At 37.9% G+C, this 72,089-nt stretch overlaps 1 non-coding gene and 1 pseudogene across 1 annotated transcript; one reads left to right on the forward strand and one right to left on the reverse strand.

Annotated features, from left to right (window-relative positions):
- Nucleotides 1–22,067: 22,067 nt before the first annotated feature.
- On the forward strand, nt 22,068–41,411 carry LOC130834478 (protein cornichon homolog 1-like; annotated as a pseudogene).
- LOC130835431 (U6 spliceosomal RNA) lies at nt 22,646–22,752 on the reverse strand. Its single transcript, XR_009048915.1, has one exon. It is a non-coding gene; the product is annotated as a U6 spliceosomal RNA (small nuclear RNA).
- Nucleotides 41,412–72,089: the final 30,678 nt, after the last annotated feature.

The following is a 72,089-nucleotide window of genomic DNA, read 5'->3' on the forward strand; positions in this document are numbered from 1 at the left end:
TTAAATGTTATGACACTCTTCTCTGACAAGAGCTTGAGCAAATACTTTTGAAATTCCCGTTTCATGCTCATTACAAATTCAGGTTAAATGAAGTAACCATAAAAAGTAAAGTGAAACTGCTCTCAAGGGATCTATAGAGGACTGAACTAAGAATTGGAAAGTATTTTTAAAGACTATATAATAAAAATGATTATTGCATCTGCATTTTGGGTAAGATAAAATATAAAGTTAATGCCAACATCTGGTTTGTTGTACAAATCCTGATTTTACATGTATTTAAAAAATTATATGTATTTTATGTAAAAACACAGAGGATATAAAGTTATTTACAAAACCATGTATAGAATATAACCATAAAATATTTGTCTCGGATTCATGCTTTCATGTCCCAGAATGAGAATGTCTTCTAACTTTTCTTTCTCAGACTGACTTTGTCTGGTTTTCTTATAAAGGTTTTTCTTTGCTTCACAAAATTAATTGGAAAGCTTTCCTTCTCTCTCTGTCCTCAGAAACAATTTGTATACTATTAGGAGTTATTGGTTTCTTGAATATTTGATAAAACACACCTGTGAACCATCTGGTTCTTGTATTCTTTGGAGCATTGTGACTATTTATTCTATTTATTTACTGATAGTATTCACTCAGGTTTTCTATTTTATCTTGAATCAAAAATTTAATTTATATTTTCTTTAAAATTTATTTTACTTAAATTTTCAAATGCACTGCTCCAAATTTATTCACAGTTTTATGTTCTTTAAATATTTTACATATTTGTAACTTTATTTCCTTTATTATTTTTAAATTATTTGTGTCTTACTATCTTAAATCTTCCCAAGAGCTTGTCAATTGTTTTGTTTTTCTCAAAAAAAAAGCAGCTTTTGGTTTTTATTACTCTTTTAAATTGTTTCTTTGTTTTATGTTTTGTTAATTTCTAATGTTATCTCTAATGCTTTCTTCCTTCTGATTTCTTTGCATTTAATTGCATGAGTTGACCATTTAGCGTATTCATTTTTACTTTTTTATTTTCTAACAGTATAGTTTAATGTATGCAAATTTTAAGGAATCATTTAGGAGGTCAGGGGATCCCAAAAGGGAATACCTATTCTGGCCAGAGGATCTAACTGTATTACAAATGTACGTGAAACAACACTACTGAAGGGGATAGTGGGGGAGGAAGGGAGGAGTTGCTGACCTAAGTAACTTTGGAAATGAATGGAATTTGTAAAACTAAGAGCAAAAGAAACTTACATGAGCACTATAGTCCAGTTGATAAAGCTGTTTCCCATGGGGGTAAGTATTAACAGTTCTGATACTGCTATACAGATATGCTAGAATTGGACAATTGGTAAACGTATGGCACATGAGGAAAGCCAGTTTTTCACTGTTGGAATGGGAGATTACTGATAAACAAGAAGAGGAGGCTAGAATGACCCATGCGATGGTGATGAAATAGAGCTGGAGATGCCAGTATAAACTCATATTTAGAATAATATAGATACAGATGGTTACATATAGAAAAATTTATCAATACATGTATATACATGGATTAGTATACACACATGTATTTCTATGCTCTGTCAGTGAGAAAGCTTAGAAGCAATGACACGCCAGTAGCAGTAAGAACAGCTCTCACCCAGATCTTGGTTTCTGTCTTAGTGAAACCGAACAGAACCCTATGGTTCTTGCCGCCCATGTCCTCAGCCTGCCTTTTGTCTGTGGAAAAACTTTAGCCAAAGAATAAGTTTAATCAGAGAAGTGAGAAAATGCAGAAAGAAAGGAAAACAGTCCAGCAAGACTAAATCATACTACTTTAGTCATTAAGCATCGTCAAGGACCTTCAGTTCCTCTTCAAGGGCTCTAGATAATATTCTGAGCTATATATCCTTTGCGATGTCTTATAGATACTGAAACCCACCCCCCAAGTGAAAGACGTCAACTACATGACGACCAGACTGTCGCCATGACATAAGCTGCCACAGTTCCAATGACTGTCAGAGCTGACTGTGCTGTTTCTGCATATAGCCCCCTCCCCCCACCTGTAAAAACTCTTGCCGGCATCTGCAACAAAGCAAACTTTCCTTACCACCAACCTTGCCTCTTTATTGGCTTTTGAGCAGTAAGCAGCAAGACCCCACTTTCAGTAACCGTTTTTGAGTCCAACATGGGGCTGCTGTGCTCTGACCACATCTGGCTCCCCCCGGGGTTTTCCCGAGTAGAGACGCGGCCATGACAATGCGTCTGGACGGCTGTCAGGAGCCTGCCGTTCACGGCTAGCTGGCCCTGAGAGGGAAATTTGGAGGGATGTTCCTAAGAGCTGCCAAAACCATTTGTTTCCAGGGTGTTCCCTCTTTCTCCCCTGCTTGGGGGCACTGGTTGCCACCTTACGTTTTTCCTTGGTGGAACGGAAACGTGCATCTGGACGAGCTGAGGAGCTCCAAGACCGAGGAAGTCCAGCGCTGTGCACCCAGGCAAACTTCTCTTTTGAGCCCTGAGTGTCATTTGGGCATTTTGCCAGTTGGTTCTGACGTGTATCTGACTTTGAGGGCCGTTTGTGTTGGGGAGGTGTTTGTGTGGGACTCCTCTTAGAGGATCTGTGACAGTTCTGTCTTCTGGTGTGTGAATGTGTATTCCATTTGTGTGATTGGTATTCTTGTTGCCTTTTGTAAAATGAGAAGTTCAGGTTCAATGTATTGGAAAGATTTTAGCTATGAAACTGTGATTAAAGAAAAAGAAAGATGATTTTTTTAAGCACTGCGTGGCCACCAACATTATCCTTCAAACTCCAGAGAAAATTGGTTAAGAACTCAAAAGAGTTCTTTTGAAACTCCAAAACTGGTTCTTTTTGCATATGCAGTTAGAGAAAACTGGCTTGATAAAATACTTTTTTCCGAATTCTGAGCCCGAGAGAACAAAAATATTCCTAGGAGAAAGCTGGCAGTTAACTCCCATCAACATCTTGAAATACAAACACAGCCCACTTTGCCCAAGACTTCAGCCTTGGGTGAATTAGTAGACCTTCAAGCCAAAAAGAAGAAGAAGAAGAAGGAGAAGGAGGAGGAGGAGGAGAAGGAGGGAGAGAGGGAGGGGGAGGGGAGGAAAAGGAAGAGGACGAGGAGGAGGGGGGAAGGAGGAGGAGGAGGAGGGGAGGGGAGTCCGGGTTTATTAAACATGTATCTTGTACCACATTAAAAAGAGAGATTCTGTGAGCAGCCAGACCCCACTTTCAGTAACATGAGTCTGTCTGGGCTGCTCTAACAAACTATCATACTGGGTGCCTTATAAACAACTTAAATTCATTTCTCACAGTTCCGGAGGCTCTTAAGTGCTGGAGCCTTCTTAAGGGTTGCAGACTGCCAGTTCTTGCTGCGTCTTCACATGGGACGAGCTAGCTTTCTGAGGCCTTTTTTGTAAGAACACTAATCCCAATCATGTGGGGCTCAGGCCTCACTTTGGGAATTAGGTTTTCAACATAAGAATTTTGGAGTGGGTACAAACATTCAAACCCTAGTAGTTTCTTCCTTCCTTCCTTCCTTCCTTTCTTTCATTCTTTCTTTCTTTCTTTCTTTTTCTTTCTTTCTTTCTTTCTTTCTTTCTTTCTTTCTTTCTTTCTTTCTTTCTTTCTTTCTTTCTTTCTTTAATGGAGTATAGTTGATTTACAATGTTGTGTGACTTTTAGGTGTACAACAAAGTGAATCAGTTATACACATACATATATCCAGGCTTTTTAAGATTCTTTTCCCATATAGGCCATTACAGACTATTGAGTAGTGTTCCCTGTGCTATACAGTAGGTTCTTATTAGTTATCTGTCTTACATATAGTAGTGTGTATATGTCAATCCCAATTTCCCAATATATGCTTCCCCCACCTTCCCCCACCCCATAACGATGTTTATTTTCTACATCTGTGACTCTATTTCTGTTTTGTAAATTAGTCCATGTGTACCATTTTTTTAGATTCCACATAAAAGCGGTATCATATGATGTTTGTCTTTCTCTGTCTGACTTCACTAAGTATGACAGTCTCTAGGTCCATCCATGCTGCCACAAATGGCATTATTTTGTTCTTTTTTATGGCTGAGTAATATTACATTGTGTATATGTACCACATCTTCTTTATCCATTCCTCTGTTGATGAACAGTTAGGATGCTTCCATGTCTTGGCTATTGTAAATAATGCTGCAGTAAACACTGAGTGCATGTATCTTTTCGAATTATGGTTTTCTCTGGATATATGCCCAGGAGTGGGATTGCTGGATCATATGGTAGGTCTATTTTGAGTTTTTTTAAGGAACCTCCATACTGTTCTCCATAGTGGTTGTACCAATTTACATTTCCACCAACAGTGTAGGAGAGTTCCCTTTTCTCCACACCCTCTCCAGCATTTATTGTTTGTAGATTTTTTGTTGATGGCCATTCTGACTGGTGTGTGGTGATACTTCATTGTAGTTTTAATTTGCATTTCTCTAGTAATTGGAGGTGTTGAGCATCTTTTCATGTGCTTTTTGGCCATCTTCTCTTCTTTGGAGAAATGTCTATTTAGATCTTCTACCCATTTTTTGATTGGATTCTTTGTTTTTTTGATATTGAGCTGCATGAGCTGCTTGTATATTTTGGAGATTAATCCCTTGTAGGTCATTTTGTTTGCAAATATTTTCTCCCATTCTGAGGGTTGTCTTTTCATTTTGTTTATGGTTACCTTTGCTGTGTAAAAGCTTAAGTTTAATTAGGTCCTATTTGTTTATTTTTGTTTTTATTTTCATTACTCTAGGAGATGGATCAAAAAGATCTTGCTGGGGAATTCTCTGGTGGTCCAGTTGTTAGGACTCCATGCTTTCACTGCTGAGGGTGCAGGTTCAATCCCTGGTCAGGGAACTAAGATCCCACAAGCTGCAAGGCATGGCCAAACTTAGGGGGAAAAAAATCTTGCTGCGATTTATGCCAGAGAGTGTTCTGCCTATGTTTTCCTCTAAGAGTTTTATAGTATCTGTCCTTACATTTAGGTCTTTAATCCATTTTGAGTTTATTTTTGTGTATGATGTTACAAAGTGTTCTAATTTCATTCTCTTACATGTAGCTGTCCAGTTTTCCCAGCACCACTTATTGAAGAGACTGTCTTTTTTCCATTGTATGTTCTTGCCTCCTTTATGATAGATTAGGTGACTACAGGTGCATGGATTTGTCTCTGGACTTTCTATCCTGTTCCATTGATCTATACATCTGTTTTTGTGCCAGTTCCACACTGTTTTGATTACTGTAGCTTTGTAATATAATCTGAAGTCAGGGAGCTGATTCCTCCACCATAGGAGTTTCTAATACCATTTTCCAAAAAGGAATCAGGGCTTCTTGGCAAAATGGCTGGTTCTGTGACTGGGACAGGAAATACACAAGATGAGCCTGAGACACCTTGTACTACCAGAAAGTAGGAAGTGCTTTAAAAAATGTATGGGAATGAAGGTATGTCATAGGGAAACAGGAGCCAGCTAAAAGCATTCCCAATGGCCAAACCTAGAATTCTTTGAGCAAAAAAAATTAATAAAATAGCATAGGATTAAACCTAAAGTATAGGGAGGTTTCTACAAAAAGTAAAAATTATAAAAATAAAGTATAAAATAAATATCCACTAGTTCATACTTATGTAAATCAATGATTAAATAAATTAATAAATGGGGGAGAAGAGACCAAGCAGAACCCCAAATAACATATGTAGGTACTCCATCCTCAAGGATGTGGAACAATAGCTCTTCACACCTAGAATGGCTTATTCATAGTTACTTCCATCCAAAGAATACAGTGTAGAAAGAGGGGAGAGTAACTTTACAGTGGAGAAAGCTGACAAACCTTATCTCAGTCAGGGGATTAAAGGCAGCATCAACAGTGATGTCATCTTATAGCAAGTATCCTGGGATGAAGTGATGAAAATGACCATTTTTCTCTGTGGTCTTCCTGGGTCCCCCAAACTCATAACCCCAACCTAATCATGAGAAAATTACCAGACAAATTCCAAGTGAGAGACATTCTACAAAATGCCTCAAAACTGTCAAGATTATCAAAAACAAAGAAAATCTATTATAGTCAAGAAGAGCCTGAGAAACATGATGACTAAATGTAATGTGGTATCCTGGATGGGATTCTGGAAAAGAAAAAAGATATTAGGTAAAAACTAAGGAAATACCAGTAAAGAATGCGCTTTGATTGAAATAATATATCAGTATTGGTTTATTCATTATAACAAATGTACCAGACTAATACATACGCTAATAGTAAGAGAATTTGGGTGAGGGGTATATAGGAACCCTCTGTACTATCTTCACACTTTTTCTGTAAATTTAAAGCTGTTCTAAAAAATAAAGTATATTAAAACAAATAATGTTATTTCATGACCTTAGAAAAATCTCAAAAATGCTGCCAGCACGTCGAGTATTGAAAAATATAGTTTTCCATTGAATCCATCAAAGTCTTCTAGTTCTAAATATGCTCCTAAGTATCTAAATGAATGTATCCGCTGTGTAAGGTTGCTGGATATTTGCTGAATGAATGAATGAGTATATAAACCATTCTGAAACTAAATGAGGTGTTTTTTAATTCATTTACTCACTCAGTAAATATTTAGTAAGTGCCCTTCATGCACCAGGCACCATGCTAGGAATTGGGTATATAAAAGGGGAGAAAACAGACATGGTCACTGCCTTCCCAGAAAATCTAGTCTAGTGAACACTAACCTATTCTTTCTGACAACCAAGTTGAGTTGAGGCAGATGCCTATTGAGGTTACTTCTAGCTCCAGGGGTAGCAATGTAAAACAAACAGAGAGAAACCCCCAAATTGTGTGAATCCCAAGTATTTTATCTTGGCAAGGAAAGGTAGAAAAAGGTACCCAATTCTTTAACAGCAGTTTCAATCATTAAGATATAAATTTATGTAAAATAAGAAAAGGAAAAAAAACCAATACAATGTAGTCCTGTTTTTCAAGGATCAGGAGACCATGATCCTGATTCTGTTTGCATACATGTTAAAAGGTAGAATTTCTTCCCCTCTGCGTTTCTAACTTGCATACATACTGCAGAACCTCCGTCATGGGAGCAGGTGGGAGCTGCAGAACATTCAGAGCCAAGAGCTGTGGCATCTCAGGGACATCTTGCTATGAAGTGAGCAGCTAGACTTTTGCAAAGCATTCAGGGAGGAAGTAGAGCCTTCTAATGACATCCATACATGTTTAAACCCGCCTATACTGACTGCATGAGAGACATACTTCTTCACCAAGAAAATAAAACTTAAATTAGCATGAGTTTAAAGTCAGATAGCCCTAAGTTCCAGTGCCAGCTCCAACCTACTAAGAAGGTCGCCTGGGACAAGTTGCTTAGTTAAGCAAACCCAGGCTCAGAAAGGTTAAGCAAACTGCTGAATACAGTTCAGGTGAGTCTTGAACTCAAGTCTGACTCCAACAGATGCCCTTTTTCACTTTCCAAAGCTGCGTCCCTTAGCAGAAAGCCCTGAGGTGACCAAGTCACCACACATGGTCAGTTGTCTGTCCCCAAGAAAGGAAGGCCCCGAGTGTGTGTAGAGGGCCACATCTTGCCACGATTCTTATTGGTGAACTAAAGTGCTTAGTTTCTTCCCTCAACAGGAGCGATTCTCTTTCATTTTGCAATATGTAATAGAAGATTCAAGAAGTGGATCAACAGTATCACAATATGCATGTAAAAATATAAGCTCAGGTTTTCTGTTTAGTCACAAATGTTGTAAAAAGCTTCTCTTTGCTTTTGGATTTCGCAGTATTTTACTATATCAAATCCATTTGAGAAAATATGTGACACTCTTGGTTAGACACAACAGAGCTTCAGGTACTCATCAGCAAATCTGGACTTCTCATTAGAGGGCTGATTAATAAGAGCATGTTTTAGATAATTTATCCAAGTTCAACTGTAATCGTCATATAAAAGGATTAGGAAGAGAAAAGGATATAAGCCCTCTTCAAATGAGAAAAAAAATGTTTTATTTAAAATATTCTGTATAAGTTGAGCAGTGCAAGAGGAATGACAAGAAAGAATATTATATTCCTATGGTGAGTCATAGAATCAAGAGAATGTATCCTTCATAAGTGGGGAATGTGTATAAGGCTCATGAGATCCTGGGCTGAACGCCATCTTGCTTTCCCAGATTTGTGACGGGCAGTTCATGTGAAAGATTATTTCCCATTTAACCAGGGCTCACAAGTAGCCGCACACTCACCGGAATCAGGTGCTACAGGGAAGTCTGGATCAGCACACTTGATCAAATTAAAGGCTCTATGTTTTCCCTCATGTGTTGTTGCTGATTGCTTGGAAAGCCAATATTTCCAGCCCATTTACTTTAAATTCATTCCACTCCAAGGTGTTATTTTGCATGGCCAGCACTCCCGTGTTACCCCTGGCACAACTGTTGATTTCTCTGTAATTAATATCCTTGTGGGGAGAGCAGAGAGCTGGTCTTTTACATCACTTTCTCATTAGTTTGGTTTTTCATTCCTATTGGATCATTGTTTAGGCTTGTCCCAGGGAAATTTTCATTAGGGTCTTTTGGCTGCAATGTTGTTTTAACAGAGCAAATGGGATTCAGAAACTGAAACAAATATCATCATTTTCAACTGATAAAAGAAAGATGCTACCAAACAAAACAACCTTTAAGGGTGTTATTTCAGCTGTATTTAATAATTGATCTTCAAGTTTAGGTAAAGAATATTGCTTAAGAAAATTTTACAAATATTAAGTCAAAATTTTAAGAGAGTCAGTTGAGTTTTCTACTAGGTATAGAATCCAAATGCCAGAAACATAGAATGTGGAAACACCTTTGTGTCGTTGACTTCCTTCACTTGCTTATGACGTTAGCCTTGACTGCAGATCCAAAGATACAACTGGAAATTGCTGCCTTGGAGCCATTGAAATCCTTTGATTTTTGCTAATTTTGACCTCAGTCATTTCTTCCCAAATTCAAATACCATATTTGAATGCCTATTTAGGTATGTATGTATCTAGCTATAAGATACATGTCTATATACCCACCTCTAAATTTTCATCTCTTGTAGAAGCCCACTTCTAACTCTGGCTAGATGATTACTGCTAGGTCAAACAGAACAGAGTAAAGATAGCTGCTTCCCCCCATAATTCTGCTCTGGACTGACCTTTATCACCAAGACATTTAGGGAAACCTGGTACCAGGCTTTCACACATAGATTATACCAAGGAGCCATAAATAAACTCAAGGTTGCTGACACCACTGCAGACATCAGGATCAAAAGAGGAAATTGCATTGAAACTAAACCTGATTTCAGATAAGAAAACCTTAGCCTTCAATTTTTTTCTTTCTGTTGACATTAGTTTTACTAAAGTTTCCTCTTATACTGCCTTTGTCTACTTGTAAACCAGAATAGAGTCCCCGAAAAACACAGCTTTAACACAGTCTTGGAAAGCACATGCATTCTGAAACTGTAAAAATTCAATGACTTCCCATTGCCTATATCACAAAATAACCATAGAAAGTTTATTACTTTGATAAATGAAGAAAAAGTGTGTGCTGGTAATAATCTACGCATGAGGAGCTGGCAAACCTTTCCATTTAAATGTATTATCCAAACATTATACTCTATCAAGGGCCAACTAAAAATGACTGTTTGCAAATAAAAGGTAAATGCTCCTCTTCTGGGTCTGCTTAATGTCATGACTTGAGCTTCTGTGATTAGTTTCTTTAACACATTCCTGTTCTAAGAAGCTTATGCAGTGGTCCTGCTGTTTCAGTCCTCACTTATTAAAAACATTCTGTGATCCTCCACATTTACAATATAGGTAATGTGGGTGCCTTGAAACAAGGGCTGTAAATCTGCAATGTTATGAAGCAGATGGACTCAAATGATGAGAAATGAACACTATACCTTGTCAACAACCCAGAAACAGTGGAAACAATCTCACCCCTCCACATCAAGTACTTTCTAGCAAGTCATAAAAGCACAGAGAGAGAGACCACTATAGATAATTAATCCTGGAAGAGCTCTCTCAGCGAATCCAAACATCCTGAGTTTAAAGCTAAGGAGACAGTCTCAGAATGATGAAGCAGATTGCCCAGGGTCACACAGCAAGTTACAGAGGCTGATCCTTGATTACCATGGAAAGGCTTTTTTCTACAATATTTCCTTTGTTTGGCTTCTCCATTCACTGGCACAATTTAAAGATCAGTTAGCAAACTTTGACATGATAATCATAATTATTTCTCAAAACTTCATGCAAATATAAATTTCAGATTTCAAATAGTAAACATAATGGTTCGGAGGATAGGCTTCTACTCCCCCACATGTTTTCAACTTTCAGTTACATTGATCACTAAAAATATGTGGAGCTCGACTTCAGAAATAGCATATACCAATTCGCAAAAATAACGTTAAAATGAGAGGTTGGTCTATAAATCAGCTCTCCCTTTAGCTGTACTTTAAGACATTCTATCTAATCAAAGTCTATTTTCTTTTGGTAAACAAGTTCTGACCCACTCACTATGGAGGGGCTGAGGAGCAATGATCATTAATAACAACAGTGTGAAACTTACAAGGTACCCATTGTTGGCAGGCCTCTGGGTAAAACTAAAAGCATTGCTTGACAAAGCTAAAGGCCGTGAAGCCTGATAGTGCCAGAGCTGGTGCAGAAACAGAAACTCTATCCTCCATCTTTCAAAGTAAGAACAAGCCACAAGCAACAGAAAAGGAGTGGGCTCATCAGGGAGGATATTGCTGATGGGTTTGGTCACACGTGGAGTAATGCAGAGAACTTCCAGAGAAGCCAGCCCTTGCAGAGCAAGAGCAGGATGAAGCCAGCGCTGGGCTCTTTGGGGCATGTCTGAGTCTCCCATGCTACAGTGGTATCAGTGGTATTAGTGGGAGACATGAAACGGGCCAGCGTTAGTTTCTTACACCGTTGTAAACAGGAGTGAAACTGGAAGGTTTTGTTGTTTGCTTTGTTTGTTTTTCCTGTCTCTAAGATACAGATTTGAAGGATTTCAAATAAAAGTAGTGGGTCAAACCAGAATCTTAGTGATAAGCTAATGGCATGGACTGCTTTAAAAGTAAGTATAAAAGTTTATAGTAAAAAAGCTATCCTTTTATTTCCTTCTAAATGAAGATATAAATCTAACCTAAAAGGAGAGTTGGGAGTGAGATGTTTTATTGCTCTGCTCTTGAATGCCGGAGCTGGATAGTTAGAAGGGAAGCATTGGGGTAACGATTAGCGTAACTTGGACCATAAAAAAGAGAAAGGACAAGCCCTACTAGGAAAACTTTTGAAAAACTTCAACCCCAGAAATATTAACATTTCTATGGGGAAGAAAGCCCCACTGATGTTAAGTTTGCATTTCCTATATCACTGGGTGCTCTGCCCCAGGGATCCAGTGAAACTTATAAAAGGGCATAAACTGTTGAGAGGTCCAGTTGAATTGGAATAAGGCCTAAGCTGTCGGAGTCAAATGCTGAGGGGCTCTGCCCAGTGGAAACCTCACTGGCTGTGAGCAAAAGTCACTTCCTTTTTTCAGGAGCTTCACTTTCTCAATGTAAAATAAGGGGTTAGATTAGAGATTCCCTAATGTTCCTTTTAATAATAAAATTCTATAATTTATAATGTAAGTAGCTCCATGCACTCTTCACTTGCCTGAGATCACTAAAAATAATATTTGGTGAAAATGTAAAATCAGAACAAAAAGCAACATTTTATGTATTGAACAATGTTTAAGTCAAGGGTAAATTGAATAGAATTTTTAGCAAATTAGGCAGAAATTAGGAAATGACTTTCAGGAGTGGTAAAAATCAGATATCTTTCCTAGATAATAAAAACTTCCACTATGAGTGTTATCCAAATGCTCTTTCCTGTTTCCAATTTTAAGCAATAAAAGAGATCTTGGATATTTAAATGTCCAGTTTCCTTATCACATAAAACTTAAGACACAATTTTACATTCAGAGAGCTGTTCACGCTATTAAGCAATTCCAATAAAAAGGATTTAAATATTGCATCATTCAGTACTTCCTATAGGCACAATTTGTCATAAAAATAATTTGACAATATTATTCTTAACTTAGGGAAGTCCACAATAAGCACAACTTATATATTCGTACAAGGATTTACACTTCAGAGCATACTCGTTATTTTACTTAGTTGTCACAGTCACCTTGTTACACAGGTCTTTTATCCCTACCCTTAGGTCAGGATACTGTTGCTCAGAGACATTTAAGTGACTCCTTGGAGGTCACACAGCTGCAAGTAGCAGAGTTAAGAGTGTCCTGACAGTTCTATTGTCAAATCCAGTTCTGCTCCTCTTTTAATTTTTAGTAGAGCGCTATTGTCCATAGAATGTGAGCTCCACAGGGCAGGGAGTGTTTTGTCTCTTGCTCACTTCTCTATCCCTAATGCCCAGATGAGTGCCTAGCTAGCAGGCACCCAACAAGATTTTATTGAATGTATTATCGGTGATGTTATGATTGTGAAGGTAATACATAGTTGACATTTTTTAAAACAGAAGAGTTGAAAACAGGTACCAATATTGAATCATTCAGACATAATCACTATTACATTTCTGGTAAGTTTGCTTTCATTCTCTATGCACCTTTATTCAGATTTTAGTTTTATGTTGTATTCTGTGGTTATGACAGGATGTGTTCGACATATGCGTGTATCTATGTGTATATGTACCTACACACATGTATACATATATCAATTTTTTATTCTTTCTAGCATATCTTTTGAGAAACTTCACCATTCTCAATCTATATAGTTTAGATTGGCTGATGTTTCTCCTTCAAGGGCATTTAACCCTAGTCATGGTGATTGGTTCAATAATCATTTAGAAAAGGAACAATAACAATAAAGCTAATATTTATTCCATCCTTACTATGTTCCAGGAACTCTAGTAAGTATGTATTAGTAATTTGCATGTATAATCTCATTTAACAAATAATTCTATAAAATAGTAATTATTTTTACCTCCACTTCCAAATGAGGCAACTGAAATATAGAAAATATAGGAACTTCCACAAATCACACAGCCAGTAAGTGGTAGATCCAAGATTTAAACTTGTGGAATCTGACTACAGAGCTCACGCCAGACAATGTGGGAAGAGTCAGCTCAAGACTAAAGCCAAAGAAGGAGAGCTGGGGTTGGACAGAGAAGCAGGTTCTGCCAGCTTTTTTGTTTGTTTGTTTGCCCCAAATCCAGGGATTTCTGAAGCCATATCCACTTCCAGTTCGACTGGCACACGTGTGGAATATTCAAGGGAATTCATGGCTTTATTACTTAATAACAAAAGACCAGAAATCGCCCAAATGTCTACCAATAGGAGACTAGTTGTGATATTGTGATTTATACAAAATATATATTTGGTCATTCAGATGACCAAAATATACTTTTCATATATATTTGGTCTTCATCTGCAGTTCTTGGCTCACGGCTCCCAAAACCTCTGGAATTTCCTAAGTGTTGAGAGTGGTAAAAGTGTCTTTTGTTATATGAATGATGTGACTTTTGGAAAGCACCTAAGGATGGGGGCTGGTTGGCCAAGAGAACCAACCATGTGATTAGAGCGTTGGAACTTTCAATCGACCCCCTGACCTCTGGAGAGGGGAAAGGGGCTAGAGGTATAATGAACCACGCCAATGTAAAGACACCTCCATAAAAACCCAAAAGGACAGGGTTTGAAGAGGTTCTGAGCTGGTGAACACGTGGAGGTGCTGGGAGAGTGGCTCAGCGCAGTCACGGGAGCTCCACACCCTTTCCCCATACCTGTCTTATGCATCTCTTCCATGTAGCTGTTCCTGAGTTACACACCAGTTTATAATAAACCAGTAATCTAGTCAATGTTTCTCTGAGTTCTGTGAGCCTCTATAGCAAATTATTCAAACCCAAGAATGGAGTCTTGGGAACCTCTGATTTATACCCATTCGGTCAGAGGTACCTAGGCTTGTGACTGGCGTCTGAAGTCTTAAGTGGAAATGAGCAGAGCAATCTTGTAGGACTGAGCCCTTGACCTGTGGAATTTGATGCTATCTCCAGGAAGACAGTGTCAGAATTGAGTTGAATTCTTGGACTCCCTGCTGGTGCTTGAGAATTCCTTGTTGGAGGTATGGGGGACCCTTGCTCCCGCTTCCCACACTGGAAATTGGATGCTCAGAACATTAAAAGAACAGTAAAAAACAAGTATGGACTTCTTGTACTATAGACATATGTGGCCATTATAAATATCTCTACTCATTGATAAAATACCTGGAACCCAGCAACTCTCTACCTAAGGAAGGAGAATCTTATAATCTTCTGATATTTATGGGAGAATATTTTGGGAAATTCCCTTAGGTAATCCTTGTTTCATTTGTTTGTACCTAAAAATAAGAAATTAAAAAATGTTAAGCAGGCTGTATTATCATCAATCAAAAGTCACCATTAGAATACGAATTTCTATCGAGCTGAATCTGCCAAATGGCTGAATTAATCCCTCTCCCCTGAGACAATCAAATAACAAGAGTTAAAGAGCAAATATTTCCTCCGATGGCAGGTAAGCTTGTAGGATAGGCCATGATGAGGTAATGCTCCCCAGTCAAAGAGCTGATCTCTTCAGAAACTCACATAGAAATGAAAACAGGTTACGCATTTAGCGATAATAAAACTGGAGACTCATTCAAAGCGTAAGGATCCAGAATCTCATGATAATGCCCTACCTGGTCACTATGCTAAACAAGCAGCATTAACTAAAACAATTGCACCCATACCATGCGAAGAGATTCAAAAAGGCCGTTATTAATTGCTGATGATTAGCCTCTGAAGATAAGCCTCTGATTCAGAGAAAAAACACTGGGGAAGATCAGAATGCAAAGTGCTTGAAAATAATTGTGATTACAAAAGTGTTGTCTGGTTATACAAAATGATCTTCTAGAATTTAGAAAAAATGCTTCATTATTTTACCCATAATAGCATATTTAAATTGGCCCTGATATTGAATCATCATTGGCTAAGTAATTTTAAGAGTATTGCCAAGGGTGTCTCCAGTGTATGGTCTTACTTGCCAGCAGCATATTCCTGGCAGGACTGTAAAGGTGGGACATGGACAGGAATTAGAACCTCGAAGCTCCTTTGAATACTTCCAGCCCTCTTTACCCCCACAAGCTGGGAATAAGTATGTTTGGTCATTGTTTGCTTAGTCTCAGGATGTAGTGAGGCTTTTTGTTGCCGAAAAGGAAGGCTTTGATGGTAGTGAAAATTCTGATTATTTTGTTTCTGATATTGGGAAATAGAACCCATCTCTCTGTGACAGGGCACACATTTTACTGGGGCTCTTATTAATGAACTTTGCAAAGTCTTGGCTTGTATTAACAAAAACTTTATCCTCAATTTCAGGAAGAGTAGAGCAAATAAATGAAATTCTCAAACTACCATTAGCAATACTGTCAGAGTTATTCAACTTCCCTTGGCCTAAGGTATTTCGTTAGCTTTAATGACAATGAAATCAGCTACTTTCAGGATTCATCAGCTTTGTCCTTTTACATTAATAAGAGACTGTTTCATGTAGGACTGTCACTTTCAATCCCTGTTGCAAGCTGATGCAGCCAAGCACTGCAGTGGACTCCTGCACCCACCCACAAACTAACAAAATACTTTTACTAAAATCTATATAGCTGTTTCCTCAGCATTGACCTCACCAGATTGAGAATAGGTATTGGATCAATCATTTTGGCTGTAGTAATTAGTCTGTTGTTGTTATAATTATTATCATTATCCTCCAGCCAGTTTCTTAGGACCTATTTAATTCCACTCAAGGAATCTACCAGCCAGTGCAAAGGGTCAATAATTACTCACCCCTTTTCTGATAATCTCTGCCCTATTAAGATACTGTCAATACTTGTTATGTGGACGTCAAGCTTTAATTACTCACCATGCACAAAACTCTCTTGTGTATACAGCATAATACCTAGAGACTTTCAGAGGACACCTAGATACCTCCAAAATGAATAAACTAAGGACCACTTAGGAGAACTACATGAAGGGGTACATGAGGGAGTCTGGCTCCCACTCCATGTGTAGTGCATGGACTGTTATTCCAACAGGAGGCATAATTGAATTAGAAAAAATGGATGAAATTTGTCTCTAACCCAGGAAGTAGTTATTAGTAGCATTGCAAGTGCTCTTGAGGTGCCCCCGAAACTAATTTAAATTTACTTGCAAGGATTATCACGGATAATCATATAGCCCTCGATTTGTCTTGGCAGGACCGGGGTAATACGTGTTATAACTAACACTCTTGCTGCACCTGTATAAATACCACTAGTTAGGTGGGAAAGTCTGTGACTGGAATTACGGAAAATTCAACCTGTTTCTCTAGAATAGACCCAACTGTATTAGGGGTTTTGTTTTCATGGCTTGGATGCAATAATCTAGTTTCCTGACCTCTCGGTCATTTATGATAAATAATCATCATTTTGGTTCTGGAAATCATCTGTACTTAAGTTAGCCTATGTAACCTGCCTTGAATCTTAGATGCTGCTGGACAAACATTGTAGCATTGATTCAACAGCCCCTTCTACAACAAAAGGAGTGTTAGGAATGGTACTATTCTGTGGAAAAAATACATACAAAGGACCCTTTTTTTGATTGATAACTATCTCCAGGTCCTTTAGGAGGAGTAAATAAAGTTGTACTTTGGAATCATTTATCTACCTTTCAAAATAAGAGTTTCCATACTTTTAAAACTCTGGCCACAGTAAGAAATATATTTACATTGTGACCCAGTATACAAAGATATATGTATAAAACTGAAAAGGAATTCTTTAAAATAATGTTTACCCTTACTATGCGTGATGCATTTTATTTTATATTTTATTTTATTTTAAATTTTATTCTATTTATTTTGAAGATGTTGGATGCAACATGCAACATTTATGACTGGGTTGCCTCTCAACATGTGAACTACAGTATGTTACCACATGGGGCATTTTACTCATGCATATTCAGTTGTGCAAAAGATTTTGCTTTTTAAAAATTTTTCTGCAAATTCTCTATCTCTTACTGCCATTCTTCATGACAGAGAGCATATGATCAAGGAATCCCAATTCTTCTCAGATATTTAAGATTTAGAATGAGTTACGTCTTTCTCCCTAGGAAAACACCTAAGTTATAGGTATTCTTACAGAACATTATGGAAGATGTTCAGAGAGGGTATTTGTACACGTAGTATAAGAACAGAGAAATAGCAGAGAGAGGATCAGAGAGGAGAGTAGTTCACAGCGATCAAAGCTGCAGAGAAGATGAGCATACGGAGGGTAAATTTTTTTAATATTTATAATTTATGATTATTGGGATATTGCTGACCTTTAATAATCCAATTTCATATTAGGAGTAGGAGTGGGAGATGGATAACAGCAGGATAAATAGAGAGGGGAGAGTAAATGAAAGTAGTAACACTAAAGAATAGTGCAGAGATAAGGTACAGGGTGAGGAAGTCTAAGGATTAGTGAGAAAAGGGTTTTTCTTGTTTGCTTGCTTTTTTTTCAGTAGTAAATATGTTGTTGTCAAAAGAAAAAGAGCCAGTAGAGAGCATACTACTGAACATACAAGCCGGGTAGGAGATAATTTAGGTGTAAATGACTCAGAAAACTCAGGAAGGAATGGAATAATGAATGTAGGTGGTAGGATTAGCTATTTCCATGAATTAGGATATTATCCCCCCAATGACCAGGGTAAAGAAATGTGTGAGAAGAAAGACTAGACATGCAATGATAAGTAAATTATATAGTTTCTTTCATTTACAAATTATTTTCACATTTATTAGCTCATGTAAAACTAGTACTTATTGGGCATAAAGTTTCAGTTTTGCAAGATGAAAAAGTTCTAGAGATCTGTTGCACAGCAATGTGAATATACCTAATGCTGCTGAACGTACACAGAAATAATTAAGATGGTAAATTTAATGTCATGAGTTTTTTCTATCTCAATAAAATAATTAAAAATAAAATAAACAAAAAAAAACAGATAAAAGTCTGTGCAATACATTAAACTAGTAGCCACATTTTAATGGAATCACCACCCTCATAGGACATCCTGCTGACTGATGATATCATTACAATAAGCCATTAGGAGCAGGATGTAGCTGTAACTTCCTAAACACCTCAGTAAAAGAGATATGAGCCAGAAAGAGATATAACCCTGGAAAGTGCAGATTCTTTCAATCTCAGTGATTTTTTTTTTTTTTTTTTTGGAGTCTGGATTATATCAGAATGTGATCTCCAAAGTGAAGGTATGAAACATAAATTGCTACATCTTGCCCCACTCCCCACTACCAATGAGAAAAAGCATAAGGCCTGAAAGGCCTTTATAAAGGATTTGGATTGTAAAAGCAGCTTACATCACATTTGTGATGTATGTTTGCGAGTGTGTGTGTGTGTATATATATATATATATATATATATATATATACTATTATGCATATATTGCATGTGTGTGTGGTGTGTGTGTGTGTGTTTCTCTCTTCCAGACAAGCCATAAACTGCCAGCTTTGATTGGCCCTAGGCATGAGAAGTCTTTCCAGCTGTTCAGTGTAAGCATTTTCCAAATCAATGGCTGCATACCATATGCTAACAGCAGTGTTGTCAATAGAGCACATCTGGAACTGCAATTATGATTTGAGTCACCGCCTTATTAATTTCAGAAAAATTCCTTTTTATTCTCTAAGACCAAAAACCAAGTTAAAAGGGAACATGATAGGAAACACCACTTCTACTTATTTCAAGTGTTTAAAGATGACATTAACGTCTGTAATCGCCCGGAAAATCCATATTGCATTTGGTTAACTCTTTTGATAGGGAAGGGTGATTACAAATGCTTCCTCTTGGCACTTTCATCAAGACAGGCTTTACTTCAGAAGTTAGTGAGCTAATGTATATATTCTGCTACTTGCCAAGTGTTCCTATTTATTTTTTATTTTTTATTTTATTTATTTACTTTATTTATTGGCGGCATTGGGTCTTCATTGCTGCGTGCAGGCTTTCTCTAGTTGTGGCGAGCTGGGGCTACTCTTCGTTGGGGTTCATGGGCTTCTCATTACAGTGGCTTCTCTTGTTGCAGAGCACAGACTCTAGGTGTGTGGGCTTCAGTAGTTGCAGCACATGGGCTAACTAGTTGTGGCACATGGGTTTAGTTGCTCCATGGCATGTGGGATATTCCCAGACTAGGGCTCGAACCCCTGTCCCTGCATTGGCAGGTGGATTCTTAATGACTGCACCACCAGGGAAGTCTCAAGTGTTCCTATTTTCTACATTCATAAATGGGAGAAATAACTAGGGTATGTTAGTGGAGCCGTTGTGTCTACTATGAGACAGCCTCAAGCCAAAACTCCATTTGTCACCCGAGCTGCATAAGCCCCAACTGTAATTGGTAGAATGCAGTGATATTTAAGCAGCAAGTCTCAGCATCCAAGTAGAGCCCAGTAATTCCTGAAAAGTCTAGGTACACAACTTCGATAAACAGTCACAGGCTCTTTTAGTGAAGCACAGAATAAATATCTACAAAACAAACTTTGCACTTTATCACAGTGCTTTTCCTTTAACGTAATCTTCACTAGTGAACCACTGCAAATTGCATGAGGAACCATTCCTCTCTACTGAGATAATTCACGTCAGGCTGCTGTATTGGTTAGGTCTAGAGTGTTGTAGAAGATTTGGGTTAGTGGCCTATTTCAGTTTGACGATGCCCATTGACCCAGTAGCTGTGGCCCAAGTTTTCTGCAGGTAAAACCTTTCTGATTACCACTTCCACCCTGCTGCCTACTGTGATAACCATGCCTATTTTAGCTCTGGGGATTGAGAGTTGCCATTCAGCTTTTGCCACCATCGTCTGCACTAAAATCAATAAGCCCATTTCAATAGCAATATTTTCTAACTTCATCCCTAAGGAAAAGGAGGGGTAGCTTCCTCCACTTTTGACAAGCAAAGTGCGGTGAAGCTTGGGCTCAGGGGGCCATAAGTAATCTAAATTCCCCTCAGTGTTCCCATTCCAATTTTCAGCTCCCGTCTCTCCCAATCAACACTCTAAATTTCATATAAGAGACCAGGAAAGACTACGAATTCAGTTTACTTTGTGAGGTTGGATACTATATCTGATTTTGGTTATGCCAGCACAGAAGCACCAAGAAATAACGCATTGTTAAAACGCTCATAGAAGGTCCCTGGTTCTCTGCCTTTAGCTGAAGTAAGAATCTAAAACCCTGAGCTTGATGCTTCTTAAATCTCTAGAAATGAGACGAAGCCAGTTCACCCTCAAGTCCTTGTATTCTGTCCATAATAGCCCAGCACAGCAGCCGCTCAGCCTGCCCAAGCCTTGCCTTCAAAGGCCTTTGTTCCAGGGGACACTTTAAATAACTATTTTGCTGTTGCTACATACCATTTTCCACTGATAACTGCATTGTCCTTATCGCAGTTAACCCAACTTAGTTTCCCATACTTGAGGTTGAGTTGCCCACAACTATGTTGAAACTCATAACTGAATGAGACAAGGTCCAACTGCAGGAAACCAAAACTATTCTAAGAAGTTATGAAGAGAAAGAGATTTAACTGTTTAAAAATCTTAAAAAACAAACAAACAAATAAAACTAAAGAGCCAGAGAAGCACACACTTCAGAAAAACAGTGCAAAGGAGTTTCTACCTCTGCTGTGATTAGCTAGATTGGAATCAGGAGGCTGTCAGTGGAACTGTTGACTTCAAAAGCACATTGCCTACACCCATGTTCATAGCAGTATTCACAATAGCCAAGCAGCGGAAGAAACCCAAATGCCCATTGATGGATGAAAGGATAAACAAAATGTGATATATATACATAATGGTATATTATTCAGCCTTACAGAGAAAAAAATTGTGACACGTGCCCAAGGTGAATCTTGAGAACATTAGGCTAAGTAAAATAAGCCAGTCACAAAAAGACAAACACTGTGTGAGTCTACTTATGATCTATCTAGAGTAGTTAAGTACATAGAAACTGAAAATGGAATGGTAGTTGCTAGGGGCTCTGGGGAGAGGGAAATGGGGTGTTGCTGTTTAATGGGTATAGCATTTCAGATTTGCAAGATGAAAAAGTCCTGGAGATTGGTTGCACACAATGGTAATATGTTTAACATTCCTGAATTGTACACTTAGAAATGGTTAAGATGGTAAATTTTATGTTACATGTATTTTACCACAATTAAGAAGAATTAAAAAGATAAAGCACACTGCCTTAGCTGAGATCCAGGGATGAGGTCAATAACAGTGTTACTGCCATAACTGCACCTTGTCAGTCACAAAGTAAGTGACTGGATACTGGATCTTCTATAAAGTAAACCCCATGCCTCAAGGATTGTGCTTCTGGGCAGAAAAGCAGAATGGTAGGCAGAATGCCTCTACCTCTCTGGCCTATGAAACCCTACATAGCTGTTTCTGAGAGTCACAACCTCAAATCAGCCTCCAGACATCTTTGCAAGCAGTGTAGGAAGATTCACCAGAAGGAGTTGAAATGATGCCAAGTGCCAATCCACTCTATCCACCACAGAAAAATATGTCTCTATAAAGAAAAAATATTTAAAGCACGTTTTCAAGACTTCTGGTCCTAGTAAGAACAAAGGCAAAGTAGTTCTGAACTCAAACCTAAACAGACAAAATAAGAGGGAAGATGGAAACAAAAAATTCCCACAAACTGCATTTTCTATAAAACAAGACAATATAGAAGACTACAGATTATGTATGGGAGGGGTTGCCATAGGCAGAGGCAGGAAAACTGCAAGATGAAGTACAGAGTGCTGGGAAGTTAGTGGGAGCGAATTCCGGAGATCCCTAGAAAATACCACTCCCAGAAGGAGACAGCACCATTATGAGAGGCAACTGCAGAGAGCTGGGCTGAGATCAAACAGAGCTCAAGGCTGAATGAGGCTCAAACTCAGCCAAAGAATGGGCAGAGAGGCCAAGAAAGAAAAAAGGGAGGACTACAGCCAAGGGAGCGCATAGGAGGCAGGCCTTCAAAAGATGCAGCAAAATGTAGGCTCCTGCTCCCCGGCCATGGGGTTCAGGTTTTCGGCCTTATGCCGGCATGCGCCGGCAATCCTGCTCACCGCTGCGTTCATCTTCTTTGCCATTTGGCACATGATAGCATTTGATGAGATGAGGACTGATTACAAGAATCCTATAGACCAGTGTAATACCCTGAATCCTCTTGTGCTTCCAGAGTACCTCATCCATGCTTTCTTCTGTGTCATGTTTCTGTGTGCAGCAGAGTGGCTTACTCTGGGTCTCAATATGCCCCTCTTGGCATACCAGATTTAGAGGTATATGAGTAGACCAGTGATGAGTGGACCAGGACTCTATGAGCCTGTAACCATCATGAATGCAGATATTCTAGCATATTGTCAAAAAGAAGGATGGTGCAAATTAGCTTTTTATCGTCTAGTATTTTTTTACTACCTATATGGCATGATCAAGGTTTTTTTTTTTAGATCTTTATTGAAGTATAATTGTGCCAGTTTCCACTGTACAACAAAGTGAATCAGCTGTATTTATACATATATCCCCATATCCCCTCTGTCTTGAGCCTCCCTCCCACCCTCCCTACTCCACCCCTCTAGGTCATCACCAAGCATAAAAATACCAAATGCTTCATGAATTTGTATGTCTTCCTTGCACAGGGGCCATGCTAATCTTCTCTGTATCGTTCCAGTTTTAGTATAGGTGTGGCTGAAGCGAGCACCTGATCTGTGTTTTGGTGAGTTCTCAGAATAACACTCAGAAGAACTGGTCCAGTTAAGTGCATGCAAAAAGCCACCAAATAAAGGGATTCTGTGCAGCAAGATCCTGTTCCCAAGAGTAGCCTCTGGAATCTGATCAGTTACTTTAAAAAATGACTCATTTTTTAAATGTTTCCACATTTTTTGCTTGTGGAAAGACTATTGTCATGTGTTATACTCGGATAAAGAATTTAAATGGAATTACATATAAATTAATATAAAATGATACCTCTGGGGTTGACAGGTTTGAACTTGCACTCCTTAAGGAACAGCCATAATCCCTTGAATGATTGCATTAATTATTGACTGTCCTTAGTTCACTGGAAGCTTTCGTTTGTAGGAACATGTAGGGCTCATTTTGGTTTTATTGAAATGCCATTTAATTATAAATTAGCTGTAGATATCAGGTGCTTCTGATGAACTGAAAATACATATCTGACCTGTGGGAAACCTCATGGGTTTCCTCTTCTATCGTGCAGGTGATTATGTATGGATACTTTAAAAAAATGAGTGGGATTTTTTTCCCTTTGACTTGAGATATTATCTCTGTATATTGCATGAATGAGAGATTTCCCATATTTTCACCAGAGTAATATACTTGCTTTAAGTCTTAAGCATAAGTGAACATGATACAAAAATATATGTTGACATGTGAAGAATGCATTTAAAGCTATTTTAAATGTGTTTTAATTTGTGAGACATTACTTATTAAGAAATTGGTTATTATACTTAGTGTTCTAATGTGGTGGTAAAGGCATTCTTAAGATTTTGCGAGTACTTTAGCTTTTCAAAACTGAATGAGAGTGAACATTGTATAACTGTCCTGCTGTTCCTTTAGTGCAATACAATAAAACTCTGAAATTAAAAAAAAAAGATATAGCAAAATATAAATCTGATAGGTGTGTATTCATCACCTTGGGAGATAAACTGATATCTCTTGATGATGGTCAAGAGGAGGACTCTAGGATATGGAGAGGGGAGATAGGGAAAAGCATTGGCTGGTGACAAAGTCTCCTGAATCAGATATGACTGGCTGTCAGAGGAAGTGGCACAGATGAAAAAGAAATAGTCTATCACTTCTAGCACAGCGATCTTCAACCCAGCGCAGTTTCTTCCTCTAGAAGACATTTGGCAATGTCGAGAGACATTTTGGTTGCCACACTGGAGAGAAACTGCAATGCACAGGACAGCCCCCACAATAAAGAACCTCGAGCTCTGAATGTCATTGGTACCAAGGTTGAAAAACTCTGGTCTAGTAGCAGAAAAGGGAGTCCTTAAACTGTGAGTTTTAGAATGCTACCTTGGCTCATTTCTTCCCCCATTGGAAACTCCTGCTAATGGTCCAAGAAGATAAAATAAACTCAAATATTTTGAAAAGGTAATAAGCACAGAATCATATGAAGATACTGTAAAGGAAACTATGAAAAAAAGAGGCTCTATTTTTCCATTTTAGATAATGAAAAAAATTCTTAAATATTGCCATGGAAGACATTAACATTGTAATCCAGCTGTCCTACAGAAATTTTGAAAATTCATGGAAGACTACAGAACATAAGTACAATAACTAAAGTCAGAGACAGACCCATAAAGGGAGAGGATAACTACAATCTGAAAATTTGTAGTAAATCTGGAGTCTACAGATAATTTTGAACATGCAGGAGCTCAAGAAGTCACTAGAACAAAAATACAAATTTCCTAAAATTTAGAACTATATATTTTTTTAAAAAGCAAACAAATCATACAGTGAAAAACTTTTATAGATAGAAAAATAATATAAAAGCTAAGACCAAATATATAAATAAATAAAACTAGATTAGTTCCCCGACCAGGGATCAAACCTGGGCCCTCGACAGCTAAAGCATGGAATTCCAATCACTGGACCACCAGGGAATTCCCTTCTCCCCTTTTTCTTAAGACTTAAAAATTGATCTACAGGGACTTCCTAGGTGGCGCAGTGGTTAAGCATCCGCCTGCCAATGCAGGGGACATGGGTTTGAGCCCTGGTCCGGGAAGATCCCACATGCCTTGGAGCAACCAAGCCTGTGAGCCACAACTACTGAACCACAACTACTGAGTCCATGTGCCGCAACTACTGAAGCCCACATGCCTAGAGCCTGTGCTCCACAGCAAGAGAAGCCACTGCAATAAGAAGCCCACCCACCGCAATGAAGAGTAGCCCCGGTCTCCGAAACTAGAGAAAGCCCATGCAAGCAATGAAGACCCAACACAGCCTATAAATAAATAAATAAATTATTTTTAAAAAATTGATCTACAAAACTGATTCACAAAAGTTAAACACACAAAAAATCATCAAAGGTAAAACAGGCAAATAAAAATAAATTAGGAGAGGGCTTCCTAGGTGGCGCAGTGGTTAAGAATCCACCTGCCAATGCAGGGGACACGGGTTCGATCCCTGCTCCAGGAAGATCCCACATGCCGTGGAGCAATTAAGCCCGTGAGCCACAACTACTGAGCCCATGTGCTGCAACTACTGAAGCCCACGTGCCTAGAACCTATGCTCCGCAACAAGAGAAGCCATGGCAATGAGGAGCCCGCGCACCACAATGAAGAGTAGCCCCCACTCACCACAACTAAAGAAAGCCTGTGCACAGCAAAAAAAGACCCAACACAGCCAATAAAGTAAATGAATAAATTTAAAATAAAATAAAATAAAAATAAATAAATAAATTAGGAGTTAAGATATTCTGTTATATGAGGAAAGCTTTTCAAGACTCTCAAAGGACACAAGGTAGATCTGAGTAGAAACATAATGTGGAAAAACATTATATTCTTTAGCAGAAAGTTTTAATATTTTAAATACATAATTTTCCCTAATTAATTTATAAATTCAGTGCAACTTCAATTAAATTACAAATGTTTAGAATACGTTAATGCTGAGGTTATTATGTAAGAATAAACTCAGTAAATATATCTAGGAAAACAGAAAAATAAGTGCAATGAGAACTGATTAGACCCATCAGTTATTAAAGTGTAATATTCTGATAAATAAAATAACAGGATGCTAGGGCCGGAACAGATGGACAGATCAATGACCCAAGGTAGAAAAACCCAGAAATAGACTCAAGTACATAGACTCAAGGTATTCAGGATATGTCAAAGGTGGTATCCTAAAATAAAGGGATAGAGAGCTTTCCCTGGTGGCACAGTGGTTAAGAATCTGCCTGCCAAACCAGGGGACACGGGTTCAAGCCCTGGTCCAGGAAGATCCCACATGCCGTGGAGCAACAAAGCCCATGCACCACAACTACTGAGCCTGCACTCTAGAGCCCACGAACCACAGCTATTGAACCCACGTGCCACAACTACTGAAGCCTGCACACAGGCTTAAGCCTGTGCTCCACAAGAAGAGAAGCCACCGCAATAAGAAGCCCATGCACTGCAATGAAGAGTAGCCTCTGCTCTGCGCAACTACAGAAGCCTGTGTGCAGCAACAAAGACCCAATGCAGACAATAAATAAAAATTAATTAATTAATTAAAAGTAAAATAAAGGGGTAGACCTTGAAATGAGATCTTAAAGTTATCATCAGAAGAAAAATTTTTTTCTAATTTTGCAAGGTGACAAATATTAACTAGACTTACTGTGGTTATCATTTTGCAATATATACAAGTACCGAAACACTATGTTGTACACCTGAAACTAATATAATGTTATATGTCAATTATACCTCAATTTTAAAAATTAATGAGGTAAAAGACATAGTATTGCAACAATTAGATAGCGATCTGGCAAAAAAAAGAGAGAGAGAGAGAGAAATTTGAATCTTTTATTCATAGGGTTCTATGGAATAAATTATGAATGGATCTTAAATGTTAAATATGAAACTTTAAAGCTTCCTATTTAGGAGAGGAGAGGAAAAGAGAAGAGAGGGGAGGAGAGGAGGGGAGTGGTGGGAAGGAAAAGGAAGGGAAGGGAAGGGAAGGGCAGAGAAAACAACGCAAGACAAGACAAGAGAGGAATATGGTCACTTTCTTTTTACTGATATGGAAAGATTTCTAAGATAGATTGTTAAGTGAAAAGAGTGAGTGTACTATCTTTTATCAATAGGAACACTGCCCCCAATGTGGCAACCTGCAGTAGGGAGGAATACACTGAGGGGCCCATGTGCAGACTCACCAACCCTGGGGCACAGCAAAAACAGCAATTTAAAGGGCACCTAGACCATGCATGAAGGAAATCCATTTACTAACCTTAGAGTCTCTGCCAAACATGCTGGGAAGTGCTGGAGCATTCTCCAGGGTTGAAAGTGCTGGCCAGCATCAGTTTCTGCACTCTTTCTCCACCTTGAAAGAGCAGGTGGAGGAACATAGTCCAAGAGATAGAGCTGGCCTGCAAAGGCCTCCCCGCAGGCCCTGACCCACCCCAGCTCCAGTCATCCCCCTAGGTGGCCTTGGTGCAGTGTGTCCCAGGCTCCTCACCTGGGTCTACTTCAGCTCCAGCTGTCCCACCAAGGTGGCTCCAGCACAATGCATCCCATATCCCTCATGCCCACTCCAGCCATCGCATCAAGGCAGCCCCAGCAGAGCACACCCCAGGACACCCCTCTCAGCCCACGCTCTCTCCAACTCCAGACATCCCATCAGGATGGCCCCAGTGTGGCACCTCCTGGGACCCCCCCCCCCCTTTGGTTCACAGTTGCTCCAGCCAGCCTGTCAAAGCCACCTGGCACATGCAGTCCACACAGGGGAAGCTCCTACACAGGCCATGCCTTCAAGATAATGAAGTAGCTGTTTCATCTAATTCATAGAAACAAATACAGGAAGTCAAACAAAGTGAAGAGACAGTGGAATGTGTTCCAAATGAAAGAACAATTAAAACTTCCCAAAATCCTAAAGAAACCAAGATAAGCAATTTACCGGATAAAGAGTTTAAAGTAATGGTCATAAACATGCTTACCAAACTCAGGAGAAGAATGAAGGAACACAGTAAGAACATGAACAAAGAGTTACAATATATTAGAAGGAACTAACCAGAGCTGACAAACACAATAACTGAAATGAAAAATATACTAGAGGGAATCTACAGCAAACTAGATGACACAGAAAAATGGATCAGCAATCTGGAAGACAGAATAGTGGAAATCACCCACCAGAATGGCAAAAAGAAACGGTATTTTTTAAAGTGAGAATAGTTTAAAGGACTTCTGAAACAACATCAAGTATACTAACATTTGCATTATAGGGGTTTCAGAAGGAAAAAGAGAGAAATGGGCAGAAAACTTATTTGAAGAAATAAAGGCTGGAAATATCTCTAATTTGGGGAAGGAAACAAATATCCAGGAAGCACAGAGACTCCCAAACAAGATGAACCCAAAGAGACCCATACAAAAATATATCATAATTACAATGGCAAAAGGTAAAGGTAAAGAGAGAATTTTAAAGACAGCTTCCAATTTCATTCCGCAAGGACAGCATTATCCTAATACCAAATCTGGACAAAGACAATACAATAAAAGAAAATTACAGGCCAATATTCCTGATGAACACAGATACAAAAATCCTCAACAAAATATTAGCAAACAATATTCAACAATATATTGAATGGAGTATATACCATGATCAAGTGAGGTATTCAGGGATGCAAGGGTGGTTTAATATCCACAAATCAATCAACGTAATATACCATACTAACAAAACAAAGGATAAAAATCATGATTACCTCAATAGATGCAGAAAAAACATGTGACAAAATTCAACATCATTTATTATAAGAACTCTCAATAAAGACTGAACCAACCTCAACATAATAAAGGCCATATATGACAAACCCACAGCAAACATCATAGTGAAACTACTTTCATTTTATATTATGTCCCATGGAAAGCCACTGAAGTGTTTTCAACAGGAAATGTCATCACCAGGTAAATATTTTTGAAGAGCACTCTAGCTTCTCTGTACAAGATAGAGAGAAGGAGACATAAATGAAAATGAGGAGACTAGATAGGAGGCTATTTTGGTAATGCAAAGTGATGATGGTAGCTTGGGCTTGGGTGGCTTCAGCAAAATGTAGTTTAAGAAGTATTAAGGAGGAGAGAAAAAGATGGCGGCGAAGTAGAGAGACGTGGAGTGCATCCCTCTCCACAGATGCATTGGGAACGCACGGAAGGACGCAGTCATTCCCATAGAGAACCAGCTGAACACCAGCAGACGGCCTCGGGCACCAGAAAGGGCCGCGGGGAGCCCGACATAGCCGGTAGGGAGGCATCTACGAGGGCTCAAAGAGGGTGAAGTGGCGGAGCTGCGGCAGACGGGAGGGAGTGAGAAACATACGGAGGGTCCGCAGCGCAGCTCAGCGTTCCTGGACCCAAACATCGATCCGCGGCTGAACGGAGGGTCCAGGAGCGGGAGCGTGGGAACCGGAGAGCTGGTTCAGGGGGAGAAACATTGTTGCCGGTAGGGTGACAGACCGAGAGGACAGGAGGGAGGAGGTCCGCGGAGAGGAGTGCCAGTCCCTGAGAGCTGCCCCGGCCATGATGGCGGCTGGAGGCTGCAGGCTCCCGGGCGGGGGGGAGGAGCCGCGCGCGTAGCCTCTCCCTCTCTTTCGGCACCTCGGCAACAGGCAGTGGAGAGACGCCCTGCAGGCCACCTAAGGAACTCAGGGATAACAAGCACCCTCAGGCACTCGGGCGGGGCTAGATTAAAACTCCTTGCAACGCCAGCAGCAGGGAGGCTGCCGAGAAAAAAAAAAAACAAAAAAAAAAAACAGCATCAAAAAGAAAAAACCCCGAGAGAGGCCGAACTCTAAGACTTTCGGTGTACGCCTGAGCCACCAGCGTCCCGCTGCAACAGGCACCTCCAATCCTGACTGAAACATCAGTGCGCCACTGCTCACTCACTCCCAGGAGAAGGAGCCACTATTGTACCCTCTCCCTCCCCACACACCGAGGCTTACAGACGAACAATAAAGGAAACCCAAGGCAAGGAGAAGGACACTTACAGCTGAGACACTAAGGAAACAGAAATAGTAGTATCAATACCTATTGAACTGGTCCATTCCGGGATCAGTTCTGGATTTTTTTTTTTTTTTTTTTTTTTTGATTTACTAAATACGATCTTAGCCCTAAGGGATCTACAAGTTTTACAACATAATTTTTTAAGGATATTTTTTATTCTTTTTTTTTTTTTTTTTTTTTCTTTTTTTACCTTTTTATATACTTCTATATCTAGCTAAGTTTTTGGTAGTATGGACAAAATATCTTTCATACTTTCCTTTCATCCCTTTCTTTTATACACTTCTATTCCTTTCTCTTTGCATATTTCCAACCACATTACGCTCTTCTGTTCCCCTTTCTTCCAGCCATTTTAAGTGTATTTTATATTAACATACTTATAAGCAACACTATTGGTCTGCTCAGACTCCTTGCTCTATTCTCCAGATGATGCACTGCCTTGGTATTAATATTAGGTTTTTGTCTTTATCTTAGTTCTTAGTACAGTTGTCTAATTACATTCTGAGAATCTCCATTCTCTCTGGTGGTACTCCAGCTCATTTCTATATTTTATCCTAGCTTACAAAATCTCCCTGGATTGATGTTTGTATGTGTAGGGTGTTATTTGTTGTTTGTTTGCTTTTGCTTTTGTCTCTGATTTGTTCTGTTTCAGTTGTCAATTTCTGCTGGGTTTCTCTTTGAATATCTGATAGCACACTGGGGTTCTGTCAGGTCTTTCTAGAGCCTTATGTACTAACGGATTCAGTAATTGTGTGTCTTATACATGTATGTGTTTCCTAGACTGAATATTCGTTTAATCCAATACTTGGACATTAGTCTGAGGCTTGGACAGTCTTCTATAAACACCTCTATCACCAGGACAAGCAACCCCAAAAGCTTGGACAACCATGAGGAAACAAAGAAACCCCATGCAGGCAAAGGAGCAGGAAAAAACCCCACAAGACCAAATAAATGAGGAGGAAATAGGAAAAATGCCTGAAAAAGAATTTAGAGTAATGATAGTTAAAATGATACAAAATCTCAATAACAAAATAGAGAAAGTACAAGAAACAGTTCATAAGAACTCAGAAAAACAAACAGCAATGGATGACAAAATAACTGAAATTAAAAATACTCTAGATGCTATAACCAGCAGAATGACTGAGGCAGAAGAACGAATAAGTGAGTTGGAAGATAGAATGGGAGAAATAAACGCCACAGAGCAGGAAAAAGAAAAAAGAATAAAAAGAATAGAAGACAGTCTCAGAGACCTCAGTGATAACATTAAGCGTACCAACATTCGAATTATAGGCATCCCAGAAGAAGAAGAAAACAAGAAAGGGTCTGAGAAAATATTTGAAGAGGTTCTAGTGGAAAACTTCCCCAACATGGGAAAGGAAATAATGAACCAAGTCCAAGAAGCACAGAGAGTCCCATACAGAATAAACCCAAGGAGAAATACACCAAGACACATATTAATCAAACTAATGACAATTAAACACAAAGAAAAAATATTAAAAGCAGCAAGAGAAAAGCAACAAACAACATATAAGGGAAAACCCATCAGGATAACAGCTGACCTTTCTACAGAAACTCTGCAGGCCAGAAGGGAATGGCAGGATATACTGAAAGTCCTGAAAGAGAGAAACCTACAGCCAAGAATACTCTACCCAGCAAGAATCTCATTCAGATTTGAGGGAGAAATCAAAAGCTTTCCAGACAAGCAAAAGTTAAGAGAATTCAGCACCACCAAACCAGCCTTACAACAAGTGCTAAAGGAACTTCTCTAAGTAGGAAACACAAGAAAAGGAAAACACCTACAAATACAATCCCAAAACAATTAAGAAAATGGTCATTGGAACACACATGTCAATAATCACTTTAAATGTAAATGGATTAAATGCTCCAACCAAAAGACACAGACTGGCTGAATGGATACAAAAACAAGACCCTTCTATATGCTGCCTACAAGAAACCCACTTCAGACCAAGGGATACATATAGACTGAAAGTGAAGGGTTGGAAAAAGATATTCCATGCAAATGGAAGTCAAAAGAAAGCTGGAGTAGCAATACTCATATCAGACAAATTAGACTTGAAAGTAAAGACTATTAAAAGAGACAAGGAAGGGCACTACATAATGATCAAGGGATCCATCCAAGAAGAACATATCACAATGGTAAATATCTATGCCCCCAATATAGGAGCACCTCAATACATAAGGCAAATGCTAACAGCTATAAAAGGGGACATCGACAGTAACACAATAATAGTGGGAGACTTGAACACCCCACTTACATCAATGGACAGATCATCCAAACAGAAAATAAATAAAGACACACAAGCTTTAAATGACACATTAGAGCATCTTGACTTAATTGATGTTTATAGGACATTCCATCCAAAAACGACAGACTACACTTTCTTCTCAAGTGCACATGGAACATTTTCCAGGATAGATCACATCTTGGGTCACAAATCAAACCTCGGCAAATTCAAGAAAATTGAAATCATATCAAGCATCTTCTCAGACCACAACGCCATGAGACTAGATATCAATTACAGGAAAAAAACTGCAAAAAATACAAACACATGGAGGCTAAACAATTCACTATTAAACAACCAAGGAATCACTACAGAAATCAAAGAGGAAATCAAAAAATATCTAGAAACAAATGACAACGAAAACACAACAACCCAAAACCTATGGGACGCAGCAAAAGCAGTTCTAAGAGGGAAGTTTATAGCAATACAGTCCTACCTTAAGAAACAAGAAAATGATCGAATAAACAACCTAACCTTGCACCTAAAACAACTAGAGAAAGAAGAACAAAGAAACCCCAAAGGGAGCAGAAGGAAAGAAATCATAAAGATCAGAGCAGAAATAAATGAAAAAGAAAGGAAAGAAACCATAAGAAAAATAAATAAAACTAAAAGCTGGTTCTTTGAGAAGATTAACAAAATTGATAAACCATTAGCCAGACTCATCAAGAAAAAAAGGGAGAAGATGCAAATCAACAGAATTAGAAATGAAAAAGGAGAAGTCACAACGGACACCTCAGAAATACAAAACATCATGAGAGACTACTACAAGCAACTATATGCCAATCAATTGGATAACCTGGAAGAAATGGATACATTCTTAGAAAAATACAATCTTCCAAGACTGAACCAGGAAGAAATAGAAACCATGAACAGACCAATCACAAGTACAGAAATTGAGGCAGTGATTAAAAATCTCCCAACACACAAAAGCCCAGGACCAGATGGATTTACAGGCGAATTCTATCAAACATTTTGAGAAGAGTTAACACCTATCCTTCTCAAACTCTTCCAAAATATTGCAGAAGGTGGAGCACTCCCAAACTCATTCTACGAGGCTACCATCACCCTGATCCCAAAACCAGGCAAAGATGTCACAAAAAAAGAAAACTACAGACCAATATCACTGATGAATATAGATGCAAAAATCCTCAACAAAATACTAGCTAACAGACTGCAACAGCGCATTAAAAAAATCATACACCACGATCAAGTGGGGTTTATCCCTGGGATGCAAGGATTCTTCAATATACGCAAATCAATCAACGTGATACATCATATCAACAAATTGAAGGATAAAAACCATATGATCATTTCAATAGATGCAGAAAAAGCTTTTGACAAAGTTCAACATCCATTTATGATAAAAGCTCTCCAGAAAATGGGCATAGAAGGAAATTACCTCAACATCATAAAAGCCATATATGAAAAACCAAAAGCCAACATTGTTCTCAATGGAGAAAAACTGGAAGAATTCCCTCTAAGAACAGGAACAAGACAAGGGTGTCCACTCTCACCACTGTTATTCAACATAGTTTTGGAAGTGTTAGCCACAGCAATCAGAGAAGAAAAAGAAATTAAAGGAATCCAAATTGGAAAAGAAGAAGTAAAATTGTCACTCTTTGCAGATGACATGATATGATATATAGAAAACCCTAAAGACTCTACCAGAAAACTGCTAGCACTAATTGATGAGTTTAGTAAAGTAGCAGGATACAAAATTAATGCACAGAAATCTCTTGCATTCCTATACACTAACAACGGAAGAGCAGAAAGAGAAATTAAGGAAACTCTCCCATTCACCATTGCAACCAAAAGAATAAAATACCTAGGAATAAACCTGCCTAAGGAGGCAAAAGATCTGTATGCAGAAAACTTTAAGACATTGATGAAAGAAATCAAAGATGACACAAACAGATGGAGGGACATACCATGTTCCTGGATTGGAAGAATCAACATCGTGAAAATGACTGTACTACCCAAAGCAATTTACAGATTCAATGCAATCCCGATCAAATTACCAATGGCATTTTTCACAGAACTAGAGCAAGAAATCTGACGATTTGTATGGAAACGCAAAAGACCCCAGATAGCCAAAGCCATCTTGAGAAGGAAAAATGGAATTGGTGGAATCAGGCTTCCTGACTTCAAACTATACTACAAGGCCATAGTGATCAAGACAGTATGGTACTGGCACAAAAATAGAAAGGAAGATCAATGGAATAGAATAGAGAACTCAGAAGTAAGCCCAAACACATATGGGCACCTTATCTTTGACAAAGGAGGCACGAGTATACAATGGAAAAAAGACAGCCTCTTCAATAAGTGGTGCTGGGAAAATTGGACAGCAACATGTAAAAGAATGAAATTAGAACACTTCCTAACACCATACACAAAAATAAACTCCAAATGGATTAAAGACCTACATGGAAGGCCAGACACTATCAAACTCCTAGAGGAAAACATAGGCAGAACACTCTTTGACATACATCAAAGCAACATCCTTTTTGACCCACCTCCTAGAATCATGGAAATAAAATCAAGAATAAACAAATGGGACCTCATGAAACTTAAAAGCTTTTGCACAGCAAAAGAAACCATAAACAAGACTAAAAGGCAACCCTCAGAATGGGAAAAAATAATTGCCTATGAAACAACGGACAAAGGATTAACCTCCAAAATATACAAGCAGCACATGCAGCTTCATACCAAAAAAGCAAATAACCCAATCCACAAATGGGCAGAAGACCTAAATAGACATTTCTCCAAAGAAGACAAACAGATGGCCAACAAACACATGAAAAGATGCTCCACATCACTCATCATCAGAGAAATGCAAGTCAAAGCCACAATGAGGTATCACCTCACACCAATCAGAATGGCCATCATCACAAAGTCTGGAAACAACAAATGTTGGAGAGGGTGTGGAGAAAAGGGAACTCTCCTGCACTGTTGGTGGGAATGTAAGTTGGTACAGCCACTATGGAAAACAATTTGGAGGTTCCTTAAACTACAAATAGAACTACCATATGATCCAGTCATCCCACTCCTGGGCATATACCCAAAGAAAACCATAATCCCAAAAGAAACTTGTACCATAATGTTTATTGCAGCACTCTTTACAATAGCCAGGACATGGAAGCAACCTAAATGCCCATCAACAAATGAATGGATACAGAAGATGTGGCATATATATACAATGGAATATTACTCAGCTCTAAAAAGGGATGAGATGGAGCTATATGTAATGAGGTGGATAGAACTACAATCTGTCATACAGAGTGAAGTAAGTCAGAAAGAGAAGGACAAATATTGTATGCTAACTCACATATACGGAATCTAAAAATGGTACTGATGAACTCAGTGACAAGAACAAGGATGCAGATACAGAGAATGGACTGGAGAAATCGAGGTATGGGAGGGGGCGGGGGGTGAAGGGGAAACTGAGAAGAAGCGAGAGAGTAGCACAGACATATATATACTACCAACTGTAAAATAGTCAGTGGGAAGTTGTTGTATAACAAAGGGAGCCCAACTCAAGGATGGAAGATGCCTTAGAGGACTGGGGCAGGGAGGGTGGGGGGGACTCGAGGGGGGGGGGGGCGTCAAGGAAGGGAGGGAATATGGGGATATGTGTATAAAAACAGTTGATTGAACCTGGTGTACCCCCAAAAATAAAAAAAAATAAAAAAAAGAAGTATTAAGGAGTAGGATCCTCAGAATTTATAGATTCATTTGATGTGAGGATAAGAGGAGAAGGAGATATCAAGGGTTTCATTTTTCTCTCTGGTTACCTTGCCTCAAGAATATCAATTGAAATTAGAAAAAATGAGTCAGAGATCCTTGAGAGCTCTTAGTTATAAAATTCCATAATGTTGTAATGTTGTTTGTGCATTAATAGCTTCATTATTTAGGGTTGCTACTATTTTAAACTTACAATTTACAGCATGTTAAATATAATTGTCAAGCAGTTTAAAATCATGACTATCAGGGAAATGCAAATGAATATGTATCAGAGGTGTTATGTAACATTAATAAATGAGAGATGTTTTAACTGGCTCAAAGACCGTTTAAGAAATATCTATCTCACCTCACACCAGTCAGAATGGCTATCATCACAAAATCTGGAAACCACAAATGTTGGAGAGGGTGTGGAGAAAAGGGAACTCTCCTGCACTGTTGGTCGGAATGTAAGTTGGTACAGCCACTATGGAAAACAATTTGGAGGTTCCTTAAAAAACTACAAATAGAACTACCATATGATCCAGTCATCCCACTACTGGGCATATACCCAAAAAAAACCATAATCCCAAAAGAAACTTGTACCATAATGTTTATTGCAGCACTCTTTACAATAGCCAGGACATGGAAGCAACCAAAATGCCCATCAACAAATGAATGGACACAGAAGATGTGGCATATATACACAATGGAATATTACTCAGCTATAGAAAGGGATGAGATGGAGCTATATGTAATGAGGTGGATAGAACTACAATCTGTCATACAGAGTGAAGTAAGTCAGAAAGAGAAGGACAAATATTGTATGCTAACTCACATATACCGAATCTAAAAATGGTACTGATGAACTCAGTGACAAGAACAAGGATGCAGATACAGAGAATGGACTGGAGAAATCGAGGTATGGGAGGGGGCGGGGGGTGAAGGGGAAACTGAGAAGAAGCGAGAGAGTAGCACAGACATATATATACTACCAACTGTAAAATAGTCAGTGGGAAGTTGTTGTATAACAAAGGGAGTCCAACTCGAGGATGGAAGATGCCTTAGAGGACTGGGGTGGGGAGGGTGGGGGGGACTCGAGGGGGGGGAGTCAAGGAAGGGAGGGAATACGGGGATATGTGTATAAAAACAGATGATTGAACCTGGTGTACCCCCCCAAAAAAAATAATTAAAAAAAAAAAAGAAATATCTATCTGAAATTTTAAAAAGAAATGTTAGGATAAAATTGCTAGATTAGATACTAAACTGGTTAACATCTCCCAAGGTAGTTAACTTTTGTGGTTATCTGTTCCACCAGATAGAAACCATTCATATAACCTTTGCTCCTACAGAATTGTAATATACCCCAGTCATTCAAACACCCAGCCTAGTGCTACACTGAAAGGACCTCAAATCATCTCTTTTGCCTATTTTCAAATTTCATATAGTTCTTCTGTTAGGTACATTATGATGTCCATAGTGTAATAAATGAGATTGCTCATTTCAGCATAATATAGATTTATAATAATTCTATTTCTATTCTAATCTCTGTCATATTTGAAACCTAGTGAGGGATAAGCCAAAGAAGTCTTTGACATAAGGACCATATCAGGTGGAAAGCAAGTTTTATATAGAATGATGGTTAGAATACTTCCTTCAGATTTAAGTGTAAGTTTTCCATTCCTGGCTAGTCACTAAAATTTTGTTTTACATCCAGAAGTCTAATTTTAAGTACATAAAATCGAATTTGTATTGGGGAAAAAATACTCTTCTTAAAACTGAGAGCAGAATTAATGATGACCTACTGCAGCCAAAAATAAGATTTAAGGATATTTTCCTTAGTTGTTTCATATGACCTTGGCTTGCCCAGTCGGCAGCTTCATAATTTGAACGTGTCCTGCTGTGAATTGAAAAGCTGACCAGACTTTTTTGAAGCGTGCAGTATCAGCATTGCAGTTTCTAGCACCAGCTATCGTTGCATGTAAATCTCTCATTCTTCTCATCTGATGGGCACACTTAGGGACCGATTTTCTCTCAGACTAGTTAGGAAGCATATATAATTAAATGCTTTCATACTCCGTGTTTGTTTTAAACTTTCATACTTTCTCAAAGTCTACCTTTGTGGGCAGTAACTTGTATCGTTATCCATCTCACTTGCCAGTGGGAAGTCTGAGCCATGAGAAGCAAACATCATGGCAGTGATTTCCCACTAAACAATTCAAAGAAGCTCAGAATGTATTTTCCTGGTGCATTAGAGGAATCAGATCATGGAGATTTAGTATTGGCTTAGAATCTGAGTTCCTGAAAACCTATTTTGAAGGTCAAAAATAAAAATTCTGAGAAGAATAATTTGATAGAGGAATTCTAAGAATCTTTGGCTTTTTAATAGGTGTTGCTCATGACTAATGAGGTGTTCTATTGTGAACTTGGATAAGGTAACTCCCAAAGGTGCTTTCATACAATAGGGTGGGAAGGAGGCCATATTGCTCTAGTATCAGACTCGGGAAATGGAAATGGAATTACTCCCAGGGCTAGGATTTGTCTGTCATTTACTACTAAGTAAGCTCAATGGCCCAATTCTCTTTCTCTTCCTGGTAAAACTAATTCAAAAGGCAGGAGAAAATTAACTATTTCTTGCTGAATTCAGACAGTTCTAAATATAATCCAAATGTTCAAATGATTTCTTTGGCTTGTGGCATGCATATTGGCAGTCCTCAAAAGTTAATTAATTGGGTTATAGTCAAAAGCCTCCCTCATTTTCCACTGATCATGCAGAAAAACAAAATGGTACGTTGTTAGAAGTGCTCAGGAGACTAGGGAAGTTGGAGCAATCCTCTACTGGTGAGGAAGCATTCATGTTGCTTTATACCTATCTCAAAGCTAAAAAGTAGAGTTTTCAATAAAAAGCATTTGCCATTATCTAAGATATTTAAATTTTCATTAAAACATAAAAAGTATTATCAATAAATAAAAGTTGTTCAAAACAATTTGTTTTTATGCTTTAGATTTTTTTAAAGAATACAGATAATTTTGGAATTCAATATCATATCTAAGGGGAAAAGCTCCAAAAGCAATGTCACTTTCTTCAGCAGGATCCATAACTGGAAAGAATCTAGTGCACATATCTAAATATTTCAACATTAAGGTATGCACATTTTCAGGCAACAGTCATACATGTTTACTTGATTTTTATTTTCTGGACATAATTACTAGAGGAAATTCTCTTTCTTCCCCAAGGGCTTAAGAGAATACATACTTGGATCCTTCCCAGTTTAGAGTGAAGCTGCATCACCTATTGTGATATAGGAAAATCCTGTTTACTCCCATTTTCTTCATTTTAGACAATTGTGAGCTATTGCAAGAAGTGATAGGGAGATCAACTCAATGATGGGTGATGACTTAGAGGGCCAGGATAGGGAGGGTGGGAGGGAGTTACGGGGGGGAGGGAATATGGGGATATATGTCTAAATACAGCTGATTCACTCTGGTGTACCTCCAATAAAGAGCTTGAAAAAAAATAAATATGGAAAATACTTAGAAAAATAAAATAAAAGTAAAATGTGGCTTTGCTACACAACCACTATATAATAGAAATAAGAAATAAACAATCAATTCAATACTAAAAAAAAAAGAAAGTGAATGGGTGGTCTCAGAGAGAAAATTTTCCCCCAGTGGAGAGTGAGGGAATGACCGAAGCTAAGATGCTAAAACCTGTGCTGGAAATAATGTTTTCTACCTTGATGAGGATGAGGATGATGACTGATTAGCAGTAGTAGTAGTGGCAAGAGCAGTAACTAAGCTTACCCAGGTTTTTGGTATGCACCAGGCACAGTGCTGGCCTTTAGCATCACCTCACTTACTCCTAGCCATCATCTCTCTGTGAGGTCTGCCCACGTTAAAAAAAAACAAAAAAACACACACAAAAAACCAAATGTTAAGCACAAATAATCTAAGAACCTACTTTAGAAGGATCTGTAGGCATACTCCAAAGCAGCTCACCATATTAAGAGAAAATCCTTAAACTGTGATTCATTATAAACATACAGGTTAGTTTTACGTTCTTTTCCATAATACATATGCCTTTATTTTATAATTAAATGACATTTTAAATGACTTCCAGGCATTACTGAAATTTCCGGCAAAATAAAAATCTTCTATTCCCTATAATCTATATTCTTTATATGATATTTGAGCCTCGCTTTTATTGAGTGTTGCTGCATGAAGTGATATACCACCAGAAATTTTTTAATGCTAAATCAATTTAATGAACTAAAAATTATCATTAAAATGAACAATGAATTAATTTACCTTATTTAAGATTTTTGGTTTCTACCCCTGAAAATTTCCCCCTTTTGATCAGCGCCTTCCGCAGCTCAATTGTGTAGAGCAATCCAAGGCTGACAAAGCGGTAAAGGACTTTGAGGCCACAGTTCATTGGCTTCTCCAAAGTACAGTCCTTGAGGATGCCTATTGTGTGAGTCTATTTGGTTAATTCCTCCCTCAGTCCCTGTAAATAAAGAGTCATCCTGGACATGAGACAATTTTAGTCATTCTGAACTTCCCCTTTTATTACCCTCAATTTAGATTAGTGGAAGAAAAGTGAGAGTTTGAAAAACAAAGGCTGTGCATGTCCACTTTTAAGGTTCATGGTCTTTATTTAAATCCTCACGAAAGTAAATTTTCATGTCCACTCTGCATAGCCCAGAAAAAGAAAAATGCAGATTTGCTTATAGTAAAATTTCCTTGGAATCTCTAACATGGAAACATTTTTTCTTCAAACCTTTGAATAAACCTTGAATCAAATCCTTCTGAAAGGATTCAACACGTTCCATTGCCTTCTTGTACCCCTGCAGTTCACTGCAATGTCTTAGAGATTCTAATATGCAGATTAAGATGTCAGATCAAATTTGGTTCTGAAAATTGCCCAAGACAGCTGCCAAGCATTGGCCAATCAGTAGGTAAGAGGATGTAGGTTAGAAAAGTGGAGTCACTTTAGGAGAATTCAGTGGAATGAGAGCACTTATATTGCAGAGCCATTTCTTCCTAGAACTTGAGACCAATCCAGGTACACAACAAAATGAGGCTCTTTCTTAGAGATGCCCTTGAAGCCTGTCATCCTTTTGCTACCAGGACGCTATTAGTGACAATAGGACCACCTTTTGCTATGTTGTATTATTGTCATATGTGAATGTACTGCTTTCAGGAGTAAATTGGACAATAATTAAGGTGATTGTTGGCTCACAACTTGGGGAACTTCCTGAGTGTAATCTGAAATCAGCTGGAGGGCAGGGAGAGACCTAAGAAAGAGTCAGGCCTGCCAGATTGGTAGATGTCTGTTTTAATGAGCAAGGGAACTTACATAAGAGGCCTATCTTGGGTGGCTGCAAGACAAGTAAATTTCTGCACCCATGGCCAAATCTTAAAAGTTTCTAAAGAGGCCTTACCTGGTTTTGCTCATGTATAGTATCCAGATGTTCTCAATAACACCTTACTGTCTTAAGGTTACACCCTCGGAACAGCACCCACTGTCGGAATGGAAGGCAGACCATACATTCCAAGGACGGGGCAAGAGTGAGCAGCCTCTGATTGCCTGGGTCCAGCCCAAGGGTCAGCTGGCGGTCATGTCCTCTTGATTGCCTCCTCAAACAGTGATGTGACAGCCCCTAAAGCGCTTTTGAAAAGGATGATGCTAGTAAAGCAGAGTAGAAGGAGAGAGGGACTGGGGTGGCTTATACGAAGCCCCTACATGTTTAGGGTCAGTGACCTCTCAGTCAGGCCACAACAGAAGGAACCTCCAAAGTTAAGAACTATTGCCATTCCACCAAGATGACCGTACCTTATTCTGAGACGTTCACGGCATTCCTGGTGAGTTAAAATTTTTCCCATTACCGTGGAAAGAGGGAGAAAAAGTGACACCAAGGAAAATACAGGCAGTGTTACTTAAGTTCCCCTTGGCCATTGATCAATTTTGTAAGCAAAGCTAGAACAGGAAAATGTATCTATTTACCCAATATCTTCTTTCTCCTTCCACCTCCTTCCACTGACCAACAATTCTAAAGTCCACACTGCAAGCACATGGACTGGGCATCCCTGCCAAAAGACCCATTAGAACTCATTCTGCTGCTATAATGTGATATTTCCTGTCACTGCATTTTTGTTCTGTCACCTCTATCATTTGAACTTTATAAGTCATGGATAAGACCTGCACAAGACAGTTTAGAGGCCAATAGCAGAACAGACTTGTGTAGACAAAGATTTAAAAACATACCATCCCAACTGAAGACAGATATATTTTCTTCAGATATTCCCCCTGGACCCAGAGTAATGGAAAGCTGTCCTTAAGACTATACAACTGATAAGCTTGCTTTTCAATTTCAATTCTTTTTAGCCTTATCAAGCACTCCAAGGTTGTTATGGAGTTACATACAGTATTTTCAAAGAATGTCTTTGTGTCAGTATGCAGTAACTCCACACTTCATCCATCATCTGGAGAAATCTGTCCTGGGGTCAATTTTGCATGGTACTCTTCATCATATAGAAGAAACTGTAAAGGTTGAGGTAATTTTTTTACACAAAGTACATCCTTGAAATGTTTTTTCCGGTGTACTGTTAGTTATGAAAACACTCAGAATGTGTCCATTCTTGTGCCAATACGAATATTACCTCTCTGGCAGTTATTGAATCAGTCTCTTAAGAATTATATCTATCCCATGTAGCTATTTATCAACTTCCTATGTAACTATTTATTAACTAAATTAAATACAATTTAATAAATGATAGGGTAATCTGAATACTTAACACTTCACATTGAATATATGTCAACCGGCATTTATCAATGAGGAATGCTTCAGCTCTACAATAGACTTATTTCTTGGGGAAATTCCCAACATGGAATTTAAACTTCCATGTCCTATTCATTACAGAAACACTTCAGACTGTTACAGTTCTTTCAAGAGTTCATAATGAATTTATTGTACAGTTGTGCTGCCAAATGTAGAGCGTTAACTGGTAGACCGAAATAGTCCCTTGATCAGTACCTAATTTATAGAGTTTTCCAAAAGGACAACCCTGCATAGGGAAAAATAAGCCAAGGCTTCTAAAACACAGTGGAGCCACTCAATCACTTGGTTAACTCTTCTACAAGTGAATACACTCTGTGACTTTCAAGATCACATGTGCTCTTTTTGTGACTTCTCTTCCGCGCCTGCACCTGCATTTCTGTTGTGCTTGGATGCCAGAGCAGACGGCTCTGACTCAAATCATCAAGAGCTCCATGCAATTTGGAGTCCTCTTGTTTTCTACTCAGTTTTGTTTGGCCTCAGTGACCCAGATGTAGGGTAACACCACACTTATGTACTTTCATAATAGCTCACTACAGCTGAAAGGATAACCCACATAGGTTTAGCTCTTACAGACTTATTAAGGAATTGGGTAATCTCTGCTCATTGTTCATTATTCTCAAAGTTATTCAATGGGGAGTAAGAAGCATCTGCTAGAGCACTAACTTTCAAATCTAGTTTTAAGATGTCAACCATCCATCATACATTTGGTGGGCACGTCTTACGTTTAGACTACTATTTCTTGGGTGTTGGGGTCTTATCATAATGTAGAAGATAGCTAAAGTGAGTATGATTCTTCATTACAAATTAAAGTAAGCACAATTTTTTTAAGTTGTATTTCATTTTTTTTAAAGCCCTCTTCCTGTCAAGGTGGAAGAGAATTCAGCATCAGTCATTACCAACCTCCCCTGTGCAAAGTTGTGGAAAGGTTCTAGAGTTTTTTGTACACTCTAGAGTTTTATGTAAACATATGTATATGTTTTATTTCATAGCACATCATAAGGTTGTTTGGGTCACTGCTGCTCATTTTCTACACCGGTCACTGACAAGACACTGAAGGTTGTATCCTAAATGCACCCAACAGGACTGGCCATTCTGATCCTATGATGTCACCCTTGGCACAGATATTGGGGAAGTTTTAGTCACTCAAAACTGGCCTTTCTCAGTGCTCAGTGTCCTGTGTGGCTGTTCCTTCCAAGGGCTCTGTCAGGGAGCAAAATGCAGTTCCCTTGCACCCCATAGACCTCCATTCCTTCCCCAGCCCAGAAGGGTCATTTTCTCTACTCTCCACTCCTCCAGGATGCTGTTTGCTGGCTCAAGCTTTGGGAAAATGAAGCCACAAAAGAAAGCATCAAGCAGACAATTTATGCCTTTTGCCTTATGACATCAAACACAATCCCAAAAGGGGAAGAGAGAGATGCCAGAATCCCCAGAAAATTTCCTGATTTTTGTGCTGATATTCACCTTTTATTGCCCCAATTTAAGTCAATGAGGAAAAAAAGGGAGAGTTTCTATGACAGAGGTTGTGCCTGTCCCCATGGTCCTTGAAATAATCTCTATGGCCGGGCAAATGTCTTGCACTCAGCTGGCCTAAGCATGAGTCATCTGTTTTACGGCAAAGAAGATGGAATTAACCTGATTGATTATCAATCAAGGTTCACTTCTGGAGTTTAGAGATCAGCCCTCCAAACTGAATAGTTACTACATACAAGAGAGGTTGGGGAGAGAGACTTGATGTGTTTCATTACGTGGTTTAACAGACCATTTTCATACCCAAACCTCACGTTATTTCCTGGTACTCCGTATATAGAACACTTAAATACCAATTTCAACCATGGTGGCCATCCTAAGGGAGCTAAATGAAGTGAAGCAGTCAGTAAACTAAGAAACCAAAGATCCGATTACTAACCACTTTTGTTGCTGACCAGGCATGTTTCGTTTATTTGCCATTCTCTGGGCACCCGGTACATAACAAGTTCTGTGCTGGGCACAGAAACTACAAAGATCAAATAAATAGACTGCCCTCAAAGAACCCAAGCTTGCATTCTTCCCACTGACAGCTTCCTATTTAACATGTCTATTGCAAATATTTCCTACACACCTCTGTGTGCCTCTTGCAATTGAAACAAAGAAAAATATTTAAAGGACGGTAAAGGTAAAGAGTAGGAAGGTATTTAAAAGCTTGCATGAACATCCCTGATGTAACTTCTGGCAAATGGATTCTCAAATCCCTTTATTCTCAACTCTAAGCATGTAGCATAGTTGTAACAGCTCTGACCACTTCTTGAAAAATTGAAATGGTTCTTTCTCAGTCCCCATCTCTGATCCTTCCTAGGATTTTCCTCTTTGTAGCACTCAGGCTTTCTTTAATTTTTTCTTCCCTTGGCTTGCCTTGCAGCTCTCTCTGCTGTTTCAATTTGCCCTTTATTCTGACTCTTGCTATTTCATCCTCTTCACTGACACCGCCTCCTTCCCTCCCCAACAACCTTGGTTGGGCCTCTTATGCTGGCTTTGCACCCAGTTTTATCTGAATACATCTGTTCATCTCTCTATAAAGAGTTTCGACCATCACCTTTTCAGATAATTCCTAAATGAATATCATATTGCCTGTCTTTTGCCTGCATTCCAGGTCCCTGTTTCCTGAGTCCTGATAGGATATCTCCTGTGAAAAGTCTCAGCATTAGCTGGACAACACCATAGCTCAAGAGCTGGTGCCGACTCTTACCACTTGATAACTTTGCATAAGCCATGCCACCTTCTAGATCTCTTGATATCCCTCCATTATAGAATGAGGAGGTTGGACCAGATGATCTCAAAGTGGCATTCCAAAAACTTCATGCTAATCTATTTCCAAATCTGAATTGATGTCCTTCTACCTCAAAGCACTTATTCTTATCTGGCTCTCTAGTTTCCATTACACTTTACTTTTGACTCTTTTCGGGCCTTTATAACGTCTTTCACCAACTTCCCTCTTCAAACCTTGTCTATCTTTTTGATTCCAAGGGCTTCTTCCCTCTGCCACTTCAGCTATGCCCTAGTTTAGCCTCTTTTTTCCTCCTAAATCAAACTTTCTTTATGCATCTTCTAAAACAATATTTTTTATCATGCTATTCCCTCTGTAAAAATTCACAATGCTTTTGTCATCAGTGTCAACTTTCATCAAAGCAGACCTAATAGATAAAAAGAGTGTGTGCTTACCCCTTACAAGAGATCTGGGAGCCTAGTCCAAGGGGCTCTCTGAAAGTGCAAACATTCTTTTAAAATGTTTTAAAGTGGACTTTTCAGTTTTCTTCATAACATATCCTTATAAAAGGGATGTTTGGGAATTGAGGGACGGGGGCTGAAGTGGTTAAGTGTTTGGACTCCAAAACCTACCTTTGAATCCCACTCCACTCCTTACCAACTGGGCGACCTTAGGAAAATAAAAATCTTTTTGCTCTTTGATTATCCCCATCTACTAAATGGGGATGATAACAGTACCTACAATGTGATATTGTTATGAGGATTAACTAGTGAATGTAAAGTGCTTAGTGTAACTCCTGGCCCACGGTAAGGACTGTTACACGTTTTGTGCTCCACTCTTTTTTTTTGTTTTGTTTTGTTTTTTGTTTTTTTTTTTTTGGCACATGGGCTTACTTGCTCCGCGGCATGTGGGATCTTCCTGGAGCTGGGATCGAACCCATGACCTCTGCATTGGTAGGCGGATTCCTAACCACTGCACCACCTAGGAAGCCCCTTGTGCTCCACTCTTAACCACTTGGAGTTAAATCTTGGTTCCAGCCCTTGCTAGCTCTGTGACCTTGGGCAAGTCGCTGAACCATCTTTAATTCCTTCGTCTAGGGGCAATGGTCGTACTTCCTTCATAAGGTTGCCATGAAGAATAGATAAATTAATCTGAGGTGGATTTACCATGAAACTTAGCCTTTCGTTTCTACAGGCTCCTTCCAAGACCTTGGCAAGGGGGTGGGGGAGGTGGCTAGAAATCTACCCATAAGGTTGCATGTTTTTATAAAATTTACAAAAATAAGATGTTTTACATTTGATTAAGACAGTTCCTTTTACTCCAGCTTCCTCCATCACAGTTTCTCTCTGGTTGGGTGAGGTTGGAGTGGCCCATGGCATTTTAGGGGATGTGAACAGTTAAGTTATTGCCAGCTGTCCCTGATGTAGAAATGATTTACAGCAATACTGCCATCCCCACCTGTGCCACGACAGAACACTGCAAGGCCAGAGGTCACAGGATGAACATGTTCTGTAGTGCCTGGTGCTGAAGTCTGTGCATCATGGTGGAGAAACCAGGTTTGAAATGCATAGTATCAGACAATCTGTGGAAATTTCTCTCCTGTCAGGAATATCCTCCACAATGCATAGTACATAATTATATACACACAATACTTTATTTTTGATGTCATATTCAATAAAACTCTCATACAGCATTTTAACTGGAAGTTGTAAAGACATTTTGGAATCTTTCAATAAGGTAAGTGAAAAAATTATAAACTTGATGTGGTCATATCTTTTGTTATCTTTAAATTTACTTATTAAAGAACTAAGTGAAAATTTAGATAAAAATTAATGAAATGTGAAACAAAATTGTTGTGATGAAATCTATATAAATTATTTTGATGTTGAGAAGCAAATTGTAATAAAAATAGTGTAGATGATTTTAAAAGTTGCAATCAGTTAAAAGGAAGAGACAAGGTTTGAAAATAATAATAAATAGGCCCTGGGATTGTTTAGCAATCCAATTCATGAAGAAAAGAGAATTATATACACACAGGAAAAACATTTACACGTCTTAATGATTGGATATTAAATACAGACGGTAACAAATATAATATGAAACACTCATAACCACCATTACAACCAAAGATACCAATTAAAAGTTGGCTAATCATCAGTTTGATGAGTAGGATCACTTCCTGCACATATACCCACACACATACACACACACACACACACACACACACACTCAAAACTTCATGTCCCAACGACCTACATTTTATAAATTTTTTTTTAAAAAGTAGGGGATTTTAGCAAACTGAACAAAAAATCCAAAATATTTATGTGACTTTACTAATAATAATTTGTGAAGCTATGCAATACTTCTTCCAAACTGTTAGTACTTAAAACAAATTTCAAGTAATCATGGTACAGGAAAGTTTAAATTATCTTTCTCTTCTCTCTGTGGAAAACAACATCACTAAATCTTTGTCATAAGAAGTAGTAATAAAAAAGAGTGCACCAAAAAAATGAGGCAATGAAATTCTTACAGATGTGTGTCTAGCATATTGTATGTTTTTCCACTGGATTTTGGGATGTTCGTGGTTTCATTGAAAAATTTTGTTCTGAAGCATAATTTATATACTATAAAATGGACTTTGTTTTCTCAACTATTGAAAATTTATAATTTATTATTTCTTTCTCATCTAAATAAATTCTCACTTTCATACCGAATTTTGTGTCTTAATTTTGTATTTTTTTCCCTGAAGTTACCCCTCCCCCCAAATGCATATGTCTTAGACCCCACAAAACCTGGATCCACCCCTGACACTTTGGGAGAAATACTTGGCAGGCACGTAGAAAGGTCTCAGTCAAAGTTCACTGTAATTGCTGTCCTTCATGTTGTACGTTTCTTCTGGTGAAACCATGCACTAAAAGATAGGAGCATTCAGATTTGTGAGTGATGGTTTCATTTCTCAAACTCAAATTCCTTTGCTTAATAGTCAAAGGCTTCATTTTTCTGGCTTTAGGCTGCCTCTCACGTGAACATTTGCTTTTGTCCTCAAGTTGTGTCCTTGGTTCTATTCTGGTTGTTTTCTGTACACTACTAACACTTTGCTTTTGCTGTTATTTAGGAAAAAGTAAATTAACACAAGAATGTGTTATGTATATAATGTATATTTCAATGGAAAAACAGTTTACAAATCTCAACTCAAGCATACACACAACTATGTAAAGTAAAAGTTAATTTATGTGCAGAAAATGTACATCCATGTACAATTTGACTAATGGCTATCTCTCAGTGGTGAGTGGTTATTATTTTACTCTTTATATATTCCTGTATATTCCAAGTGTTCTACAATAAACGTGCATTCGGAAAAAATACTTTAAATAGATTAGATGTATTTTATTTGGTTATTTTTAAAGAGGAGAAAGTGCCTTGAATAAAATGTGCCTGTATTCAGATTTTTCAATGGGCCATTCTCATGAAAGTGGTGTTCTAATTGGAGCTTAAAGGCAGGAACCTGGCATTCCTGTGATCAATTCCCAGAAATGGTATTAACTTTATTCAGTAGCCTTAAGCTCTTCACTTAACCTTTTAGCTCACTCTTTGTAAAGAGAGGATAATAGCCATTCTTGGGGAATTACAATGGCAAATTAGCTTAGGTTTGTAAAGTGTTTTAAAGATGGGTCCCTGGATTAAATTGCTTTGTAATTTTTGCTATTTAAAGAAGTAATGAGGATGGTAATTAATTATCTTAAGTCTATGTTCCTATGGTAAAAGAAAAGAGAACTTTTTAATAACTTATGGAGTAAAAGCTTGGAAAGGAGGTAAAATAACTTGGTGAATGAAAGCACGCGTGTTCAAAAATAAAAGTCAGGTGAAAACATCAGAGTATGTGTCTTTTCCTCGGGACCCACACAATTGGTTCTTTTTAAAATCTTATTTCTGTATGTATTCTTGAGGGAGATTGGGAGTCGGGGAATCTGAGATGATAAGAAAGAATAGTCTTTGCAACATTAACTAGAATATGAATAGGATGGGGGAAAACACTAGAAAATTGAGAAATGATTATAATGAAAGCCTCTTCCTTGTGAGATAGCAAATTGACAGCATAATGTCACGTTAATAAGCATGTTTCTGCTGATCAAAAATAAAATTCTCCAAACCTGAATCAACCCAGACTTAACTTAGTTGGGGGTGATGGTACTAGTGTTGTGAAGAAATTAATGGCCTAGGTTGAAGCACTGAGTGAAGTGAAATGGTTTTGAAATCACTTCTAGATGCGAATGTTACCAGTTTTTATCTGTATAAATCATTTGCTCATAGCAAATCAAAATATATTAGAGGAAAGAAATGTATGCTTTTTATATCATCAAAAGTACAGGCAAAGGAAAAACATTATGAAATTGAGGAGGGGGAGGGGTAGCATTTTCCCAAAGGGTGGGAGGGCCTTCTTAAATACTGACAAAAGGCCTGTTTAATTGTTTAAGAAAGTAGATTATGTCTTTGATTTCTTTTGAGGAACACAAGTTTGAAATCGGTAGTGAACATGTGGTTTGTGTTGAGTTCATGTCAATGCGATTCGTTCCAGGTCTTATATCTCCAACTGTCCCATTCCTATCAACACCAGACTGTGAAGGAAAAAAGAGTCACAAAGCTTGATCTTTCAGAAGCAGAATGTAGTACATAGGATGTTATATGACCTTGCCCATGCCCTGCAGTGATACCACATCCTCCCCTTAATCCTCATCTCTGCTAATGTCGCAAGGGGACTCCCCTCGTGCTGAGTTATTGCTGGGGAAGTACAAGAGCTGTCAAAAGCAATTTGATAAAGCAGGATGTCACCTTCCAGACCCAAGCCCTAAGACTCAGCCACAAACGGGTCCAGCAGTTTCACACACTCTCACCTGCATCCAAGGAAGCTTGCTGCCCATTATAAAGGCTTAGCGAGGGTTTGTCTTGCAACTTCTGGCTCTAATTTTGTTCTTTTGAACATTAGCTTAAACCTTCCAGGAGTTCCTTCCAGGTTTATAATTTTCTTGACCTTACTTGACTTGCTTTGCCATTTTAATGGACGAGTGGAAACAACTGAGTGTTAGAAAGTATTATTCAGATATTTGTTGAAGGAATTGTTTACATTGCTCTTTTAGATATTTCAGAAAAGAACACAGTTTTTCAAAAGTCATGGACCTGTAGCTTTCCTTATATTGGGAAAGAAGTGCACGTTCCTGAGGATCTCTGCCTCTGTTTCAAGAATATGTAACAGATACTCCTTGTCTGATTTTCTCTGTCAGCGATGTCCCAATCACTAAAATAAAAGGCAAGTGTACGTATAGGAGAAAAGTTTGATACCATTACTTCTTATGGTTTGTGCTACTAAATGCCTTGTCTCTGGGGTATAGATTTTTGGCCACATAAAGAGTCATTATTATACAATGAGAATTAATAACAGTAAAAGATTAAGTGTTATGGGATAATATTAGAGTACAGTATGATGTATATTTTAATAACCTAACATCTTTCACAGTTTGGCATTTATGCTAAAGATCTTGACCTTCTGAGATTTCTGTCTTATCTTTCTCAGAGTGTTTTTCACGTGTTTTGCATAAGCAAATGAATTTGAATAGAAAGTTAAAACTGAATTAAACTCTGGAAATTCTTCACACTTTTTTTTTTAAATCACTAACTCTTGTTTACTAATAAACTCCCTAAAGAGGTTGGTTGGGAAGTTAAGGAGTACAATGATTCAGCTACCTGAATGAAATCCAGAAAGAGAGGGCATTAACATTAATTCTCTCAGTTTAAGAGGAGAAAGCGTATTGTCACTGGTTCAAAGATGCAGTGTTTGCCTCCACCTTATTAATTCCTTTAATGTTCTTATCACATATTATACACACACATATACACACACACAAGCCATTGGCCATAGATAATGAAAGGGGAAGGGAGTTGAGAGTCTGAGGTTTTTTGTTTAACTCAGCTCCAAGAAACATCTTTTAAAGCCAAATAGTAAGTATGGTGCCTTATCTGTCCTGAGCACACTTGTCAAAGTGTGGACCACAAGTTTGGAGTCCATATATTTCTTCTATTTTTTTTTCTAAAAAAGAAGGACTAGCATATGCACATCACACTTTTATCCACACCTAAGTAAACTGATCTTTCTAAGGGAAAATTGCACATTTTTAAACTTTTTCTTTGTAGTTGTGATGAGGGACATTTTGAAATCTGTAGTCTAAAGCTTGCTGACCAGGCTTAGTTAATCATTAATGAATGTGTAGAGTGTAGAGATGATTTTTGTAAAGTGATTTGTAATCAGTCGAAACTGGGAAAAGGGTCAAAATAATTTAAAATGTTCTTGTGCTTGTTCTGCTTGAATGTTTTGTACCCAATTTGCTTTGATTGAAAGAAACTATTACTCATTGTAATTAACATGCCATAATCTGTAGTCACTGTAGCCTATCTGAAGAGTATGGGAATTGTGCAGTCCAATCAATAAATGCCAGCTATGGCTGTATAGCCTAGTATGATCTATAAAAAGGGAAATCTAGTTTGTAACGGGGCCCAGAATTTCAGAGCATTAGCTCGTCTGGGTCCGTCGACGTAATAAACCTGAGTTCTCCAACTCTCGGAGTGCACTGCTTGGTTTCTCACGGAACCGGTTTTCCTGCAACAGTTGCGTACTTACTTTTGTGAGTTATTAACACTTGCCAACATCTCGATGAGTTCCAGATCATCACACTCCTCTCCCCTTCCCTGGATAACTTGTAGTGGACCTACCATGAGTAAAGTGATGGGCTAACTACAATTAAAGTCAAGTAGACAACGTGAATCACTTTTAAAGAGGAGAAGTACTATCATAGTCATATAATCTTAACTGGAAAACAAATCTTGACCATCAATAGTCTACCATTTATGTGCCTTACAGTTATAAGTGTACGTGGGGTAAAACTTCCTCCTCTTTTCAAATTCTGGCCGAAGATGTTGTTGGGTTTTCAATATATGGAGACACCTGGAGAAATTGCACACATACTCCAGTAACTTACACGGTGACACTTCCTTTTGGAAGGTATGTGAAAAATATGTGAGTCTTTCATCTAAACAGAAATGCAATTCAGCCATCCTTCAGAGATACTGTAAGGTCAGTTCCAAACTACCACAATAAAGCAAGTCATACAAATTTTTTGGTGTCCCAGTGCATATAAAAGTTATGTTTACCCTATACTGGAGTCTACTGAGTGTGCAATGGCATTATGTCTAAAAATGCAACGGACATATCTTCATTAAAATTACTTTATTGCTAAATAGTGCTAACCATCGTCTGAGCCTTCAGTAAGTCATAATCATTTTGCAATAGCAGCATCAAAGATCACTGATCACAGATCACCATAACAAATATAATAATAATTAACAATTTGAAATATTGTGAGACTTACCAAAATATGACATAGAGAAAGGAAATGATCAAATACTGTTGGAGAAATTGTGCCAATAAAATGCCCGTGGCAGGGCTGCCACAAACCTTCAATTTGTAAAAAATGCAAGATCTGCAAAGTGCGGTAAGCAAAGCACAATAAAAAATACTTATGCCTGTATTTAAACGGGATGAGTTTCTTTTGATAATTTTCTTAAATATTAATAAATATCATACATAAATATAATATTGTACCAATAAACCAGTCTCTGACTTGCAGACAGTAGGGTTAAAAACTAATTAAAAAAGAAAATTTTAGATTATGAAAGACTGTGCAATGTTTATATAAATATAAAAATACCTGTAATCAGAATATATTTGTTCATGGAAAGAGATTATCTGCAGTAGAACTAGAGTAGTGATACCATGTTCACATCTCAGCAGCTGTTTAATATTAAAACTACTTGTACAGAAAGAAGGCCACGTGGTCTGATGAATCAAGGAAGACGTCAAGGTTTGGATTGGGAAAGAGAAACAGAAAGAGTGTTCCAGACTAGTGGATTTAGATGAGCAAAGACAAGAAGAAAAGATTGAAGACTCACTGACTATAAGAAGATGCATCTAAGGAAGCAGGAGAAAATGGTTATTTAGAATCAATTACAGAAGGGCTATGTCTCCAACCACATTAATACATGAATCCCTTAAAGGTTATTCATATTTGGCACTTATAATTTCTGTTTGAAATAGTTTAATTGGAGAAGGATGGATCGAATGGGTATTTATCATTTATTGAATAAAGAGACTAGTGTAACATCACCATTGCAGTTGATTTTCCCAAACATTCTTAAACTCCAATGTGTGGAAGCTGTGTTTTCCTCCTGTTCTGGGAAGTTAGTTGAATATCATTGAATGTGAAAGCAATGAACAGTTATAAAAGACCTGTACTTTCTAGAGGAAATAACCTAGATTGGTACATTGTGGTGTGAGCCATAAGAATAACCCTTGGGTGATGTTTACATGCAAACCCATTAAGTACTGTATTTACCAAAATTGCTTCCTATTGCTTGGAGGGAAAATGAGGGAGAATTTCATTTTAAAGTGATAAATTCTTATGTGAATCAGGTTTAAATGAACAAAAAGCAACTACTGCTCTTTTACATTACCAAGCAATATTTATTTTATTGAAGTAAATGTGAAACAACACATATCTACAAAAAATTAACCTCTGCAGTGTACTACTTCATCTAGAGATGAGCATTTTCTCTAGTTGAATGGTAACAGTTGACTTTTGTGTTTTTCCTAGGAGGGGAGCTTGCAATTTTGTATTGTAACACTTTTAGTAACAAAATATATTTGAAGAAGAGTGGAAAGGAAAGCAAAAATATTGTCATAGCTTTACATTTAATTATTAGAATTGGCAATGAGTTTTACACCATCACTTTACCAATGCAGAATGCAGGTTAATTTTAAAATGTTACAATATATTATATATATTACAATATCTTAATTAGCAAAGAAAATCAGCCTCAAAATTGTCTTCAGCAAGTTAAGTATGCCATGAACTTGAAAACAGGTGTTGACAGTGATTTTTAAAAGTCTAGTTGATACCATTCATGGGTGCTGTACTTTATAAAATTTAGTTTTGTAATAAAATATATTCATTGGAAATTAAACTATTTGAATAAAAGTATATGCATTTATACACATTTAGTTTTCAAATAATGGGTGAATTTTACACCCTTCCAGAAAAATCAATACGTTTTTACCCAGTTAGTAAAACTGAAATGCTGAGTTGTATATTTGTGCATGTGAGAGTACCTATTTCACTTTTTATGAATTTCTTTAAGTCTGAGGTGAATGATTTAATAAAGACAGCCTGAAGGAATACTGGCACCTTGGCCAACCAGCTGAGAGGACAGACTCTACTTGTGTGGAATTCAGCAAGGACGCACCGCTGTTTTTTCTGTGAAAATAAAGAGGTGGGGTGGGGAGGTGGGATGGGATGTATGTAGGGTTGGGGGAGGTAAGACTCAAGGAAAGAGCAATCCTGAGGCACAGGTTAGACCACAAAGCTCTAGATCCCACTCTTGTGGAACCCATCAACTTCTTTTACTGGTTTCATCTAATTTCTCTGTCGCCTTAGAATTTCTGGGGAAATTTAGTTTCGGAACCTGACTGTTTGATTCGGAATGCATATTTCCTTCCTAAGAAAACACTAACAGTCTGTCCAGGCTTCAGTACGCGTTTCACACCACTTCCTGAATTTGACATCAAAATTTGCCTGCATCGTTACAAAGGCTGAGGGCTGTAGGAACACTGGCAGACACCCGTATGAGTCTTGGCTAGGTTTCTCTAGGTTCAGAACTTAATGTGGGTTTATTAAATCCACAAGCTTAGAGATGGGCTTGAATGACGGAAACCACAGTATTCTGATAATACGTTTATTAAAAATCCATCAATGTTACACTTATTACATGAGAAATGTGCTTCGTTTTTGGTTTAAATCCATTCTCAAATCTACATCACCAGATTAGCTCCACAAAGATACTGCATTTTACAAATTCCAAGAGATTAAAAGAGGGTGATCAGACAGGAGAAAGAAATGCAATGTAACTTGACACTTGCTTCTCATAGAAGATCAGATTTTCAAAAGGACCTTTTAATTAATTAGTGTTAGCCTTAATATCAGGATCCATATTACTAGCCACATTATTATGGCTTGAAAGAGTTAATATGTCTTTGAAATGAGAACAGTTTTGCTCCCATTTATTGGTGGGGCCTGAGAAATGGTCCCCAATGTGTTTTAAAATCTTTCTTATTATATTGTTCTCATGATATTCTTTTGAGACAGGTGGTTATGGCCAACTGTCAATTATACTTAAGTGATAGAAGGCAAAGGTAGCGGAAGATTGTGGTATTTTGTTATGGCAACCCTAGGAAACCAATACATGAGTGAAAAATATGCAATCAAGAAATAAAAACTTTCCGAATTCCAGTAACATGCTAGAGTTAATAATTTAAGATTTAAAGGTACCTTAAAGATTAACTGGGAATTCCCTGGCGGTCCAGTGGTTAGGACTGCACTTTCACTGCCAAGGGTGAGGGTTCAATCCCTGGTAGGGAACCAAGATCCTGCATGCCATGCAGCAACCTCCCCCCACCAAAAAAAAAAAAGATTAACTGGCCCAATTCCCTTGTTCTGCAACTGAGGAAACTGAGTTGTAGAGAGAACTCTGCAGCACACACGAGGCAGAGTTTGAATAAGACATGTCCATTCCATAAGATTCCTATTCCTGGTCCTCTTTTCTCAATTGCTTACTGTGTTCAGAGGGAAAGTACCTGTAACCGAAGTCCAGAAAGACCATAACTAAAATAGATAATAGAGATGAGTGTTTCTGATCAAAGGTCATTTTTCCAGGAAGATCAAGGAAAGTATCAAAGAGCAAGTAGAATGTGTATTTGTGTGTGTGTGTGTGTGTGCGTGTGTGTGTGGTTTTGCCTGTGTTTTGTTTTGATTTTTAGGTTTGAAGAATAAGCCAAGTCGGTAGGCAGAGTGGTGAAAGGAGGACATTTCAGTTGGAGATGGTAGGGACAGCCTAGGTGGAGGCAGGAACACGCTGGGTATGTCTGGAAAAAGTGAGGGATCCGTTGATTGCTGCATAGGGCTCCCATGGAGGTTTAGTGGCAAATAAAACTGGAAAGGTGGCAGAGACCATGCTGCTAAGAGTCAGAGCTCAGGGAAGGAGGGCCATGTTGTATGGATAGAGACATTAGGCCTTGCTGGGTAAGGGCATTTGCTTTGATTTGGGGCCCAGGTGTCCCATCTGTCAGGATTCATTACTCTTCTCCCTGGCAGGAGGTACTTGCCAATGGGTAATTCAGATTTGATTATAACAGCATCTGGGAACTGCTATAATGTTCTGCCTGCTTTTAATCCCTCAAACCTGGTTATTTGAGTGAATGCACATGTGCTCGTATATGTATGTGCACAAGAGAGAGGCCCCCAAGCAAAGCCCCAAATTAGTACACGTTGGTTCAGAAAGTGTCAGTGTATTCCAGCTGATCCCTTGCCCTTCTGGACATTGGAATGCCATGAAAACCACCAAGAGAAAATGAACCATGGTTCTTCAGGCCATATATATTTTGACACAGAACGTTTGTAACTTCCAATATTTCCAAGAGGCAGAAGTAGTTCTTATTTTTTTTTTAATTTATTTTATTATTTATTTATTATTTATTTTTGGCTGCGTTGGGTCTTTATTGCTGCACGCAGGCTTTCTCTAGCTGCGGCGAGCAGGGGCTACTCTTCGTTGCGGTGCGCGGGTTTCTCATTGCAGTGGCTTCTCTTGTCGTGGAGCACAGGCGATAGGCACGCGGGCTTCTGTAGCTGTGGCGCACAGGCTTGGTTGCTCCGAGGCATGTAGGATCTTCCCAGCCCAGGGATCGAACCTGTGTTCCCTGCATTGGCAGGCAGATTCTTAACCACTGAGCCACAAGGGAAGCCCCAGAAGTAGTTCTTGAAGGGGGTTATATCTATTTATCCCTGTATCTCTATAAAGGGAGAAATAGTAAAGGAAGTTTTACATTGTGCAAATACTCATTAATAGCCATTTTAATTGCATAGGCATTAAGAGTTCTTGCAGTGTCAATGTACAAATTTTATATTTAGTGTTCTATCCTTGCAAGCATTTCTTACAAGCCATTTGGATTGTGCAGCAGTTACTGCAGAATGATGGTGCCTTATGTTTTCATATAGATACAGTTTATCACAAGATGATGTATTAATGACTTTATGATACCTAAAATTGTTGTGTAAGGAAAAGGACTAATTTTTAAATCAAGGACTAATGAAGCTCAAGGTAAAACAATAACATTTAGTCTTTATAAGTAGCACCTGTGTCCTGCAAACCCCAAATTGTTAAAGATTTTACAAATATTAATTAATTCTCATTCTTTTCAGACTATTTTTATTTATTTTAAGAAAAATATATGGGTCAACTTAAAACAAAAAAATTTCATCTTACATCAATAATTATATTTGGACATGCAGTTCTTAAGGCCAAATACTTTTCTAGACAAATTGTCTTCATTGCGACTTGTACTCTGGTATATTATTTTTTAAGGTATATTTTACTGCTCTGTGTATGTTGCACCTCAAGTACTTTGCCTCTAACAAATTAAAATAGTTCACAAGTAACTGAGAATCAGTTTTGTCCCAAATGTTTATCTCTAGGTTACAGATGTTTTCTTTCTTCATTTTTCTGCCTTAGATGCATTTGATTCCTTTTTAACTTTATAATGGAGTTAAATAAATAAACGTTTCCATTGGAAATACTGGGAAAAGGACTTTCACCAGCTATAAGCTTCACTGCATTGGTAAATTTATGTTTATTCTGTAGTAAAACAATAATGCATGGCCCTGGACTGAATTCACAGCTAGAATTTAATGTTTAATTGGGCAAGTTCAGTCTGAGGTCTTTCTGTCCTTCATAAAACTGTACTCTGGCAGTTTACGATTCTAACAAACCTCCCAGAGTGAGTTACGTTTTGGTGCTCAAACTGGGACTATTCACAGGATTATTCAGAAAGTAATATCCCAGCTGGGGGCACTTTATCTTTTTACAATGGGATATTTAATTTTACTGGGCCTAGAAATATTTGTCAAAGAGGCAAAAAAAATGTTTTTTCAGAGATCTTTTTGGCTCTTTCCTCTAGTTTTCTAAGGTAATTAGTGTAATAATGTTTCAGTTCCTTTGACTGAAGAATGTGTTTTAAAACTGTCAGATGAGAAGTCAAGGCTATATACAGGTTAATGAATCTTTGGATTTAGGATTCAGGTTCTTTGCCATCCTCTTGGTCAAGTGTTTCTCAGATATGTTGAAGATAGACTGTAAACCCACAGATTAGGTGCACCCTCATAAAAGCCTTAAGCACCATTGTGCATGCTCTGTTCACATTGAATGGAGGGGAAGGAAACTGGCATTTTTTGAGCACCTACTGTAAACAGACACAGTGCTCTGTGTGTTACACACATTAACTCATTCAATAGTCTCTCTCTTTCTTTCTCTCTACTTTTTCATGTATATCTATATATCTACATCTATATATAGTATTGCTTTTTAGTGAAAGAGGAAACTGATTTTCAGACATTAAATATTTTTTCAGTGTGGAACCAGAAGCTAAAAGCTAAAGCCTAATCCTTCTGGCTCCAAAGCCTATTTCTTTCAGTTTTATTTTCAAAAATTAAGTGAGTAATGCAAAGAATTCATTCTCTTTGTAAAAAACTAAAATATTGTGGTTAATGTTTAAAAAAAGTTAGAAAACCATCTCTCATCCTGGTCTCTTTCTTCTCTCCACTGAGATAAACAATTTTATGCATTTAGTGTGTACTTTTCAGAACTTTTAAAATATTTTGCTCACGTATATGTACCCATAAAAATGTGTAACATGGTTTGGAATGTTTTGTTATTTTTCACATGAGTGCACAGATAATTGTATAAGTCACTTTTTATCACTCAACATTATGGATTTGAGATCTATGTATCTTGAGACACACAGATCTAGCTTATTCGTTTTAGCAGCTCTGTGACTATATCATATGTGAACTTAATAATTGCAATTACAGGGAATATTGTGACCACGTGTTACAGTTCTTGAGCATGCATGCTAGTGTTTCTGTGGGGGGGGGGGAGGGGGAACACGTAAGTAGAACCGCTGGCTAAGAGTATGCACATTCTTAGATTTAACAGATACTGCTCAATTTCTCCCCAAAGTGGATCTTCCAGTTTATCTTCGTACAGAATATGAGAGCACCCATTTCCCCATACCTCACCAACTTTGGGGGCCGTGCCCAGCTTTTAGATTTTTTGCCGAACTGAAACTAAAAACTAAATACATAAATAGCTAAAAGTGTTATCTCAGTGTTGCTTCAATTTGTCTTTCCTTGATTTCTAAAGAAGGTAGCCATCCTGTCAATGGCCATTTCTATTTTTACTCCTATTAAATACTCTTTCATTTTTGTCCATTTTTCTTTCAGATATTTGTCTTTTTTCTTACTGATGTATTGTCCTTTGCATATATTGCAAATACTTCTCTTAGCCCAGAGTTTATCTTTTAATTTTGTAATGATTTCTTGAATTGTTCAGAAATTTTAATCAAATGTACTCCCATGTATTAATTTTTTGCATTAAAAAATTATTCTTTAAGAAGGATTTCTTCACCCCAGGGTCATAGAGATATTTTATATTTTCTCCTAGTAATTTTAAAGTTTTCATTTTTATACACAGTAATGTTAGAAGTTGGTGCGAAGTATTGATTGAAATTTTTCCTGTCTTTTGACATTACCAAATAGTGTAAGGCTAAAAGTACAGACAGATCCATGTCAAAAGACAAAGTCACTAATTTCTCCAAGGTCAGGTTCAAAGAGGACCTGGTCCTTGATATAAGATTCTTAGTCTGACCCTGGGTGTCAATAGGGCTAACTTGCTTTGACAGCATTTACCAATGAAAAAAGGAGAGGGAATTAGGAAAGAAAGGGTACTTGCTACAAAGTGTTCTATATGCTTAGAAATACAGCATTTTGTTCTCATCTGTATAGGTTGGGGGCAGTGAAATGATGTACGTCTATTGAAATATAAGGGTATACTTCAGCATAAAGACTAGAGCCATTTTCCTCTCTGAAGATTTCTGAAGAAGTGATAGGTATAGTAACTCACCCTTGCTAGTCATGAAGAGACCAGAGTTTAGCTGTGAGATTAGTTGATTAGATTTAATGTTTTTCTAAGTTCTGAATCTGTTTACATTAAAGGGTATTGTCAGCTCCCTGATCTTAAATCTGTCTTGAGTCTGGTGTCTTTTTTAGGTAGATCATTAGCTATCTGTTGAACTTATTTTATTGTTGTTCTATTGGGTTTTCTATTACTTCCTGGATCACTTTTGGTAATTTATATCATCCCAGAAAAATTATCCAATTCTTATAGGGAATGTCCAAAATCATTGGTAAAAGACTGCTATTGGTAGTAATCAAAATCTCATAACTTTATGTCTTTGAATCCTTAATGTTCTCTTTTATGACCTTATTGTTTTTAGTTGTATCCTCACATTTTTCTTGATTGTAATCACCCTAAATTTTTCTTTTTTTATAAATTTTTAACACCATTTTTATTTTAATCAATTCTATTCAATTTTTATTTTTTCTATTTTATTAGTTTATTCTTTTACTATTGTTCTGTTGGTCCTTCCACTTTCTTTGAGTTTATTTTCCTTTTCCACCCCATTGCTTTCTGATTACAAGACAAAGTCCATTTATTTTCAATCCTTCTTTTTTTCTTTTTTCCTTCTTTCTTTTTTTTTAATAATCAAGGGCATATATCTTTCCAATTAAGTACCACTGTGTTTCCACCTATGAGTTTTGTTTTGTAGTGTTTTCTTCTTATGAATAAGTTCTGAATAGTTTATTATCATCAATCTTTAATTTCATTGTTCTGTTCAGTGTGCTCAGTCTGTGTGACATGATTTCAGTTTATTAAAGTTTCAGTTCAGTATATTAAAACATTAATATACATTCTAATCAGTTTAGCTTTTAGACCCTTGCAAGATGAACTTCATTCTGGGACTTGTGCTTTAGAGGGCTATGCTTTAGCTTTTAATTTTTGAGTCTAATCAGTAACTCTGTCTTTTATAGTTTTTTAATAATTAAAAGAATTATAATAAAAAGCGCATAACGTAAAATTTACCACCTTAACTGTTTATGAGTCTACAGTTCAGTAGTGTAAAGTATATTTACATTGTTGTGCAACATATCTCTAGTTCTGCAGGTGAACTATTTTTCACCTGCAGAATGAAACTGTATGCCCATTAAGCAACAACTTCCCAATTTTTCCTCTCTCCAGCCCATGGCAACCACAATTCTATTTTCTGTTTCTAAAATTTGACTATTTTATATAGGTTTGTGTAGACTCATACAGTATTGTCTTTTTCTGATTGGCTTATTTTACCATAATGGCCTCAAGATTCACCCATGCTGTAACATATGTCAAAACTTCCTTCTTTTTCTAAGGCTGAATAATATTCCATTATATGTTTATACCACATTTTATTTATACATTCAACTGTTGGACATCTGGGTTGCTTCCATTTTGCACACATTATTTTCAACCCATTCCTATTGACTGTAATTATGTCTGTGTTTTGACTTTTTCCTCTTCTTTTGTGTTTTCTCTTCATTATTCTTTTCCCCCCACTATTTTTTACATTTTCTACTTCTGGGTATTCTCAAAAATTTTAACATATACACCTAAACTTTTTCCCTAACAACATCTAGAGCCAATCAATCAAAATAAGCCTCCAAACTTGACATGCTGTTACTCACCTCTGCTTCTCTCTGCATCCTCCACACACATGTGTACCTCCCATTGGCCATGTCAGTAATGACAAGATGTAGGTCTAGATTGATTTTAAACCATCACTGAAGTTTTATAACTCATAATGATGTAAATGTACTTATCTTTGCTTATGGTTTATTATGTTATGGCTTTAAACTAGTTTTATTTTTCTTCTTGCTGGATTACATCATTCATCTTTTAGACTTTTTGGGGTAAAAAATGTGAATCCATGTAGATTTGAAAATGCTATTATTTGCTTTTAGGTTTGAACGATAGTTTGGTTGGGTATAAAATTCTAGGTTCACTTCTCTTTTCTTTTCCCTTAAGGTTATTTGTTTTAAGTTGTTGCCTCATTGCCTTACCATGCCCAGTATTGCTGCTGAAAGGACTCATGAGACTCTGGTTCTCACTCCTATTTGAGCCTTGGGTTCTGTTTTTCTTATCATATTATTCCTTTATTCATTATCTTCTGAATTTGACTATGATGTCTGTAAGTACTCAACAGGCCCTTTCAATCTCAGTTTTTATGGCATTCACAAGTTCATCTTGATGTTAGCTACTGACAAAATCAGTCCTCTTGATTCAGCCTCATGCTCTTTCTAATAGTAGTATAAGGAAAGACATCTTATAGTTTTTATTTTAAAATTTAATCATGAGACAGGTACAGTAATACAAAACTCACTCACTTCTAAATAAAGAGCAATTAAATCCAAGCTGTGTTTCTAGTAGATGAAATAAAATGTCCTGCTCAGAGGGTTAAAGCTTTTTATTAATACTTGTGAAGACTTTTAATTTTTCATTTATCTGGTTTCTAAATATGCCCTTTTTTTCCCCTTCTGATGAGAATCATCTCCCTAAAGTTTCCATTTCTAAGTGAAGACTCTCAGGCCCTAGGGGAGGCATGGTAGAAAATTTATCTCAAAGGTACAGAGAAAAGTTGAGTTTTCTCCAAGAAGGAGTTTTGGGGCATATTTGCCTATTATCAGAGGTCTAAGGTAATTACTATGTAAGTTTTTCTTCTTTTTCTTAAGTGTAGGACAGTACTCATTCCAATGTTCGGATCTTTTACAACATCTGCAGCCTGAATGATATCAAGGGGCTGACTTGGCCACCCAGCTACATTTCCTTCAATTTGCTTCTTTACATCAGGGAGAAAATTTCCAACTAAGATGGAAAGCAAAACATTTCTATATTCTAGATGTAGAGCTGTATGTCTCTGGAATATTATAATAAATTGTTCTACAAAAGTTTCAGAATGCTTTCCTTCCCTCTGAGTACACAGTTTCATTTCAGTTTAGGAGATAAGGCTCTCCCAAAAAAGTTTATATCATGCTCTGAATATCAACTTGTAATTATGCCAACTTCTGATCATAGAGCTACTTAAAAAAAATTCTTTCAAAAATCTTGCTATCGCGGGAGGGAGGGGATATGGGGATATGTGTATGGATACAGCTGATTCACTTTGGTGTACCTCAAGAACTGGTACAAGAGTGTAAAGCAAATATATTCCAATAAAGAGCTTAAAAAAATTTGTTGACCTAAATGTAAATGGCTGAAAATGAGCATTAGTCCTTTGTCTATGAATGGTAATTTTTGTGCACTCCTTTTGTGTCCTATAAAGCGTTTTTGTCAGGTGTAAAAAAAAAATCTTGCTATTAGGTTTCATCCAGGACAAACAGTAATACTGGCAATACTGAACTTCTAAAATTACTTTTTTCCCTTTTCTTTTAAAACCAAAGTTTTGCCTATCAAGTGATCTGAAACCAAAACCAAAAATCCCTCTGTGACTTAACCATGGATGCAAGAGGCATCCTCAAAGAACATGCAAAAGTTGCAGTCCTCCCAAGATCTTGGAGCCACTCCCAAGGATAGCCCAAAGAAAGAAAGACAGTTCTCTGAGAGCTGGTAACAGTCTGTAGGATGCTAGCCCCAAATGGATGCAATCCACATTTCTGTCCAGTCTTATTTTTGGGTCCCCAACCTGACAGTTGAGCCACCTGCATACACAAGAACTGACAACCTGCATGCCCTGAGCAGGCAGAAAGCCAAATTCTCAGGATGTAAACTAGACAATCAGGAAAGGAATAGCTGTTCCTGGGAGGGAAAGGATCAATAACCAACAGGCACCCCAAAACCAAATTCACAAGAGTCACAGTTCAAAGAACTAATTCTTACAAATGTTTTCCCTCTCCTAATCTGAATTTGGAAAAGAAGATCAAAGTGAACCTTCACCTTCCTTTCTAGACTGGGCACTACAGATGGCTATGACGAGCTGACTTTGATAAGAATTTTTACCCTTTGCTGGCTTCTGCTGGTTTTCCAAGGATCCATTTTGAATTAATGAAACAAGGAGGCCATTAGACTGAGGTGGCTGCCTACGTGAGCAAACCAAAATCTAAGCCTCAAGGTTTACAAAATCAAAACATTAACTACAAGCAATCACATACAGCCAAGTAAGCTTTAAGTTGCAGCCAATCAAAAATTTTTAACACCCTGTGCAGGCTCCAGAGCAATTCAGGTGTCACAATGGGTCCCTCCCTTGTCACCAAAATTGCAGGGGGGGAATAATATTCTCTCTACCTTTCTGAGTTCTTGGCTGAGGATCCCCACTAATAAAAGACAGATAAACAACAGAAAAACAAACAGAAGTTTATTAACAGGTATGCCTCTTTTATACATGGGAGATACCAAGGAAAATTCAATAATTCCCCCACAAACCCCAAGCCATCATCATAAATACTTTCTTTAGCTAAAGAAAAAAGAAAGATGTTGAGGGAAGAGTGGTGAAGCCAGTTAAAGGAGGTTACCAGGAAAAGCATGGTAAAGGGTAAGATTTGTTATGCAGATTCAAGTAGCTGCCTTCTCCTTAGTAAGTTTCTTGTGATTTGGAGTCAGCCTTCTCTTCTAGGTACCAAGAGGGAGGCATCTTACAAATGGAGATTTCCTTTATAAATGTAACTTTCCCTCATAGAAGGGTAACTTCTACTCTGTTTTCAGAGCTTCTTCTGTGTTCCCTGTTTCTCAAAAATGACCAACTCAAAATAATCCTTTATGCAAAAAAGGCATGTTTTGGGGTGGCATATTCTGCTACCCCCTTCAGTAGTAAGAAATCAAGGGAAACTGTGAACTATTGAAAAATTTTTGTTATAAAACATTAGAGAAATGACACAAGAGAGGTAGAAATCATGGGCAAATATTAAGTCGGTGCTATAGTATGTGCAAGCAGGTTGGCATTTATGACCACGCCAGTGGTGTACTGCGCAGCTCCAGAGGGAGCCATTCACATTAACTAGGATGTGACTGAAGCCCCTTAGAGGTGTGTAATGCATGACCTGCCTCACTCTGGACTGTGGCACTATCTTTACAGCGAGATGCTAGATAAATAAGGCTATAATATGTAAAACATAGTATCTGCCTTCAAAGACCTTAAAATAGTATTAGGTAAATATGACAGAGAAACACACACGCACACGCACAGGCACACGCACGCACCTAACAATGTAAGATAATGATTAAGTGCTAAATGAATGAACAGACAAAACAAACCATGACTATATAAAGCAGGAGAGATCGCTTCCAGCTGTGATGGTCAGAAATGGTTTCACGGAAAGGAAGAAACACAGATTGGACTGTGAAGGGTGGTAGAAGTTAAATGAGAAGACAATAATGAAGAGGACATTTCAGGCAATGGCAAAAATGTAAGCACAACTTTGAGCCAGCTGTCATAAAATTTGAGAGAAGAGAGAATAAGTGAAATGAGCTGAATAGAGGATTCTGAAAGAACAGTGGGAATTAAGGTTGGAAGGGTAGTGTCAACTACAATTGGCACTCACCATGGGCATTCGCCATCTACCTCTACAAAGATTCAGTCATGCGCTGCGACAGCTGCTGACTGTCAACGCTCCCCTGGAAGGTGTTCAGGGTGGAGGGCTGAAATGAGGCCCTCTGTGCTCTGGGAAAAACTGGCAGAACACGTCTTTAGCTAGTTAGATATTTTCAGGAGCCAACTTTATCGGCCCAATTCCTGTATCTCCTCATATCTAGAAAAACACTAAAATCCTTCATGGTGATGACTGCTCCTTGTGACTAGCAGTAACATTTTGTAAACAATATGTGCTTGATTGCCTGTTTTTCCCTTTCACCAAACCACATATATACTGAGCTTCCCCCCTGCCTCTTTGGGACAGTTTCCCAGAGCTATCTGGGATGCTGCCTCCTGGGCTGCAGTCCTAACTTCGCCCCAAATAAAACTTAACTCGCAGCTCTCACATTGTGCTTTTTTTTTTTAAGTCGACAGTAGGATGGAACCATACTGTGGACAGCCTTTTGATTTCAAGAAAAAGATTTGAAATACCCAGTTGGTATGTGGACTTATTCAAGTTATTATTGAAAAAGAGTATCAAGATAATATGTGAGGAATATTAATCTAGTAGTGACATCTATGGTACATTCAAGCCCAAAAAGCTGGAATAAGGATGTTATATAAATATTATAATAGTTAGATGTGGGGCTTCAAGGGTCTAAACTATGGAGAGCACCAGTGAAATGGGAAGAACCAAGATAAGAATAAAGTGAACCTGAATCCAAGACATTTGGGGAATTCCCTGGTGGGCCAGTGGTTAGTACTCTGCACTTCCACTGCAGGGGGCACAGTTTCCATTCCTGGTCAGGGAACTAAGATACCGCATGCTTCATGGCAAGGCCAGAAAAAAAAAAAAAAAAAAATCAATCTATCAATCGATAAATCCAATCTGGTAAACAGGGAGTTGATATTTTAAGCCAAGATGCTGGCAGACTCTTTCTAAAGTAGGAAAATCAGAGTGGTTAAAAATAGTTTGGTTGTACTACTAAAGGTCTAAAACTTTGGCTCATGAATCCAGTGAAGAAATAATAAAGAATAATTAAAGCCAATTTTTTTGTAGTTTTTAAATTATTTTAGTTATTCAATATTTATCTATGGTCTTTCTTAATATAGGCAATAGTTGGAGCTTTTCCAGATTTTACATTAGAGCTAATTTCCATATGGAATATTACTGGGCTAGGAAATACTTATCCTTTGAAGAAAAGTGATGTTGGTATGAATAAATATTTTTTAAAGATTATTTATTTATTTATTTGTTTATTGGCTGTGTTGGGTCTTCTTTGCTGTGCGAGGGTTTTCTCTAGTTGTAGCAAGTGGGGACTACTCTTTGTTGCAGTGTGCAGTCTTCTCATCATTGTGGCTTCTCCTGTTGCAGAGAATGGGCTCTGGGTGCGTTGGCTTCAGTAGTTGCAGCACTCGGACTTCAGTAGTTGTGGCTCGAGGGCTTAGTTGCTCCACGGCACATGGGATCTTCCCAAACCAGGGATCGAACCCGTGTCCCCTGCATTGGCAGGTGGATTCTCAATCACTGTGGCATTAGGGAAGTCCCTGAATAAATATTTCTGAATGAATGTGTAAAGCATTTTTTATTAGATGTTTTCTTTAAAATGAGTTAAAACTCTTCAAAGCTAGTTACATTAACAAGTTCTTTTTAGTTGAATTTTTCTATATTATAGGCTTTTGATGTTTTCCTTTTGAAAGTTCCACAGCTACCATATAATCATAAGCATAAGAAATATTTTACTTACCCTACAATCATTTTAAATTTCATGGGCAAATTCTCCCCTCAGATGTACTTTTTATAATTCCCACTGAAGTGAATGGAAATTTAGTTACACTATCTGAGGGCAAAATTTGGAATCACATTTGCAAAGATATTGACTTTTCCTGATTCATATTTTATTGAGAAATATGACATTTAAATTGGCTAGATTATCTCTAATAAAGTATTTCAACTTGATGCCATTTAGAAATATTGGGGAAAGAAGAAAAATAATGTTTTACTGCAGGTTGGTACTTTTCAGATTTTGACTTTCATTTCCCATGAAAAAATAAAAAACCGGAGAATTAAACACCTCCACATTTTCCCTTACTGAGCTTGAAAGTTAAAAAGCATTTCAATTGCATGAGTAAAATATTTTTTATAGCATATAATAACACTGGAGCTCCAGGAGACTGGCAGGAAAAGGAAGGAAATAGAGGGTGGAAGAGGGGAATGTATGTGAAATATTGGACCCAGGAATCCAAAATAAATGAACCAAATAGTTTTAAGATTAACTTATATTATTTCATCTCCACATTCTCATTGTGTGAAAACTATTACAAACATTCAAAATAGTTCTTTTTCTTCAGTGTTGACTTTAATTACCTTTTCTAAATCTTAGAGTAACAGCATATCCAGAAAAATGTAAGTCCTATGGAGGCAGAATTCTGCAAGTGATGTTGCTTATTGTGTGTTGCTTACTGTGGGCATCAGACTTTTATGGCAAAGCATGGGTAAAGGTCATTCAGTTCTGTGTTGATATTTAAATAATTTTGGAGGAACTTTATTCATATGTAATGAAAGATCTATTTAAGATGATAGGGATCGTTCTCTCAATGAGAACAATCTTCAGTTTATTCCTCACACCAATATATTAATTGTGTACAATTTACTATGTATGCTAGATGTGTTGGGATCTAGTATTTGTTTCATGTCTTCCCATTTCCTGGCATGTAAAGAATCAGTTCTGGCCCTTGAATCCTCTTCTGTGTCTATTGTGTTTAATATGTTTCTCACAATGGTTCTTTCCAGTTAAAATGTCCTATCAACTTTTACCGTTGGGAATTTTGCAGCAGAGTCTCCTCTTTGCTTGTACACTTACTCAAACACAATGTGTTAATGCTGAGTTGTTATCAGTTGATGCTTAGGAAAGGCTTTCTTCTGTCCGGTAGGCTCTGCAGGATGTTTGCTGTGTCCCTCCGAGACTGTGGTGCTCAGTCTTTAATGTGACTGCTCCACTTCTCTGTTCCCTTTCTATTAGTAAAATAAAAGCTATAGTGACAGAAATGCTGATGAAGCCTCCTCACCAGGAAGACTTTATTTCCCCACAAATTCACTGTCTCCAACTGAGCAGAAACAAGGACTGCATGGGATGTCCCTTGTAGCACATTAAACAGGCTCCTTTTCTCCTCAGCCCACTCTGAAGCAGTGTGCATTACAGTGATGGTTTCACGCGCTCTTAAATTTGCAAAGTCTGATAACTTGTATTGCATATTCCTTGTGCTTGGCACACAGTTAGGAGTTCTAGAAATACTTGTTGCAGGAATATATAATGGTCTTAAGGGTTTCTTTTTTAAATGGATGCCACATAATGTGAGTTAAAAGTTGAAGGACGTACGAAGGTTTAAATAAATTGGGAGTGTTATCAAGGACTCCAAACTAATAAAATATATTTAACAGAATTTAACTACTGGAAGTGAGGCAGGAGATAGATGGGCCCCTGGGGGCAGACAGTTTGAGTTCATTCCTTGTGGACTGATACTCTGAGATGGGATTAACAGGACAACTGAGAGAGGAGGCTAGGTCCAGCCCAGACAGAAGATGAGACCACATATTCCTCATTCTTGAAGTCAGGTGACCTCCCCTACTACACATAGGCAGAAAGGCTCCTTGGAGGTCAAAAGGGAAGTGATGCTAACTGATGCCAACTGATGCTCACTACCCATAGGCCTCTTCGGTAGAATCCATCTTGGCTGAGAGATGCGTGCACACACATGGGAAGATCATGAGATATACCAAACACAGATTCTGAACCAGCAAATCAAAAAGACTGGCCACAGGAAACTGAGAAGAAATGTCCCATAAAAGTGATTCAAACTATCATGAGGGCACGACTCTGTTTGAGCCCACCCGTGTGTCTATCCACATGTACTATGCTATTTTTTTTCTCCTAATAAATACTTTACTTGTTTCACTACTTTCCATCTTTGTGGGAGTTCTTTTTCTGCAAAGCTGTGGGGCCAGGGCCTTGTCACTGACCACTAGTCTAGTGTCTAGGATTTGGTGCTCTCATCGTTGTGACCCGACCTCAATATCTGACCAGGGACTGAAACCCTGCTTCAAGCTGCTGCAGGCCAAGGCCATCCAAGATCAGTAGGTTTATTTTCTCCCCCTTTGAGAGACACAAATGGTCTATGAGCCCAGGGAAGAAAAAAGTTTCCTACAAGCTCTCATTGGGAATTTTTAGGATATAGCTTGTCTCTGCAGAAGCAGCATTGCATTACAGCCAGCATTATACAGATATTAAAGACATTGTCTTGGCCCTGGAAGGATGATTTTGGGGGCTGCCCCGTGCCACAGTACAAGTTAATAGACTCACTTCTGTGTAATTATAGCAAAATCCAGATGGCTTGGTAAAGAATGTTGAAGTATAGCTATGAAACTTAGTCCTGATTCATGGTAATAATAATAACTTCCATTCATTTTGAACCTATTTTGTGCCTGGAGCTTTGCAAAATACGCATTATCATCCTCGTTGTTCAGGAAAGGAAATAGAGTTTTCTAGTGGTTATTAACCTTTCCTAAGGTCTCGTTCATACTTCTCAGATCTGTGATTCAAACTCCATATTTCCTGATTCCAAAATTTTTGCTGTTTCCATGGCTCCTCACCACTCCAACAGACAGACTGGGAAGCTCTCCTAATAGAAAGGGATTCCCTACGGTAGGAGCAACGGAGGGACACTCTTCTGGCAGTTATGTCTGGAGGAAGAAGTTTCCAGAAGCTATTTTTGTGGGTAGCCTGTATAACTGAGCACAGACTCTGGCAAGAGCTGCGTGATTTTTTAAAAAGGTCTTTTTGCTTCCTTCTGGTCTAAGGTTCTTTGTGGTAAAATTTTGCAGAAATGTTCAGAAATGATGAGTTGAGGAATCAGCATGATGCCAATTTTTTCTTCACAGCTGCATCGTGGCCTTTTATAAAGAGAGACTTGTAATAACTGAATTCCTCAGGCAAAGGGAACAGCAGTGTAAAGGCTGGCTGGATTATAATTCATGGAGGAAATATTTGACCCAATGGTATAAGAGAATCTGTTATTTTTGCCATATTTGATTATTTAAGATTTTTTTGGTATCTTTTCTTCAGAGAATACACCTGTCACACAGCCAGAAGCCTTCCAATTTGGTTTTCCATATGTTGACAAGTTTCTTGTAACGAAGGATTTAAGTTACCTTCAGGGCAAACAGTATTAGTAACTTTCAGAATAATATATTGTTTCTTATTTCAGTCACGTATGCTATTTAAATACTATACTTCACAAGTTAGGTTTGGATATAAAAGCTTAAAATCTACAGACCTATTTCAGCAACAGAAAATTTTGTTGATGTGTTAGAACTAAGTGACATTCATATACTATTGTCAGTTACAAAGACTTAGAAATAAGGTAAACCAATGTTGATGAACATTATTTTCTGGAACTCACCTAAAAGCCTAGGTGAAAAAAACACAATATTCTTCACTCATATGTAAACATATGTTAATATGGTACTTGGTTGCAATTGGAAACAAGAGAGGAAATTTTTAAATTAATGATCTTCAAACAGTATTAATTTGCTATGATTGCATTAATACTCAGGATAACAGGATGGAGTTAGAAACTTACCTTTCTGGTGATGAAACAGTATGTGAAACTTCAAACTGCCAAATGTAAGAAGAGAGAAATAGTGGGCAGAGAGGAGGCCTTATGGAGACCCCAATTCAGCAGGGAATTCCATCACGGGTTGTGTATGCTCCCCTTGGTACTGAGAGGTCACCAAAACATCAGCACTCAACTGTGATGTTTATTTGAAATAATTTCTATGGAAAAAGTTGGTTCTTGCCTCTGTGCTAAATAATTAGTAAGGCATTATAATAATAATATTATTATTATTTTTACTCTGCATAGTATCAGAGAGTTTATAGAAAATGATCACTTTAAGTTCCTCCTTACTTATTTGGAATGGTGTATTAAGAAGGTGATCCCATTTCCCCTTTTTAATAATAGCTCAGTAACTCATTTTAGTAAGGGAGAAGGGAAACCAGTAGAACAAACTGAGTGGTTCTGAGAAACG

This window comes from Hippopotamus amphibius, chromosome 13 (genome assembly GCF_030028045.1).
Source record: "Hippopotamus amphibius kiboko isolate mHipAmp2 chromosome 13, mHipAmp2.hap2, whole genome shotgun sequence".
NCBI classification, from domain to species: domain Eukaryota; kingdom Metazoa; phylum Chordata; class Mammalia; order Artiodactyla; family Hippopotamidae; genus Hippopotamus; species Hippopotamus amphibius.